The 60,948-nt window shown below is 54.6% G+C and overlaps 2 long non-coding RNA genes across 4 annotated transcripts; one reads left to right on the top strand and one right to left on the bottom strand.

Annotated features, from left to right (window-relative positions):
* Positions 1–2,891: 2,891 nt before the first annotated feature.
* Positions 2,892–22,492, top strand: LOC104003801 (uncharacterized). Of its 3 annotated transcripts, XR_001712749.4 has the most exons (6): positions 4,264–4,695; positions 5,604–5,720; positions 5,870–6,039; positions 19,580–19,682; positions 21,817–21,907; positions 22,170–22,492. It is a non-coding gene; the product is annotated as an uncharacterized LOC104003801 (long non-coding RNA). The 3 variants fall into 3 exon arrangements; XR_001712750.4 differs by lacking the exons at positions 4,264–4,695; positions 21,817–21,907 and adding an exon at positions 2,892–2,994; XR_010156223.1 differs by lacking the exon at positions 21,817–21,907 and having other exon boundaries at positions 4,288–4,695.
* Positions 22,493–56,977: 34,485 nt separating this feature from the next.
* LOC100613503 (uncharacterized) lies at positions 56,978–60,103 on the bottom strand. Its single transcript, XR_001712873.3, has 4 exons — positions 59,818–60,103; positions 58,790–58,914; positions 57,934–58,167; positions 56,978–57,387 (listed from the first exon to the last, which is right to left on the bottom strand). It is a non-coding gene; the product is annotated as an uncharacterized LOC100613503 (long non-coding RNA).
* Between the last annotated feature and the right edge of the window lie 845 nt (positions 60,104–60,948).

The raw sequence follows: 60,948 nt of genomic DNA, 5'->3' as shown, positions 1-60,948 counted from the left end.
AAGTCCAGGGTGCAGGCAGGCAGGCTGCCCTGGCCCCAGCCCCTGGGAGGAGTTTAGATCCTATACGGGGACCCCGGATGTGAGCAGAGGATGTTCAAATGGAGGTGCAGCAGCTCTGATTAACGGTTTTAAGTTCAGGCCAGAGACCAAGACGGTCTGACCTGCAGAGGGGGCTCTGGGAGGTGAGGAGGTGGCAGACAGAGGGGGTTTCAGGAGGGGCTCCTGGGGCTGTTGTGGGGGGTGCAGTTTGCAGATCTCCAGGATGAACAGTCGGAAAGCTCAGGTGTGGCTGCGCCAGGCACTGGCCTCCATTCTTGCTGGCAAGCCGGCGTCTGGCTGTTCTCCATTGCTCCTCCCCTGCCTCTGTCCAGGCCCCGCTCCTCCCCCTACTTTCCTCCCCTCGTGCCCTGTCTCCTCCGTGCCTCAGGTGGGGGCATTGATTTGGTGCCTCTGGGGCAGTGATGAGGCAGTGGAATGTTCCTCCTCTCCCTCCTTCCCAGCACAGGCCGCGGTGCCTCCAGGCACATGCATGGGCTCTTCGGGGCCTGCAGGACTCGCCTTGGACACTGAGCCTGGCCAGGAGCTCTATGACTATTTCCTGTTGAATGCACATGGTCATCCCAGGGCAGAGGCACCACTGCCCCAGTCTTATGGTGAAGGGACAAGGCCCAGGGAGGTGACGGAGCAGGGAGAGCTGGGAAGGCGGCAGAGCTGGGCTGTGAATCTAGGTCCAAATGCCTGATGCTGCCTCTCACTCTCTTTTTTTTTTCCAGATGGAGTTTTGCTCTTGTTGCCCAGGCTGGAGTGCAATGGCGAGATCTCAGCTCACCACAACCTCTGCCTCCCGGGTTCAAGACATTCTCCTGCTTCAGCCTCCCGAGTAGCTGGGGTTACAGGCATGAGCGACCACGCCCAGCTCTACTAAAAAAATTTTGTATTTTTAATACAGACGGGGCTTCTCTATATCGGTCAGCTAGTTTCAAACTCCTGACCTCAGGTGATCCGCCCGCCTCGGCCTCTCAAAGTGCTGGGATTACAGGTGTGAGCCACTGCACTTGGCCCCGAGGCCACCTCTTAAGCACGGTGCCCCTGCCCCCTGCCTGGCTTCCTTCTCTCGCTAACTCACTGGCCAGCTGCACCTTGAAGAGGTGGGGCTGGAGGTCCATTTTCACTTCTGAAGGTCACCTGGGGCCATCTCGGAGGCAGAGCTGGGGTCTCTGCCCAGGGAGGCTCCTGTCTCTACACAGGAGGGGCTCCCCGTGGGAAAGGGGATTGGAAGCTGCGTTTGCAAAACCAGGACAGAAGAATAGGACCACCCACAAGCAAGGAAGGGCAGGAGGGAGAGGGTGGTGCCCCTTCCTCCCTGCAGCCTGCAACAGAGCCTCAAGCTTTCACAGATTTCACCTGAGGAGGGAAGAGCTGGCTCGAGCTTGGCTTTTAGTGTGGGGTCCTCAGGGATGCGATTTGCCTTTTGAATGTCCACCTGGTGGTCGTGGGGTTCCTGCGATCCCTGCCACTCACTGGCTGTATGACCGTCTTCATTACCTTGTGCACGGGGTAAGCTGATAAGTAGTTAATTGGAGAACAGTGGTGGGGAAGGGAAGAATGTTGGGTTGTCTGAAGCATCCAGGAAAATTGTATCTTCTGCATTGGTCCCCCATGCTTATCCTGACTGGATGTCCCCATCTCACCCTAACCGTAAAGGTAACCCTAACCCTAACCCTAACCCTAACCTTAATCCTAACTCCTCTAACTCCTCTAACTCCTCTAACTCCTCTAACTCCTCTAACTCCTCTAACTCCTCTAACTCTAACTCTAACTCTAACTCTAACTCCTCTAACTTAATTAACATTATTCTTCCCAGGTGGGTGTGTGCTGCCTTCTCTTCATCAACCACTAGGTGGCAGCAGTGCCCCACAGATCCCATCAGGCCGCCTGCAGGCGGAGACTGGAGAGCCACCGTCCCTCCTGGGGTTGCCTCACACCTGGCCCCCTTAGTGGGCGCCGTCCAGGACGGTTCTGGACGATGAAAATTCCAGCTGTGGGCCCTCCTAGGGCTGGGCTGGGGAAGCCACACTTGCGCCCCTCAGTGTTCCCCAAGGATCACCATGTAGCCCATCAGCAAACCCTTCCTGCTGTGTCTGACCCCTGCCCAGGCTGTGGGAGGGAGGCCCCCAGGTGAGGGGGGATGGCAGTCAGGGAAGTTTCCCAGGAGGGAGGCCCAGCGGGGAGGCGGCCAGCCTGCCCGGGCTGGGGGTGTGTGGGGGCAGCCTGAGGAGGAGGGCTGCATCCTGGGGCTGCCCACATCCAGGACCAGCCAAATAATGAGCTGGCCCAGCCAAGGTGAACCAGAATGGGGGCTCTCCTTCACCAATGACTAAGAATCTCAAGACAGGATGGCAGAGCACTCAACCCAGCGCGGGGTCCTCTGGTCATGGGCTCTGCCGGTTCCCTGCACGCCCCTTCCCAAATGTCTGGGGAAATGCTGTCCACAAAGTCTTACCCTCTGCCTGGTCAGCTCCCAGCAGCCCTGCCTGCCCTGGGATGGGCCAGCCTCATCCCCATTTTACAGAGGAGGAAACTGAGGCTCAGGGAGGGGAAGGGGCCTCCCTGGGAACCCCCATCCCTTTCATCTCCCGGGCCTTCTGCTCGTGAGCCACTGTCACTGCCATAGGAGCTGGGGGTTGGCCCTCAGAGTCCCAGGCCAGTCCCCACCCACCAGCGGTGTGTCCCTCCCCATCTGCCTCCCGATGGGGTGTGGAGAGGACCCCCTGGGATGCGTGAGTGAGGCTCCCGGCGCTCAGCGTCCAGCAAGTAATGATGATGATGAAAACAGTGACTCCATCACTTTAACAAACAGCCACTGTTGTTTCCATGACACTGGGAACCTGGACCACCTAGAACTGCCTCCTTCCAAGCGACACTGGGGCTGGCTCCCCATCTGAGCTGTCTGGAGACCCTGTGGCTGGCAGGCGACGCCATCCCCCCGCCCAGGTGCTCCCAGCCCCTAGACCTACTGCAGCCCGGGAGGGGCTGAGGGTGCGGTTCCCGCAGGGTCCGGGGTTCTTTCTGGCTCTTGGAAGAGTGTATGCCCTCTGATCCCCCCTAAATCCCACAGGGCCCTACCCTCTCTGGGCCTTCCCCATGGTTTGCCAGCATGGGGTCCGGCCTGAAATGGCCCTGAGAGGCCGCGAGCCCAGCCGGCCCCTCTGTGTGTGCCCAGGCCAGGCCCTTGGGCAGCGGCTCAGGGTACACTGGTGCTGCTGCCGGGCACCTGCCTTCTGACGGGGCCTTTGGGGTCAGGCAGTGGGTGTTGTTCAAGAGCAGCCTCGGGCCCTCCATGTTGCACGCTGACACGGCCTTGGCCACAGCACCCTACCGGCCCTCATCACCTGGGCTGCCTTTGGGAGGGACAGAGTGTGGGCAGCGCTGGACCCGTGGGGCCGTGTGCAGGGGAGCTGCTGCCACCCAAGGTCCCCAAGTCAGTTCTGCGGACTCACAGATGACCACAGCCTGGGGGACTTAAAACAACAGACATTTATTCAATCGCAGTTCTGGAGGCCAGAGGTCTGAAATCAAGGTGTCGGCAGAGCCAGGCTCCTCTGAGGGCTCAGGGGGACCTTTCCTGCCTCTCCCAGCTCCTGGGGGCCCCAGTTCCTTAGCTTGTGGTCGTGTCCCTCTCATTCTTCCTCCATCCTCACGTGGCCTCCCTCTGTGTCTTCTCCTCTTCTGTCTCTTACAAGGACACTGTCATGGGACTTAGGGCCCACCAGAAAAAATCCAGGATGCAATTAGATCCTGTCTCCAAATAAGGTCATGCTCACAGGTTCAGGGGATTAGGACGTGGGCAGTCCCCAGGCAGGCAGGGCAGAACTGGTTCAGACCCTGCAACCCACCTCCCGGCCCTGTGCCCCTCTGTCCTGGGGGCCCCCCTTCTCCATCTATGTTTGTCATTCACTATCAGCATCCGGAGGGGCTCCCCAGCCCCACTCTGGAGGGTCTACTGAATGGTCTCTGGTGGCCTCCACCAGCCTGGGCCTGGTGCTGAGCTGGCAGCAGAGGCCTGCCCGGGGAACCCCGAAGGGACTGAATATCCTGAATATCACCCTCCCCTTGCTACACCCTGGTTGTCACCAAAGCTCTGCCCAAACCTCAACTCCTCCTGGACACCGTCGCAGACCACCAGGCATGCTTGGGACTCCTCTGGCCTCCCTCTCTCCAGCCCAGACCACTCCATTGTGATCTCAGACTGGGGGCTCACCCAGGGCCCCAGGGGTCTAGCGCCCTGTGCTCCATCCCATAGCCTGGGACCCTCCCCCCAAGATGGCCCAGCAGGTGGTGGGAGAGCACCCATCCCTCCCCCCAGCACACAGAGAGGGCAGGCGGGGGCCCTCTGGCCCAGGAGCTTCTCCCCCACCGCTCACTCTCTGTCTTTGCACCGTGAAGACGGCCAAGGGGTGGCGCTCAGTCTCCAGAGCCGCCGTCACTCAGCCCGGCGATGCTCTTCAGCCTGGGCCCTGGTGGCGTGGCTGCCATCGGCTGCCGCCTTACACCCAGCACCCTGACATTTGGAACCCTCTGCAGTTTCTTGAAAAGACCTCCTTCTTGCCTCTGGGCTTTGCACGTGCCGTTCCCACTTTCCTGCTGCCCAGCCCCCCGAGGGCATGGGTCAGGGTACCCTGATGCCCCCGCCGGGTAAGACTCCATTGATGACAGCACAGTCCCACCTCTATGCCTCTGCCCACCCCATTTTTCTTCTTTGTGTTTCCTTCTTGTCCCCCAACTTTGTTTCTATTTCCTAATCTCTCTTTTGTTCTCTTTTTCTTTCTTTCTTTCTCTCTCTCTCCTTCCTTTCTTTTCTTTTTCTTTCTTCTTCCTTTCTTTTTTCTTTTCTTTCTTTTTTCTTCTCTCTCTCTCTCTGTCTCTCTCTCTCTCTCTCTCTATATATATATATATATGGTGTGTCACTCTGTCGCCTAGGCTGGAGTGCAGTCGTGCAATCTCGACTCACTGCAAACGCTGCCTCCTGGGTTCAAGTGATTCTCCCGCCTCAGTTTCCCAAGTAGCTGGGATTACAGGCACCCGCCACCATGCCTGGCTAATTTTTGTATTTTTAGTAGAGATGGGGTTTCACCATGTTCGCCAGGCTTGTCTCGAACTCCTGACCTCAGGTGATCTGCCCACCTCGGCCTCCCAAAGTGCTGGGATTACAGGCGTGAGCCACCATGCCCGGCCTCTTTCTCGTTTTTCTAATCTCAGCCAAAAAAAGACCTCCTCCCGGAAGCCTGCCCTGATTCCCTGGCAGAGCAGGCTCTTTCTTTCCTTGGAACCCCACCCTGTGGAAGCTGCCCCTTTCTCATGAAGTGGGGCACTCCGGCCTGAAGTTGGGGTCATGGATGTACCGGCCAAAGGTCTCCTGGTCCAGATGCCTTCGAGCCCCCACTTTCCCGAGGCCAGGCATGGAGTCTCAGATCTCAGGAGCCCAGTGCCCACCTGGGTGTTGAGCAGGAGTTCAGGGGACACTCACTGAGTCACCGCCAGACACCAGGCAGCGACGGCGTGATGGAGTGAAGTCGCTGACCCAGAAACCTGTCTCTGTGCAGGGCCAAGGGGGAGCAGGGCTGTGGAGAGCATGACCCCCTTGTTAAATCACGTCTGCCTTTATGCCTTGATACACCACACAGAGAGATGACGGGAGATACCACCAAGATGAGATGCCAGTGAGTCTTACTTTTGTTTGTATACTTTCCTGTATTGTTTGAAATTTTTTACAATGTTATTTTTATTATCCTATAAATCAATACAATTATTCCCAGCTTTGAAAAAGTGAAAGCCTTGAGTGATGTGGCTCCACTTCTCATTCCCACAGACCTGGGAGAGGCTCTGCAGGTCCCCTGGTGCCCACGTCTACCTGGCTTGTCCCCACAGGTGGGTTTTCTGAGACAAGGGGGCTTTTGGACACAGGTCTGTCCCCAGAGCCAGCCAGCAGCTCCAGAGAAGAGACAGCAGGTGCCCAGGACGATGCGGCTTAGTTGCCAGGTAACGGTGGTCACCATAGCAACAGCTGCCTCCTCAGAGGCCGCAGAAGCCTCGGCACCCCCCACCCTGCAGACCGGGGGTGGGGGAGGCAGTGGTGTGGGGCTGCCCCTGCCCACTCGGCCACCCACTTCTGGGGCTTTTCTTTCCCTTCCCCCTCCCACCCTTGCTTCGGGATCGGGGTGGGCTGTGGGGTGGGGGCCACCACGGCCCAGCCCTGGGATCTGCTCCTGGCCCTTCCATGGACTCTCCTGTGCCCCTGCCCTTTTTGGGGCTCAGTGTCCCCATCTGCCACATGTGGTGGCAGTCTCTGCTTTTCCCTCCCATTCACAAGTGTCTCTGGAGCGTCTGCCCCATGCCAGGCACTGCATTGGCCAGGGTGCCCCTTACTGCCTGGCATAGCGTGGGGTGTGTGATCGGGGCCCCAGGCTTGTTCGGGTAAGTGAGCAGTCACGAGTGTGGAAATGGAGAATCTCAGGGCTGGGGGCAGCAGAGCTGGGGTCTGGGGCCAGTTCTGCCTTGGGCCTCAGTTTCCCTGTGTGTGGCAGGAGTGAGTCTCCCTTGCCTGCCTCCATAAGGGCTGCTTTGAGACAAAGAGAAACAGGGGCTGGGAGCACAGGGAAGCAGCGGGGTCACTGCCTCCTCCCCGGAGACTGGGGCGCAGAGCAGGAGGGGTCAGTTCTTTCTCCCAATTTTCGTGCCGCCACGGTCTCCTCCACACTCGGCTCCCCTGCTGTGGCCCTTCACCTGGCTCCATCTCCTGGGCATTTATTTATTTATTATTATTTTTTGAGACAGAGTTTCGCTCTTGTCACCCAGGCTGGAGCGCAGGGGTGTGATCTCGGCTCACTGCAGCCTTCGCCTCCCGGGTTCAAGTGGTTCTCCTGCCTCAGCTTCCCAAGTAGCTGGGACTACAGGCATGCACCACCACGCCCGGATAATTTTATATTTTTAGTAGAGAGAGGGTTTCTCCATGTTGGTCAAGCTGGTCTTGAACTCCTGACCTCAGGTGATCCGCCCGCCTTGGCCTCCTAAAGTGCTGGGATTACAGGCATGAGCCACAGCACCTGGCCTCCCGGGCATTTAATTACACAATTGCCTGTTGCCCCATCCCCATCGTTGTGTCCCTGGCCGGTGCCTCTCCCCAGTCCCTCTGGACTGGGTGTTCAGTGCCTCTGCCTGCACACTGCAGCATCCCTGCTGTGCTGGGTGACCCAGGACAAGGCCCTAGGCCTCTCTGAGCCTGCGTCTCTTCGTCATCTCCGTGGGAGGTGTGTGTTTCCATCCCGGCGCATCCCAGCACCCTGACAGTAACTCGGGGAGGCTCCTGGTGGGGTCAGGGCACCTCACCTCTGACAGCCTGGGTTCCTCATCTGTGGCTGAGGGAGACCCAGTGGCCCTGTCCAAGGCCAAGGGGCTGCGGGGGGAGCCGGCATACATGAGGGGCCCGCCAGACCCACAGACACGGATCCAAGCCATCTGGGGACCCAGGCACTTCCGGGCCACCTGGCCCAATCGCATTTGTGTTTGCGCTCCATCCTTAACCCATTCTGCTCCTGTTCATCCATCATCCCCCAGTGTGTCGGCTTCTGGAAGGGTCTGTGGGGGCCCTGCCATCCCCAGGCCCTGCGTGGGCGGCTGTGATCCCAGGAGCAGCTGCCAGAGAGGCCCAATTTTGACCGTCGGAGGGGGATGTGTTAAGCGCTAGGCTTCCCTCATCCCCGATTAGTCGCCATGGCAACCTCCTAGCAACCACGCAAACAGGACGTGTGCAGCCAGCGCCGTGTGGTTGTCGGAAACGGGGACTCGCGGTGCCATCCGGGGTCACTTTGGGGAGGCCGAGGTCCAGGCCAAGGACCCGGAGCCCGGGAGCCGCCCGTCCGCCCCTTGTGTATTTCACTTTAAGTGACACCAGCATTGCCCAGAACACAATTCGACCCCGCCCAGCCGCAGCGCTGGGCGGGACCCTCAGCAGGTCTGCACGTCTGGGGGTCACAGCGGCCTCCTAGTTTCCGGGAACGCCGCCTGCACCGACAGGCTCTGCTGACCCCGCCAGTGTGTCTGAGCCTGGTTCCCGCCACGTGGGGTTTTGCGGGCGTCACTGAGAGCGGCCTGGGCCCCGTCGCAGCGCTGACCCTGTGCTCACCCCTGGGCTTCTCCCACCCCCGTGGGCACGCACACCACACCCACAGACTCATCCTGTACCCGCAGACACGCACCACGCACACTCCACACGCACGCTCCACAGTACACACACCTCACACAGACACACACCATGCACCACACACACTTCACACACACACACTCCACAGTACACACACCTCACAAAGACACACACCACGCACCACACACACACGCACTCCACAGTACACCTCACACACACCACGCACCACACACACACTCCACAGTACACACAACTCACACACACACCATGCAGCACACTTCACACACATACCACAGTACACACAACTCACACACACCATGCAGCACACACGCCTCACATGGACACACACCACACACCACACACTCTTCACACGCACACTCCACAGTACACACGCCTCACACACACACCACACACCACACACACTCATACACACTCCATAGTACACACACCTCACACAGACACACACCACGCACCACACACACTTCACACACACACACTCCACAGTACACACACCTCACACACACACCACGCACCACCCACACACTCCACAGTACACACAACTCACACACACACCATGTAGCACACACACCTCACATGGACACACATCACACACTGTTCACATGCACACTCCACAGTACACATGCCTCACACACACACCACGCACCACACACACTCATACACACTCCATAGTACACACACCTCACACAAACACACACCACGCATCACACACACTTCACACACACTCCACAGTACACACACCTCACACACACACCACACACCACACACACTCCACAGTACACACACCTCACAAAGACACACACCATGCACCACACACACACGCACTCCACAGTACACACACCTCACACACACACCACTCACCACACACACACTCCACAGTACACACAACTCACACACACACCATGCAGCACACACGCCTCACATGGACACACACCACACACCACACACTCTTCACACGCACACTCCACAGTACACACGCCTCACACACACACCACGCACCACACACACTCATACACACTCCATAGTACACACACCTCACACAGACACACACCACGCACCACACACACTTCACACACACACACTCCACAGTACACACACTGCACACGGACACACACCACGCACCACAAACACACACTCCACAGTACACACACCTCACACACACACCACACACCACACACACTTACACACATTCCACAGTACACACACCTCACATGGACACACACCACACATCACACACACTTCATACACACCCACTACACAGTATATGCACCTTACACAGACACACGATGCACCACACACACACTCCACAGTACACACACTTCACACAGACGTGCACCACGCACCACACACACACACTCCACAGTACGCACATCTCACACAGACACACATCACACACACTTCACACACACACTACACAGTACACACACCTCATGCAGACACACACCATGCTCCACACACACTCCACACACACACACTCCACACTACACACATTGCACATAGACACACACCATGCACCACACACCATGCTCGTTCACTCATGGACACATATACATCTACATACACACACACGTTACACAGTACACACACCTTACACAGACACACACATATACCACATACACACACCCACACACTCACTCCACAGGCCCCTCTGCTTGAAATTCCACCACACCCAACACCTCACACATTTTCGGTGGGCTGCCCAGAAAGGGTATTGGCTGATTGGAGCCCCCACCCCTGAGAAATCCACTGAGAGAGGCCCCCTGCGTCTCCCCCAACTCCCGCCTAGGAGCCCTGTCTATCTGTCCATCTGTCTGTCGGTCTGTCTGTCCGTCTGTTTGTCTGCACTCTCCAGTCCAGACCTCTCTGTAGCCCCAGGGAATTCAAAAGCTGCGGCTGCCCCTCAGGAGTGCAGGCACAGCATGGGAGGCAGGATGCACGCCCCTGCCCCTGCCCCTGCCCCTGCCCCTGCCCCTCCCTTCTCCCTCTGTGCCTGGAGAAGCCGCCGTCCAGCAGCCCCAGGCCAGCCACGGGCGCTCTGGGCCTCGGGGAGCCCGGACACCGCACGTGAGGCTGCTCTGCTGGGGCAGGTGGGTGCGTCTGGACCTCCCCAGGGTGCTGGGGGGAGGACGGGTGCACAGCAGCCTTGGTCCGGGTTGGCCCAGCCTGGCTGAAGGGACAGGGTGCCTTTTTCCTTTCGTAGAGTATGGTCGTGTCACCTTAATTTTCTGTTGTCTGCTGGGCACAGCTTCGTGCTGCTCCTCACTGCTGCACCCAGTGCCGGAAAGTGTGTGTGTGGCTTGAGTACATCTGGGTGTGAATGTGTGTGCCAGTGTTTCCGCCTAGGTGTGTGGTGTGTGGTGTGTATGAATGAGTGTGGTATGTGCATGAGGAGGTGTGTGGTGTGTGTGGTGGCTGTGTGTGGTGTGTGTGTGCACATGTGTGGTTGGTGTGTGTTTATGTGGCATGTGTGGCTGTGCATATGTGCTGTGCATGTGTGTGTGGTGTGTGTGTGCTGTGTGTGCCTTTGTGTACATGTGTGGTGTGTGTGTGTGTGGTGAATGTGTGTGTTGTGTGTGTCCAGTGTGGTGTGTGTGTGTGGTGTGTGTGTGTGGTGAATGTGTCTGGTGTGGTGTGTGTGTGTGCCTGTGTATACGTGGGTGGTGTGTCTGTGTCTGCTGTGTGTGTGTACATGTGTGGTATGTCTGTGTGTGGTGAATGTGTGTGTTGTGTGTGTGTGTTGAGTGTGGTGTGTGTGAGGTGTGTGTGTGGTGTGTGTGTTTGTGTGGTGAATGTGTCTGGTGTGGTGTGTGTGTGTCTGTGTCTGGTGTGTGTGTGTACATGCGTGGTGTGTCTGTGTGTGTGGCGAATGTGTGTGTCATGTGTGTGTCTGGTATGGTGTGTATGTGGTGTGTGTGGTGAATGTGTCTGGTGGTGTGTGTGTGTGCCTGTGTGTACGTGTGTGGTATGCCTGTGTGGTGCGTGTGTGTGTACATGTGTGGTGTGTCTGTGTGTGTGGTGAATCTGTGTCTGGTGTGTGTGTGTATGTGCACGCCTGTGTGTATATGTGTGGTGTGTCTGTGTGGTGAATGTATGTCTGGTGTGTGTGTGTGTGTATGTGTGCGCCTGTGTGTACGTGTGTGGTGTGTCTCTGTGTGGTGAATGTGTGTCTGGTGTGTGTGTGTACGTATGCCCCTGTGTGTACGCGTGTGCTGTGGCTGTCTGGTGTGTGTGTCCAGTGTGGAGTGGTGTGTGTGTGCGTGTGTGCGTGTGTGCATACCTGTGTGTATGTGTGTGGTGTGTCGGTGTGTCTGGTGGGTGGTGCATGTGTGGGGCAGGGAGGGTGGATGTGGCAGTCTCAGGGCCTCTGGGAACAGGAAGTGGCTGTGTGGAGAGGGGCCCCGGGTTGGCCCGGGTGGGGACTCATCCTGGTTCCCTCCTTCCCAGACTGACCTGGGTGGAGACTTATCCTGGCCGCCTCCCTCCCAAGCTGACCTGGATGGGGAGTCATCCTGCCTCCCTTCCTCCCGGGCTGGCCTGGGTGGGGGCTCTTCCTGGCCGCCTCCCTCCCTGACTGAGCTTGGTCATTCCTGCCCCGACTTTTGTTTCCTGGCTCACGGGTGTGAGCTGGTGTGCAGGTGTGTTGGGTGGAAGGTTCCAGAACCAGAGGTCAGAAGCCCTCCCTGCCTACACTTTCCTCCTCCCATTCCTTTGCCGGGCAGAAGAGCAGGTAGCAAAGGTTCCCAGGTGGCCCGGTGCCTTGGGCTCTGGCATGCCTGTGTCTGCACCTGGGGACTGATGGGGTGGGGACCGGGAGCCTCAGCTGTGGGGCCAGCGTGGGCACCCCACGCAGTGCTAAGATGTGGAGAGGGCGACTTTGTTGCTTAATTATGAACAGGTGGCCTTTGATCTCTAAGGTGTCCTGGTGGCCTGGCTCTCTGTTTCCTTAGCAGGCACTGGGAGTCCTCCTGTTGAGAAACTGCTCAAGGGAGGTGCATTTACTAGGGACACGGAGAACCCCCAGCTTGGCTCCCCATGGATTTGTGGCTGCACTGGCCTGTCACCGGCCATTCCGGGCATAAGCGGGGTTGGGGAGAAGTGTCCCTAAAAAAGAGGACTTGACCAGAAGGGAGAGGGCTCCAAGGACAGCAGGATTGGAGGTCAGTCTAAAGGTCAGAGCTCGTTTTTCCATTCTCTGTCCGAGTCTGGAGGTGGAGGGACTGGCCCGAGTCCTATAGCCAGGTGTGGGCAGAGTCACTGAAACCCGAGTCTCCAGAGTCCTGGGCTCCTTCTGGAGACAAACCAAGCACCAGGGAGAATCCTCAGATCCCTCCTGATGCTCAGGGCCCAACCTGCAGGCCTGGGCAAAAACCTCTTCTTTCCCTGGGCACAGATCCCCCCCGGGAGGTGCAGGGACCATTTACCGTACTCCCTGGAAGCCGGGCCCCTGGCTGAGTGCTCTCCATGGATGACCTCAGCTGACCCACCTGGCCACCTATAGAGGAGGATCCTGTTCTCAGAGAGGGTGAAGTCACCTCCACAGGGACAGGGAGCTGGAGAGACAGGGGGGTTCTGAGCTTGGCTCAGACACCATAACTGCCCTCTTCTGCATGCTGGAAGCCCAACTTCGAGGGACTGGTGGATTCAGTTCCTGGCAAGGGCTCTCTCCTTGGGTTTGCAGGTGGCCACTGGGTCCTCACAGGGGGCTGGAGAGACAGGACCCCAGTGCACCCACTCTCAGCAAACCCCCACACTAGTGCTGTCATTAAATGTGTTAAATGACAATTAGCCGTGTCATGCTGTTTATTATCCCTACTGTTGCATTGTGAGTTTGTGCGTGGTGCTATCCCTGCTACTGCGATCACTTTTGTTATGGTTGTGATTATCAAAATTATTGTTGTTTCTACAGTCACTGTTATTGTTGCATTTATTATCGCCGCTTTAATTGTTTTTCCTCTTTGGTGCCGACTCTGCCGGCTGTGTGCCAACTTCCCATGCAGCCGCGGTTCTCAGCACAGCGACTTTGCCCCCCAGGAGACACTTGACAATGTGTGGAAACATTTCTGGTTGTCACAGTTGTGGGGAGGTGGGCTGCTGGCGCTACTGCGTAGAGACCAGAGGCGTGGTTGGAGCCTGGGATGCACAGGTCAGGCCCCACCACAGGGAGTTACCTTGCACAAAATGTCAATGGCGCCCTGGCTTCCACATCATCTAGAGCAGCTGGAGCCCTTTGCTGGGGCAGCAGGGAGTTGAGGTGGGGGAGCGGGTTCAGGTTTCTAGAGTCTTCTTTGGGAAAATGAGCATGGGGTCGTCATGGTTAAAGCTCTGCAAACCAGACCTCTGGGTTCCTACTTGGCTTCAACATTTTCCTGCTGTGTAGACTTAGCCTGCCTGGGATTCTAGAATGAAATAACATAGACTAGGGGCTTAAACAAAGGATGTTCATCTCTCATAATTCTGTATGCTGGAAGCCCAACTTCGAGGGGCTGGTGGATTCAGGTCCTGGCAAGGGCTCTCTCCTTGGGTTTGCAGATGGCCACTGGGTCCTCACAAGGGAGAGGGAGAGAGAGGAGCATGAAGGGGAGGAGGAGGAAGAGAGCAGTTACAGTGTCTCTTCCTCTTCTTATAAGGCCACTAATCCCATCACAGGGCCCCATCCTTATCTAAACCTAATCACATCCCAAACACTCCACCTCCATATACTGTACTATCACATTGGAGGTTAGCTTCTTCTTTTTTTTTTTCTTTTTTTTTTGACAGAGTCTCACTCTTTTGCCCAGGCTGGAGTACAGTGGTGTAATCATAGCTCACTGCAGCCTCAACCTCCTGGGCTCGAGCAATCCTCCTACCTCAGCCTCCTGGGTAGCTGGGAGCACAGGCATGCACCACTACACTGGCTAAGGTTTTAAAACATTTTTTGTACAGAAAAGGTTTGGCCATGTTGCCCAGGCTGGTCTTAAAGTCCTGGGTTTAAGAGCTCCTCCTGCCTTGGCCTCCCAATGTGCTTGGTTTGTAGGCATGAGCCACTGCACCTGGTCTCAAAGCTTCAACATATGAATTTGGGGGGACACATTCAGTCCATAACATGTGTGATCTTTTTTCAAAATTTATTTTTGCTATAAAAAATGTATGATAACATACATACACATCTATACACCCTTGTGGCTGCCGCCTGGCCAAGGTGTCCTTGTGTTCTCTCTCCCTCAGCACATTTCCTACCCTGGTGGTGCCACGGCTTCTGGCACTGCAGGTAGTTTTGTCTGTTCTTGAGCTTCACGTCCCCAGAATCATCCCAGCCAGAGCCATTTCTGTCTGAGTTCTTCTGTTTATCATTATTCTCACAAGATCTGCCCATTTACAAAAAGGAGCAGTTGTTTATTCCCTTTTTATTTGTATTATTCTATTGTATGAATATACCCTAATTTGCCATCCCTTCTCCTATTGATGGATAGTGGGTTTGTTTTCAGTTTTTGTCTACTTTGAAAAAAGCTGTTATGAATTTTCTTTTCTTTTTTTTTTGAGGTGGAGTCTCACTCTGTCACTCAGGCTGGAGTGCAGTGGCACGATCTTGGCCCACTGCAACCTCCGCTTCCTGGGTTCAAGCAATTCTCCTGCCTTAGCCTCCCGGGTAGCTGGGATACAGGCAGGCTCCACCACGCCGAGCTAATTTTTGTATTTTTAGTAGAGATGGGGTTTCACCATGTTGGCCAGGCTGGTCTTGAACTCCCGACCTGAGGTGATCCACTCGCCTCAGTCTCCCAAAGTGCTGGGATTACAGGCATGAGCCACCACGCCTGACTGAATTTTATTTTATATGCCTTTGGTGGACACAAGATCTCATTACTTTTGGGTATATACTTAGGAGTGGAATTGCTGGGCCAAAGGGTTGGACTCAATGTAGCTTTCGTAGGTGCTTCCAAACCTTTTTATAAAGTAGTTATTTGGTATCTTCAAAAAATTTTAAGTAGACCTTTTTAAAGAACATTTGTAGACTTACAAGTGAAATTAAGATGATAATACAGAGAGTTCCCACACACCCTGCCCCTAGTTCCCCTATTTTTAGCATCTTGCATCAGCATGGTACATTTGATGCGAGTATTAAACCAATGTTGCTAACGTTCTCATTAACAAAAGCCCATATTTTATTCAGTTTTCTTCGTTTTTAACCTAACATCCTTTTTCTGATCCAAGATCCCACTCAGGATCCCACATGACATTTAGTTGTCATGTCCCATTAGATTCCTCTGGGTGGTGACAGCCTTTTTTTTTTTTAAATTGGCCATCTTTAAAGAAAATGTTAATTAAAAACATACAGATAATTGTAGATGCACACACAGTTGTAAGAAGTAATAGGCCGGGTGTGGTGGCTCACACCTTTAATCCCAGCACTTTGGGAGGCTGAGGCAGGAGGATCATGAGATCAAGAGATTGAGATTATCCTGGCCAACATGGTGAAACCCTGTCTCTACTAAAAATACAAAAATTAGTTGGGCAAGGTGGCACACAGCCGTAGTCCCAACTACTTGGGAGGCTGAGGCAGGAGAATCGCTTGAACCCAGGAGGTGGAGGTTGCAGTGAGCCGAGATCGCACCACTGCACTCCAGTGCAGGGCGAGAGTCTGTCTCAAAAAAAAAAAAAAAAAAAAAAAAGAAGTAATAGCAAGGAGGCCAGGTGCAGTGGCTCACACCTATAATCTCAGCAGTTTGGGAGGCTGAGGTGGGCAGATCACTTAAGGCCAGGAGTTCAGGACCAGCCTGACCAACATGGTGAAACCCGATCTCTACTAAAAATTAGCCGGTCATGGTGGTGCACCCCTGTAATCCCAGCTACTCAGGAGGCTTAGGCAGGAGAATCACTTGAACCCAGTGTGGAAAGTAAAAAGATTCCTCTTCAAAGTTTCCCTTCTTGTTAAAGAATAAATCATAAGTGTTAGAAATAATAGTTTCTTTTAAAGACTAACTTCCTTCAAGCCTCCTTGCTTTGTGCTAATAACTGTTTGTTAAGCCCTATCCTATGTAGCTTTTAGATATAAGGGAATGAGTGCATTCTATGTCCTTGTACTTTAACCAAGGTATTTGTTCTAGACATGCTCAGGCGTGTCCCAGCTCACAGCTTATGCACCTTCTTTATTTGGAAATGTTATTACTTCTCTAAGTCTTTTCATAAGCAACTTCCTCTTTTCCTTTGTTCTCCCTTGACTTTACCTATTTAGGAAAGTTTTAAGTTATTAACCAGTCACGTTTAGCTTAGATTATGAGGTCCAGCTCCAGCCAATGGAGACAGGACACAGTAGCAGGGACAAACTGCATGAGGGATAAAAATTGCTTCCCTCCTTTGTTCAGGTGTGCTCTCGCCATTGTTGCATCTGTGAGGAGCACCCTTTCTGCAGAAAGCAAAGTTGCCTTGCTGAGAAAATTCTTTGAGCTCTAGTTGTTCTTTTCAGCACCGAGGAACAAGAATTTCTAAGGGAATAAGCATTTTACTTATAACCACCCAGGAGGCAGAGGTTGCAGTGAGCAGAGATGGCACCACTGCACTCCAGCCTGGGCAACAGAGCAAGACTCTGTCTCAAAAAAAAAAAAAAAAAAAGAAGAACAGGAAGGTGTCCTTTACACATTTTGCCCAGTTTCCCTCGATGGCAATATTTTGCAAAACTATAGTACAATGATAGTACAACCAGGAAATAGACACTGGGGCAATCCACCAATCCTATTCAGATTTCTCCAGTTTGCTTGTACTAGTGTGTATATGTGTGTGCGTGTGTGTGTGAATTCTGTACAGCTTTATCATTTGTGCAGGTTCCGGTCTCCACCACCCCGTCATGGTGTGGAAGAGCTCCATCATCATGAGAATCCTTGGAGTTGGAGTTACCTTTTTATGGCCACACCCACCCCTCTTCCACATCCCTAATCCCTGGCACCACCTATCTGTCCTCCAATTCTGAAGTTTTTTCATTACAAAAATGTATACACGGAATTGTGCTGCATCGTACTTTTTGGGATTGCTTTTATTCACTCAGCCTAATTCCCTGGATTCCTCCAGTTTGCTGAGTGGATCAATAGTTCCTTTTTACTGCAGAGTAGGGTCCCACGGCCTGGATGTTCCTGTTTCTTTCTTTCTTTCTTTTTTTGAGATGGAATTTCCCTCTCGTTGCCCAGGCTGGATTACAATGGCATGATCTTGGCTTACTGCAACCTCTGCCTCCTGGGTTCAAGTGATTCTCCTGCCTCAGCCTCCCAAGTAGCTGGGATTACAGGCATGCGCCACCACGCCCAGCTAATTTTGTGTTTTTAGTAGAGACAGGGTTTATCCATGTTGGCCAGGCTGGTCTCGAACTCCTGACCTCAGGTGATCTGCCTGCCTTGGCCTCCCAAAGTGCTGGGATTACAGCCGTGAGCCACCGCGCCTGGCCTGGATGTTCCTGTTTCTTTAACCATTGGTGGATGAAGGACATCAGGGCTGTTTCCGGTTTTGGCTATGACAAGTCAAGCTGCTATGAACCCTTGTGTACAGGTTTTTGTGCAGATGTTTTATTTCTTTAAGACAAGTGCCCAGGAATGCAATTGCTGGGTCACAAGGTAATTATATGTTTAGATTTTTTTTTTTTTTTTGAGACGGAGTTTTGCTCTTGTTGCCCAGCTGGAGTGCAGTGGCATGATCTCAGCTCACTGCAACCTCTGCCTCTGGGGTTCAAACGATTCTCCTGCCTCAGCCTCCCGAGTAGCTGGGATTACAGGCATGCACCACCATGCCTGGCTAATTTTTTTGTATTTTCAGTAGACAGGGTTTCATTACGTTGGCCAGGCTGGTCTCGAACTCCCAAAGTGCTGGGATTACAGATGTGAGCCACCGCGCTCGGCCTATGTTTAGATTTTTTAAGAAATCGCCAAGCTGTTTTTCCAGTGTGTCTGTCCCAAGACATCCATAGCAGCAGCGTATCATGATCCGGGTTCTTCACATCCTTGTGAGTGTCTGGTGTCATTATTTTTCATTTTAGCCATTCTGTTAGGTGTGTGGGAGAGGTGTGATATTGAGTTAGTTACTTCACTTCTCTGAGCTCTATGTCCTCATCATGGGCCATCTGATACGGCTGTCAGAAATGCTGGTGAAGTAAACACGTGTAAAGAACTTGGAACGATGCCTGCTCTGTTAAGAGGGCTCCTAACACCTTAATAATTATGATCACATTGAACTGTACGAAATTGCCAATGTGGGATCACTTTTGGCCCATAAAAACCCTGAGACTTGATACAGCTCCTCCTCATATTGTTATTAAGGATCAAATGTCTGCATGATTCAGAGTGCAGGGCAGACGTGTCCCTCCTGCCTCTGCACCAGCTGGGTGGGCTCCTTGGTCCTCACCTGCAGGGAGGGCTTTGGTGCCCGGTGAGCCACTGGGCTTCCCCAGCAAGCCACAGCTTGTCACCTGAGGTCAGGGCAGAGGAGGAGCTAGAAGATTCATCTGGTCACTGAGTAGAGTAGGCAGGGGGTGGGGGAGAAGAGTTGTTGGGCACTGTGCCAGTGGGTGGCTGGGTGATGGGCGTGGTGGGCAGGGCCTGGGCCAGCTCATACTGTGCCCATGGGTGGCTGGGTGATGGATGTGGTGGGCAGGGCCTGGGCCAGCTCATACTGTGCCCATGGATGGCTGGGTGATGGGCGTGGTGGGCAGGGCCTGGGCCAGCTCATACTGTGCCCATGGATGGCTGGGTGATGGATGTGGTGGGCAGGGCCTGGGCCAGCTCACACTGTGCCCATGGATGACTGGGTGATGGACATGGTGGGCAGGGCCTGGACCAGCTCTCTTGAGTCCTGGGTTTTCCTACCTCTGATCTGGGGTGGGGCGTGGTGGCACCAGATCCTTCCTCTTTGAGCTCCACTGTTCCAGTGCCCACTGAGGGGCCGTCACGGGGTGATAGGGGTCGGGATGTGGTGGTACTCTGGACAGCTCCTAGGTGCTGGGCAGATGTGCAAGGGTTTCATTATTATGGACAAGCATTTGGAGAGCAGAGCCCAGCCTCCTGCAAGTGGGGATCTGTTCAGAGGGACAGCCTAAGACCCCCTCGGGGAAGGGCGCTGCCTGCAGAGCTACCAAGATGCTGGAAACCTTGGACTGGCCCGTGCATGAGGGTGATCTGCAGGGCCTGGCTGCTCTCTGCCGAGCCCTCCAGAAGGGATGGGGCCATGCCCAGGCATCTCTGTGTCCCCAGGGGCCCAAGGAAGGGGCTCCGTGAGGTTGGCCAAGCAGCCGAGTCATAAGAAGCTTCATTTATGGGGGACGGTGCTGCTTCCAGAACACACTCTCCTCCATCTCCTTAAGGGCAAATGACCTTATAAGGGAGTCCTGGCACCTTTCCAATTTTTCAGGCTCAAGAGAGGCTCCCTCAATGAGGCAAGCAGAGTCCCTGCCCAGAGCCCCCAACTCCACACCTCCCCAGGATGCAGGCCCAGGAGAGGCCCCCTCGATGAGGTGAGCAGAGTCCCTTCCCGGAGCCCCCCAACTCCACACCTCCCCAGGACGCAGGCCCAGGAGAGGCCACACCCTTGTTTCTCTCCCGCTTCCCCAGCATGGCCTCAAGAATGCGGGAAACAGTTCTGGAGACAGTCAGATGAGTGTCTCACTGGTATCTTCCCCTGCCCAAGGACCCCCGTACCCCACCTATCCCACCCTCTCCAGGCTGAAGCCTCCAGGGCTGAAAGCCAGGCCACCGGTCTAGCACTTGGGGGGTCCAGAGGCCCCATCATACCCTCCCCTGCTGTCTTGTGGGGAACCAGGGTGGGAGCTGCCCTTGGAAGCAGTCCAGGAGAGGGGACGCTCCCTCTGATTGTTATGCAAATTGCTGGGCTTCGCTGATTACCATACATGCATATTAATCCTGCCTGGGCTGGGATGGGACAGGCTGTCTGGGCCTCATGGCAGGCTGCTTCGGGGCTGGTTTGGGAGCAGTTGAAAAGCAAAGGAAAGGAGGCTGACTCTCTCTGGCCCTGCTTAAGTGAAAGGTAGATGAGGGTTTTGTCTCCAGGGGCCCTGCTGGGTTCAAGGTGCCAGATGTCTGTGGAGCCCCAGGAGGGTGGAGCACTGGCAGGCACACCTGGTGGGCTTGGAGGTGGGGCATAAGGGGATCTGGCCCCAGGGCATCCTTAGCGTGGTGACTAGCGTACCCCGGGGAACAGGCAGATGGAGGGTGAGGGTCAGGGCAGGAGGAGTCCACTGCCTGGACAGAATGGAGCCTGGACAGAATGGGCTGGCCTGGAGGGCACCGGCGCTACTCTGCTGCCCAAGTTCCACTCCTGGATTCTGATATCAGCAACGCTCTGGAAGGCAGGACAGAGCATCCCCATTCTACAGATGAGAATGCAGAGGCTCAGACAGGGGAAGAGGCTTCCCCGAGGCCACACAGCGGGAGAGGGCTGGCACTGGAGCCCAGGCCTGCCTCAACGAGGGGTCCCCTCAGGTCCGTTCTGTGTCATGGAGTGGGAGGCTGGCCTGACCTGACAGCCAGCAGGTGAGGGCTCAGCTCTGTCTCTCTGACCTGGGAGAAGTTGTGGTTCCCCTGATATGTGTGGGTTTCCTCCCTGGGAGATGCGCAAATCATCACACCTGCCCACTCGGCCACCGTGAGTGTTAAATGACAGAGCTCTAGGAATATACCTTGCTCTAGCTGTTGTTGCTGGTCCTGGGAGCAGAAGTCGGGCGGGGAAGGGAAATGGGGCATCACCAAGGGGTCCTCTAGCAGTGCCTTAGGATCGGGAGAGGCTGCTGTGGCTGGGACCCAGTCTCAGACATCCAGAGCCTTCAGAACTTAGGGGCCCCAGAGAAGTCACTGAAGCTTCGTTTGTGGGGGATGTTGCTGTTTCCAGAACACTCTCCCACCTCCTGGATTCCGTCGGGTGAGGTTTTAAAGTCATACTCACAGGTGCTGGGGGTGAGGATCTCAACCTGTTTAGGGGACCGCATTTGTACCCACACCTCCCTTCCCTGCCGCACCTGACCCTGTGCCCCTTTGCTGTCTAGAAGCTTCCTTTCTGCCCCATTTCTGGGGCCCCTTCCCTCTGAACGCCCCTTCCAGGCCTCCTCTTGGCCGTGTGTGTTCGGGGCCTGTCCCGGCTACCTCCGCTCTTTCTGTGCCTCTCTCTGGGTCAACTCAAATTCTGATGGCTCCTGGTATCTCCATGACCCCAACTCTCTCATCTGAGCTCTGCCTATGCCCTCCTGCAACCCCTATCCATCCTCAGCCTTTGCATCCCCCGAGGAAGCCCCAGGCCCCTCAGTTCACCGCAGGCTGAGCCTCCCGTCTCCCCTGGGGCTGCCGTTTTAGCTGCCCAGGCCAGGCACTGGGCGCCATGTCTGACCCTCCTCCTCCTCCATCCCCATCCTCCTTCCCCACCACCGGCCATCCCTCTGCTCCATCCCTGCTCAGGTCTCGCCTCCTCCCTGGGCCCCTGCCTGCACCTGACTGTTCTGCAGCCTCCACTCTCCTCCCTGGCAGTTTGCTGATGTCAATGCTGCAGGTGGCCCAGGCACTGCTACCCCTGGGCGAGGGGGTCTCCGTTTTCCAAATCTTGCTTTTTCACCACTGGAGCCCACCTTCTTATCCTCTTAGGTTGCCACGAAACATCCAATATTTGAAAGTGTTCTATGGACCTCAAATGGCATGAGACACCTTAAAATGTTTGCTGGATGGCAGTAGGAGGGTAGAGCCCTGGCGGGCACACCTGGTGGTGGGCTTGGAGGCGGTAGGAGGGTAGAGCCCTGGCGGGCACACCTGGTGGTGGGCTTGGAGGCAGGGCGTAAGGAGACCTGCCCCCAGGTAGGAGGGAGGGGAAGGGAGGGAAGCCACAAGCTGCATGTGGCCGGAGGGGGTGAGGGTGCGAGGCAGGGAGGCCGGCCAGGTGGGTGCAGAGGGGCAGCAGGATGTGGGGGCTCCTGATGACACTGTCCTGTCTCTGCCCTCAGAGGCTCTGCTGCTCATGTTCATGGAGTCCCACGGCCACCAGGCCCTTTGAATCTCGAGTTTCTGGCTTCAGATGCCCCCAGGTTTCCAGAAGTCAAGATTTCTAACAAATGGACCCAAACCCCAAGCCAGCACCTGGAAGTGGCAGCAACACGGCTGTGTGGACCCGGGTGCTGGGAACCTTCTGGAGGCAGCTGGACACAGGGGCTGCCGGTGCGGAGAGGGACGCTGCTCATTTTGACATTTCATCTGAATAACGTTCCAAGTGTTCTAATGAAAGCCTCTGCGCTCCCTTTGAAATACTAGCAATTACAAAGATGAATAATTGCATGATAAATATTAATTTGCACCATCGTAATGAGGCCCAGAAGCATCCTGCTGCTAAGTGAGAATTTAGCTCTTTCCCCTCCCGGGCAGGGGAGGTGCTGCTCACAGCCCCTGGGGGATGCTGCCCTGCTCTGAGAGGCCCAGTACCACCGTGGCCAGCTCGCTGGGTGGGACAGCGGCAAGCCCGAGCACCACCCTGTTTCTGCCACTACCTCGCTTGATGACAAAGGGCACATTGCTTCCCTCCTCTGGGCATTGTCTATTTGAGTTTTCCAAATAGACAATGGCGAAATTGGGTGAGATGACCTCTAAGGGCTCTGCCAACTCAGGCAGTCCAGGAGGTGATGTCTAGAATTCCAGACTGCCTGTGGTCTACTGGTGGGAAATCCACCCCGTCCAGAGCCTCCCCTCCAGGCGCCCTCTCTCTGGGTGCTCCCGCTGTGCCTGGCATCTGGGAGACGAGCGGGTATTTGCTGAATGAAAAGCGATATCCCTTTGCCCAGAAACAGCATCTCACAGCTTTTCTTCCTTGGTCTTCACGAAATCAAAACTGACAAGTTGCCCTCCTTCCAGCTGAGTAAGTGTGGCCATCACACCCCACCCTCAGGAAGGAGGAAAAAGTGGCAGCTTGCAGCAGAGATGGAACATCCCCAAACCACAGTGACAGCACAAAGGGCTGCCTGTCTGGTTCCAGTCCCCCAAGTAAAGGACACCTGGAGCCTTCGCAGAGGCCGCTGCTTCCCCTAACGGCCCTGCCTTTTGGCGCTGAGTGTCTGCAGACCTTTGGCGACCTTTGCAATTATGATCCTCGCAGCCGAGAGCTGCACCTCTTCCATCTTAAGCAGTGAACCCAGGATGCTTGGCCATCTTGGGGCTTGTTTTTTCCTCTAAACACCTGCTGTGTGTTTTATTGGGCAAGCCGTCCTTTCTGCGTCTGGGCTCCCTTGAGTCTGCAAACCTTCTTCTCTGAGTATCGTCCACTGCTGGATCTGATCCTCTGGCAAGGATCAGATTCCCCGTGTCTGCCACCCAGCAGGGAGCATGCGGGGCCACTGAAGGCACTTCCCCCAGAAATACAGCAGCCAGGCTCCAGTCAGAGGCAAACATGTCAGAAACCACACACACACACATGCTACATGCCCATGAGGCTGAGGTTCCAGACCATGGGGCTGTGTGTGTGGCCTCAGAAGTGCATCTTGTGGGCTCTCTGTGCCCTCATGCCCCTCCTCCCCAGGGTGGCCTCATGCAGCAAGAGAAGGGCTGTGTATGTGTGTATGTGTGTGTGTGGTATCTGTGTGGTATATGGTGTTTGGTGTGTGTGTGTTTGATGTGTGTGTTTGATGTGTGTGTGATGTGTGATGTGTGTGTGGTGTGTGGTGTGTATGAGATGTGTGTGTGTGCAGGGTGTGTGTGGTGTATGATGTATGTGGTACATGGTGTGTGTGTGTGACGTGATATGTGGCACATGGTTTGTGGTGTGTGGCATGAGATGTGTGTATGGTATATGTGTGCTATATGGTGTGTGTGTGGTATATGTGTGTGGTGCATGTGTGTGTAATGTGTGGTGTATGGTGTATGTGGTGTGTGCATGTGATATGTGGTGTGTGCCATGTGATGTGTGTGGTGTGTGTATGCTGTATGTGGTGTATGTGTGTGACATGTGTGGTATGTGATGTGTGTGGTGTGTGTATGATGTATGTGGTGTATGTGTGTGATATGTGGCATGTACCACGTGTGTGTGTGTATGTGTGTGGTTTCTGACACATGCCTCTGATTGGAGCCCGGCTGCTGTATTTCTGGGGGAAGCGGCTTCAGTGACCCCCCGGGCTCCCTGCTGGGTGGCAGACACGGGGAATCTGGGCCTTTTTGTTTTTTGCCTGTGTGGGTCTGTTTGCCTTGAGGATCCTGCTATCTTCAGCATTAGCAGCACCCACCGCTTGATCACGGGTCCCAAGATTCTGGTTTGGTCGGCTCGAGGGCCGCCCGTCCTGACCGTGGGCTTGGGAGGGCGCCCCGGTCTCATCCTCACCACCTGTGTATATTGTGTGTCTTTTCCATCGCGGGCAGGGTCCTCTATGTTGATCTTGTTGAATCTCAATGAGTGAAAATCACTCCCGAAATGCATCTTGTGCGGCTGGAGCAGACAGCAGCCCCTTGAGGTCTCTGGGGCTCGCGGAGCTCCGCGTTTCTGCAGCCGCTGCAGCCGCCCAGTGGGTTTTTGTGTCCTGTGCTAACTTGTGACTCATGGTTAAAGTTGTGAAACTGAGTCTGTGAGTTCTCCTTATGTGTGAACCACAAAAAACCATTTTTTTCCTTGAAAAAGGAGGATCCTTAGCCTTCTATGCTGGCCTGTTTGTAAGGGAACCTTTCTGCATCTGTGGCCTGCTTGGGAGCACCCTCGATTGCAGCTGTTGGAGAGCCAATGTTAATAAGAACTGAACATTCGTTTGCACTTTAGAGATTTCTGGAACAATGAGGGGTTGTGTGCCATGCGCTGAACTGTGTCCCCAGGCCCCACCAATTCTATGCTGAAGTCATCATCCTCAGGCCCTCAGAGTGTGACTGCATTTGGAGACAGGGTCTTTAAAGAGGCGATTATAGTTAAATGGGGTCACTGGAGCAGGCCCTCATCCAATAGGACCGGTGTCCTTATAAGAAGAGAAGATGATAGGGACACCAGTCCTATTGGATTAGGACACAGACATATTAGTGTGGGACAACCGTGTGAGGACATAGGGAGAAGGTGGCATCTACAAGCCAAGGGGAGAGGCCACAGGGGAAACCAACCCTGCTGACCTTGATCTCAGTGTAAGGAAATAAATCTCTGTCGCTTAAGTCCCAGCCTGTGGTACTTTGTTATGGCAGCCTGAGCAAACTCATATTTATTTATTTTAAAGACAGAGTCTCACTCTGTTGCCCAAGGTGGAATGCAATGGCGAGATCTCGGCTCACTGCAACCTCTGCCTCCCGGGTTTAAGCCATTCTCCTGCCTCAGCCTCCTGAGTAGCTGGGACTACAGGCATACACCACCACTCCCGGCTAACTTTTGTATTTTTAGTAGAGACAGGGTGTCACCATGTTGGCCAGGCTTGTCTCAAGCTTCTGACCTCAAGTGATCTGCCAGCCTCGGCCTCCCAAAGTGCTGGGATTACAGGTGTGAGCCACTGTGCCTGGCCATATATCATACTTTAAAATTACTGGCCAGGCACGGGGGCTCATGCTTGTAATCCCAGCACTTTGGGAGGCCAAGGTGGGACAATCACTTGATCCCAGGAGTGTGAGACCAGCCTGGGCAACATGGTGAAACCCTGTTTCTACAAAAAATAAAGAATTAGCCATGCATGATGGCGGCTTCTGTAGTCCCAGCTACTCGGGAGGCTGAGGTGGGAGGATCGTTTGAACCAGGGAGGTCGAGGCTGCAGTAGCCATGTTAGCACCACCGTGCTCCAGCCTGGGCAACAGAGCAAGACTCAATCTCAAAAATTAAAAAAAAAAATTAGTCCTTAAAGAAGGTTCTGCTTGGGCTACGTAACAATTGCTCCAAGGGCCTGAGCATATGCTGGAGTGGGAGAGACCATTTCCAGCTGGTCTGGAGCTTCATGGCTGCTGAGAGCTCTGGAGGGTTCTAAATGTTGGGACTTGTTTTCTCCCACCCCTCAAAAGAAATGAGGGGAGTTCCACAGAGATACAAAGTGATGTGGGGCGGGGGGTGTCATTCGCTGACTGTAGATGCTGGCATCTGGCTTTTGCGCATTTGCAAAGCAGGTTGGGAAGGAGGGCAGATCTTGAGGGTCTAGCATCCCCTCAGGGTGGAATGCTGACATGGCCTCCACATTTCCGCCCCTGATGGATGCATCCTCCTCCCAGTTATTCAGTCAGATACAAATCTAGGTGCTGCTGTGAAGGGGTTTTTCAGACACAGTTAAGACCCCAATCAGTTGCCCTTAAGAGAGAGGATGATTAGGCGGGGCGTGGTGGTGCATGCCTGGAGTCCCAGCCAGCACTTTGGGAGGCTGAGGCAGGAGGATTGCTTGAGCTCAGGAGTTTGAGACCAAACTGGGCAAATGGCAAGACCTCATCTCCACAAAAAAATTTTAAAAATTAGCTAGGTGTGGTGCTGCACACCTGTAGTCCCAGCTACTCAGGAGGTTGAGGCAGGAGGATTGCTTGAGCCCAGGAAGCCGAGGCTGCAGTGAGCCATGACTGCACCAGTGCACTCAGCCTGCGTGACAGACTGAGACCCTGTCTCAAAAAAAAAAAAAAAAAAAAAAAGGTGGTTCGTCTTGCTGGGCCTGACCTGATCAGGTGAGACTGTAAAGAGACTGGACCCTCGAGACGGGAGAGATTCAAAGTGTGGGAGGATTTGACATGTCAGAGCTTCTCCAAGGCTGGCTTTGAAGATGGAGGGGCCACATGACAAAGAGGGATGGCACCTTTAGCAACCAAGGGAGGCTCTGACCAGCAAGAACACGGGGACTCAATTCCACGCTTGGAGGACCTGGATTCTACCACATGCAGTTGAGGCTAGAACAGGTTTCTGAGCTCCAGATGCGAACACAGCGGGAAGACACCTTGATTATAGCCTTTGTTTATTGTTATCATCATCACCATTATCATTCTTTTATTTTATTTACATTTATTTATTTATTTATTTATTTATTTATTTATTTATTTAGAGACAGGGTCTGGCTCTGTTGCCCAGGCTGGAGTAGAGTGGTACAATCAGAGCTCACTGCAGCCTCCACCTCCTGGGCTCAAGCTATCCTCCTGCCTCAGCTTCTGGAGTAGCTGGGACCACAGGCACGCACCATCATGCCTGGATGATTTTTATTTTCACTAGAGGTGGGATCTTGCTATGTTGCCCAGGCAGGCCTTGAACTCCTGGGCTCAAGTGATCCTATCACGTCAGCCTCCCAGAGTGCTGGGATTCCAGGTGTAAGCCACTGCACCTGGCCCATTTTAGCCTTGTGGAGACCCTGGGTGGAGACGCAGTCATGCTGAGGCTGGACTTTCAACCTGCACAGCTGCAGGCTCACGAGGGTTGTGTGAAGCTATGAAGTTTGTGGTAGTTTGTTACCTAGCATGGGAAACCGGGGACACAATTTGGCCAAGCTCCCCCAGCGTGTGAGTGCAGAGACGGGGCCATGTCTCCCCTGTTCAGCTCAATTCTGTTGCCAGCAGCGCTTCTGTTTGGAGAAGACCCTCCCCATTGCCCCCATTGCCTCCATTGCCTTGGGTCAGGGTTGAGCTGACGCAGGGAGGCTGGCCAGGGGCTGCTGCAGTTGCCCCAGAGAGCGGAGGTGGCCGGACGCTCCAGTCCTCCCAGCCATGGCTTGGCTGAGCTGGTGCTTCTCCAAGTGGCCAAGGGGGAGGAAGAGAAACCCTTCTGGGCTAAGTCTGGGGGTCCCTGGAGAGAGTGGGCTGGTGGCACGTAGAGGGACACAGTCCTGGGAGTGGGTCCAGAGTGCTGAGATTTGTGGGGGTCATTTCACCTCCCAGAGCCTCGACTTTTCTTATCTGTAAAATAGGGATTAAAAACACGTTCCCCACAGCATTACCGTGAGAAGGCGGGTGGGGATGCCCTTTGCGAAATGAAGGGTTGACCTGTGTGATCCGGTTCTGCCGATGCTCCGGCCACGCATGTGACCGCCGGCTGCTGTGGCTTTTCTCTGCACGCGCTGCTTCTTCTGAGCCTTCAGGTCTCAGCTGAGAGGCCTCCCCCTCTGAGACCCCTCTGTGACTGCTCTGTCAAAGTTGCTTTCCTGGAGACACCTACTGTCCTTGTGGGACTCACCACGGTGCAGATTCTGTGTGACATTTGTGTGTTCCTCTGTCTGTCCCCTGCACTGAGTTACAAGCTCCTCAAGGCCAGGGCTGGGTGTGGCTTTCCTCACCAACACTCTGGGACAGTCCTTAGTGTGAAGGAGACACTCAGTGAACACCTGTGGTAAAAAAAAAAAAAAAAGCACACACACAAAAACACCTGCCAGCTGGGCGCGGTGGCTCACGCCTGTAATCCCAGCACTTTGGGAGGCCCAGGTCAGCAGATCACTTGAGGTCAGCAGATCAAGACCATCCTGGCTAACATGGTGAAACCTGGGTAAAAATACAAAAAAGTTAGCAGGGTTTGGTGGCATGTGTCTGTAATCCCAGCTACTCAGGAGGCTGAGGCGGGAGAATCATTTGAACCTGGGAGGCAGAGGTTGCAGTGAGCCGAGATCACACCTCTGCACTCCAGCCTGTGTGACAGAGCGAGACTCCGTCTCGGAAAAAAAAAAAAAAAAAGAAAGAAACACAGCTGCTGTGTTGGTGGGACTGCCCCTATTCAGCCTGTGCAAAAGTTCCACCAGGTTCTCACCCCCTGAGGCCAGGGACCGGGAAAGCTGGAGGCTCCCCAGCCAAGGGCAGGCCAAGCCCTGGAGCTGCCCGGGCCTGGGCACCCCTGGAACCCAGCTTCCCTCCCTCTTCCTGCTCTAACTCACAGCCACTTGGTGTTTTTCCACGAGAGGCGGGAATCAAAGTCTTCGGGGCTTTGAAGCTACAGAGCTAATCATTTTCAACTAATTAAAACACAATTTGCAAATATTGCTGGCAGGAGCGTCCTGTCTCTGCCAGGGTTTGCAACCTGGGTCCCACTCATCTGGAAAAGAGTGTCTAGGGCTGGAGGGAGGCCATGTCCCCTCCCTGGGCCTCAGGGTCCTCAGCTCACAGCCAGTCCCATGGGTCCTGGTTTCTGAATACCCCCGGGGAGCCACTGCTCAGCCTCTGTGTGGCCACACCGGCCTCATTGCAGGGGCCCCTGTTGCCACCCTTAACCCCGGCAGTCTCCTCCACACAGTGGTCAGAGTGGCCTGTTGGGGTACACAGCAGGCCCTGCCACATGGCCTCCGCATTCTCCAGCTGCTCCCCAAGTCTTCACTGTGGTCTTTGGGGGCCTCAGGGCCTGAGCTCTGGCTCCTGGCCTCCTCACCCTCCCCAGGGCCTCCCCACCCCACTGGATCCACCCCAGGACTTGCTGTTCCCTGGGCGAGCAGAGCACCACCCTAGGGTCTTTGCACCTGCTGTGCACCCCAAACTGTGGGGAACAGTTTTGCCTTCTCACCAGGCTAAGGTCAAGGCGAAGGACCCACTTGTCTCCCCCATGGCCAGGGGTGGGGGAAATGCCTGAGTGTCCCCAGTGCTCAGGGAACCCCCTCTCTGGCTTCTCAGCTCCCCGCACTGCTTCCCCAGGGAGGTGGCTGGGCTATGGGTCCAAAGATGAGCTCACTTTGGAAATGTGGAGGTTCTGGAAACCTGCCTCCTCTTCTCCCCTCCTTCCTCCCCCTCTTCTCCCCTCCTTCCTCTTCTTAGCAGCCTCTTCTTCTCCTTATTTTCCTTTCTTTTTTTCTTGATGATGTCTTAGGGCTTCTGATGACAGAGGCAGAAGGGCTCCTCTGAGGATGGCTTTTAATAGACACTCACAGTCCACTGTATTCCGATGTCCCTGTGGCATCCGTTTGTGAAGCGCACCCCGTCTGTGTGTCTGTCCAGGCTTTCTCTGTCCCCCAGTGGGGTGGGGCTGGCCATTTGTTGCTGAGTCTTCAGGGCCTACCTGGACAGCCTCAGTGGGTATATCTGGAACACATGAATTACCAAGTCTACGAAATGGGCTTAGTGATGCTTCCCCTCCACCAGCAGCCTCACAGGATTCACAAAACCACCTTCATCTAGCTACAGTTTGTTGACACGGACTGGGGCCGGGCACTGTGCCTTTTGTGCCGTGGTCCTGGTCTCATTGGTGCTGCAGCTTTGTAGAGCATGAATGATCCCTGTTTTACAGCAAGGAAGTTGGGTGAGGATCCAGGGTGGCGAGCAGGGCAACGCACGTTGCAGGATCCTAAGTTATCCCTCTTGGCGGCTGTTTCCTGTAAACCCAGGATCTGGAAATTTCCATGGTCAGGGCCCTAGAGAACTTGGTGTCCACCCCCAAGCTCTGAGCTCGCTGCATTGTCAGGACCTCTTTCCCTCAATCACTGCATGGGTGGGTTCCTCTCACTGAGGGATAGGGGCTGGGTCACCTCGTGGCCCCAGGAGACACGGGGGAGGCATTCTGTCCCAGGTGGAGATGGAAATGTGGGAGGGATTGTGTTTGGGTCTAAGCAGCACTAAACAGGGTGAGTTCCAGTCCTAGGGGAAGGTTCTGGACAGCAGCTAACAGCAGAACCACTGCCTAGCGTGCTCTGGAGGAAGGAGCCTTAAAGAGCCTTCCCCTGCGCTCAACCGGGACAGGCTGTTTCCACCTTCCCATCACTGCTGTGCTGAGGCCGTGCCTGTTTCGAGATGTCAGATGAGACAGGAACAGCTGCTCCAGTGGGTTGGGAATGTTTACCCGCTAAACACGGAGTGCCCGTCACCATGGCAACATCCCAGTCCTAGGAACAATCCCCCACATCTGCCCGGCACCTGGCATTTCTTAATGCACCGCCTCAGACGTTGGCTCATCCAGTCCTCACAATGTCCTGGGCGTAGATTCTCTAATGGCCCCGTCCTACGGGTGGGGGACCGAGGCTGCGAGAGGTGAGAGGACTTGGCCAGGCTCTCACGGCAGGGGGCCGATGCAGAGGGGCTTCCTGGTGGCAGCCTCCACACCCTCATCAGGGACCCTTCGAGTTGGTGTGACCTGGTGCTGTGGAAACCCACGGCCTACTTTGGAAAGCACCACTGCTTGTTCTGATGACCCCAGAGGGGGCTGGTGCGGGGCCTGGGGGGTGTACAGATGGCTCCTGACCACTTCAGAAGGAGCCCAGTGCTGGGAATGCAGGGCGCGTGCAGATGTGTGGGCTATGGACAGGAATGGGGAGCTGGGCACCCACTGGGACCTGTCCCGGGCCATTGAGTCAGGCAAGCCTCCTGACTCCTACCTCATCCTCCTCATCTGGGGAGTGGGCTGATGTAAAGGTTGAATGGGCACACAGTTGGTGCTTCCCTCACCCGACCCTTCAGCCTCCTGCCCCTGCCCGAGCACGCACACCCTCCCTCCCCCAGCCACGTTCCTGAGTGCTCTCAGCTCCGGCCTGCCCCAAGTTGCTTGTGTGTCCCCAGGCCAGGCCCTTTCCCTCTCCCTCTCTGGGCAGGGCTGCTCCCACATTGCTGGGATGAGCTCCCTGGGTAGGAGGCTTTGCCCTCCGGGTCTGGCCTTCTTGGCTTCTGGTGTCCTGCTTGTCCCCAGCCTCGCCCGGTACCGGCCTCTCACTGGATAGAGCCAGTAGGGGAAGAGCGCGGCTCAAGTGGCCGTCCCAGCCTTTGTCCTGGAGGACAAAGCCTGCCCTGCGCTGCTGTGGTGGTTGGTGACCCCACTAAAGTCACAGAAGCCACCGCAGTGGGCCTGCAGTGGGCACCGTCCTGGGTGCTGCTCATTGTCCACCAAAGCTGGCCGGGGTCCTGCTGGTCAACGCTGTCGAAGGGGTGGGATTTGGTGCCCCTCTGTTGGGTGTGACGGTGGAGAAGGTGCACTGGGTCCTGGGCTACTGGGGCCACAGAATCGGCTTTGTCCTCTCAGGCTCTCAGGGTGTCATTTTGCTGTGCTTGTCCAGGCAGCTGCAGGCTGGGTTGCAGGGTTACGGGGGCAGTTCCCACAATCAGGGCCAGCAACCCCACCTGTTAGTAAGCCAGGGCTGGTGCAGATCAGAACAGGGGAATGAGCCTTCTTCTCCCTTCATCCCCGAGGGTGAGTATCCCAGGACTCTCCTGGTATGACCTGTGAATGCCCCTGGGATATTCACCCTAAGGGATGAAGAGAGAGGGCCACGCTGTCCTCTCTGTGATCATATTAGACAATAAATGCAAGAGTGTGTTTCAGAACAACAAGACGCTGTTTCATGGGAGAAGCAGCAGAAGGGCTCATGTCAGATGGTGACGGAATCGCAATCACCCACCAGAAGCTTCCCAGGCACCCTCCTGTGCCCCCTGCTGGGAGCTCCCCTACCCCCTCTGCCCCGACTTCTGGCAAGGAGAGATTACCAGCGTGACCCTGCCTGAGTCAGGCGGGAAGCTGTCAGGAACGGGCGCAAGTCTCATTTCCTCGCCGCTAACTGCCTGCCGTATAAATGTCAGCCTGGCTGTTAAATGACCCTGGCGAAAGGGCTGCTCCATTAGGCAGAGGGCAGAGTGATGGCAGAGCAGAGCCACACCAACAGCCGCGGTGATTGCTTCCGCCGCGGAGCAGGGCGACATTTGCGTCATCATTTGGTGGTCTCCTAGGAGAAGCTGCAAGCAATTGCGTGGGATAACAACCAGAAAAAACAGCCTAAATGACAGCACGGCTGCCCAGGCTCCATCAGAGGGGCTCTGGGGATGGGGAACGGCTGGGGGTTGGCCCGGGTGCGGGCGGGTACTGTTATTTCATTCTCCAAACTTGTGTTTCATCATTCATTCACTCATTCACTAGTTCAGTCAGTGTTTTTATCAGCAAAATTCTTTTTTTTTTTTTTGAGACAGAGTTTTCCTCTTGTTGCCCAGGCTAGAGTGCAGTGGCTCGATCTCGGCTCACTGTAACCTCTGCCTCCTGGGTTGCAGCAATTCTCCTGCCCCAGCCTCCTGAGTAGCTGGGATTACAGGCGTGTGCCACCACGCACAGCTAATTTTTTGTGTTTTTAGTAGAGACAGGGTTTCATCATGTTGGCCAGGCTGGTGTTGAACTCCTGACCTCAGGTGATCCACCACCTCGGCCCTCCAAAGTACAGGGATTATAGGCATGAGCCACCTTGCCTGGCCTATCAGCAAAATTTGTGATTTTCACCCTTTTCTCTTTACTCTGTCCTTCATCTCTCACGCACTGTCCCTGAAGACCCTGCGTGCGTAGCAGCCCTCGAGGGGATCTCTTTTCCTCCCCCACGCCCCCTTTTCCTGGGCCTGGAGCTGGGACAAGGTTTCCCCTCGCTGCATGCTGCTTTTCCCAAATCATTCTCCCCCTCCCCAAAGCCCGGCTTTGAATCGCAAAACACCAGCTTGTACGACTCACTGCCCGGCTCTGGCCACTCCCTGCTGGTTCCTGCCGCTGCTTTTCCCATCTCTGTGACCTCTGACCACAGTCACGCCCCGCAGGCCCAGCCCTCAGGTCTCTTCTCTCCCTTCCCTCGTTCCTCCCTGGAAGCCCCTCCAAGTGCCTGGCTCACATGCACCTGGCAGCCTTTGAATCCATCTCCAGCCCAGACCTCTCCCTTGACTCCTAAACTCACCCATCACTGCCAGCTCCATGTACCCATCTGGGTGTCTGGGGGTGGACTCCCACGGCCCCCTCCACTCCTGCTGTCCCCCAAGACCTGCTCCAACCTTCCAGTGGCTCAAACCAAAAATCTGGGGGTCGTCCTTGATGTCTCCCTCTCTCTAACATCCACAGGTGACCCACCTGCAAATCCGTCTGCAAAATACGCGGCCAGAATCAGGCCCCATCTTCCTACCTGCACGGTCTTCACCCTGGGCTGAGCCGTCCTCATGGCTTACTTGGATTTTTGCAATATCCCCAACAGGTCTTCCTGCCATCCGGCACCCCCTGCTATGTGCTCCCCGCCACAGCACCTGCCACCCTTTAACGCCTGAGTCTCATGTAAGCAGCTGCAACTTGTTCAGGAAAAAGCCACGTCCTTGTTGGGGCTATAAGGTCCTCCATGATCCAGCCTCTTCCCCTCCAGGTCAGTCACAATAGGGAGGTGAGGGAGGGAGCTTTGAGGCTGCCTAGGGGTGGGAGGGGGCAGGAGGAAGTGGGGCGTCAGGGCCTCCTACAAACTTTGGCTTTACTATGAGTAGGTGAGGAGGGAGGTGGTCGGCCCCTGAGATGTGGCTACACTGTGGGCCATGACTGGAGAGAGACTGGGGATGGCGGGGGTCGGGGACAACCTAGACTGAAGACAGGGACCTGGGCCAGGTCGGGGAACATGGTTGACAAGTGACTGGATTTTTTTTTTTTTTTTTTGAAATGGAGTTTTGCTCTTGTTGCCCAGGCTGGAGTACAATAGTGCCACCTCGGCTCACTGCAATCTTGCCTCCTGGGTTCAAGCGATTCTCCTGCCTCAGCCTCCCAAGTAGCTGGGATTACAGGCGTGTGCCACCACGCCCAGCTAATTTTGTATTTTTAGTAGAGATGGGGTTTCGTCATGTTGGCCAGGCTGGTCTCGAACTCCTGACCTCAGGTGATCTGCCCACCTTGGCCTCCCAAAGTGCTGGGATTACAAGCGTGAGCCACTGCGCCCGGCCACAAGTGACTGGATCCTAAAGAAATCTGCAAGTAGACCTGAAAGTATTTTCTGATCAACTGGACACAGGGTATGTGAAACAGAGGAGTGCAGAGGGATCCTGGGCTTGCAGCCACTAACAAAGAGTGGTCCTGTCACTCTAGAATCCAGTCACTTGTCACCGTGGTTGCTGGCCTGGTCCTGGCCCCCGTCTTCAGCCTCCATGGTCCCCTCACCATGCGCCCCATCCCCACAACTCCAAGGCTGTTGGAGGTCTTTCAAGGTGACCTGGGCACCTGCCATGCACAGTGGGTGTCCAGTACACAGGGATGAAGGCCTTTGTTCTGTGAATGTTGCTTTGATCTCGCAGGGCTGGTTAAGGATGAAATGAGGTGATAGCACATCGGAAACTATGGTTCTTACCTTCCTTCTGCCCAGTCTGAGAGGACTGCATTTGTGTCCCCAGAGTCTGGAGGGCAGGTGTCTCCCGGACAGCCAGGACCACTTCGTCATTGGTGGGGTGGGGTCGGCATGAAGCAAGGGCCTCTTGCTTCAGAATTGCCACAGGCTGGGCACGGTGGCTCACTCCTGTAATCCCAGCACTTTTGCAGGCTGAGGCAGGCAGATCATTTGAGGCCAGGAGTTCAAGACCAGCCTATGCAACATAAGGAGACCACCTCCTCCCCCGCCGTCTCTACAAAATATACAAATTTAGCCAGGGGTGGTGGTGTGTGCCTGTAGTCCCAGCCACTCTGGAGCCTGAGTTGGGAGGATTGCTAGAGCCCAGGAGGTTGAGGCTGCAGTCAGCCAATTTCACATCATTGCACTCCAGCCTGGGCAACAGAGCGAAACCCTGTCTCAAAACAAACAAACAAAAAGAATTGTCACAAACCACAGAGGGCTAAGCACTGCACAGGCCCTGGGTAGCTGCACAGATCACATGCTTGTGAGGCCCACCCTGCTCAGTGTCTCGGGGCCTTTGGTGGTGTGGGGGATGGGCAGAGGGACAGCACGGAGAAGCCAGCCCCGTGGTTTCACGTCACCTCATCAAGCATTTGTGCTGGACAAAAATTGCCCTCCTTCCTTTTGGACCTATTTTAAGCTTGGCAGGCCCATGAATATTTGATCAGGAAATCATTTTCTCCATAAATGCCGGAGGTTGGAAGCTTTGCTATAGGAGGGGGCCTGAGAGTTAAGTGTCCCCTGAGTGATGGTGGAGGGGCTGGCCAGCCTGGAGGAGAGCAGGCTCAGGGCCGGGCTGGCTGCAAACTGCTGACCGGCTCTGCCGGGCAGGGGAACCACGGGTCTGAGGCCTCTAGCATGGAGCTGGTCTTGGTGGGGCAGCCACGGGAGGAGGCAAGTTCCCTTCCCAACAGGGGCTTGAGCTGGCCCTAGTGTGGAGGTGGGCTCCTTGTGTCCAGGTGTGGGCAAGGGAGGGGCATGGGAGGGATGTCAAACCTCAGGGTGGTGGGTAGGTCAAGTGATTCCTAAATACACCATTACAACTCCCAGAACCTCAGTATAAAAAAACCGCCCCTGCCGTGCCTCTGCATGAAAAGTTCTTCTAAAAGAGTGCATTTGAGTGAGAAGTTGCCCCAAATCATACCCAAGTGCCTGCTACTAACGTCAAGATTCCCCACATCAATGGAGACCTGAGAGCTATTGATCTCTGCTTCTCTGCACGTGGCTGTCTCTGGGAGCAGCCCCAGTGCCTGAAGAAAACAGAGCCCCGCTCTGGGTTGTCCTCTGTGTCCTCCCCACACGGCTGGGAGACACATGCTCTTCTCTCCCCAATTTAGAGAACTGAAAATTAGCCTCTAGCTGCAGTGGGCAGGTCCACTGTGCCTTCAGGGTCAGCATCTGTGAGGGCCAAGCCCTCTCCCAGTGGTCACAGGTCACAGGGCAGCCTGGTTGTGTCCCCACGCCCTGCATTGGTGGAGTTGGGAGTGGGGGTGCTGACGGTGCGTGCTTGCAGAGCCTGTGTCTCCCCATGTGCTGGCTGCTGCCTGCTGCTTTGTTTCTGCCCCTGTATCAGCGTCTCCATCCCATCTGCACACCCAGATGCAGTGAGCAGGGCCTCCTGGTGCCAGGGGGAGGCTGTAACAGCAGGATGGAAAAGGAGGGGCACCCCCACTCCCCTTTACCTGCCTTGAAATTTTTAGCTCTGAAGTTGCCTGCAAATACGGCCTCAAAGAGCCGCAGCCACAGTTTGGAGGTTGGTTGCCTGGAGGGGGTGCTGGGGTCTCAGAGTCTCCGGGCAAGGACAGGGGGCTGAACTGGGGGCCTGCCTGCTGCAGAGTGGGGCAGGGCCTTGCGAGGACTTGGGTCGGCAGCAGTGTGGTCACAGGCAGGACAGCCCGGCAGGGTGCGGAAGGAGGCGTCTTTTACCTCCCAGTTCATGGAGGCGGTTGGGCAGCTGTGGGCAGACAAGGACTCCAGCGCCGCTGTTGAGGGTGAGCAGCTTCAGCCTGGGTATGGGTCCTCAGTTGTCCTTACCGCAGGCCCGGGAGGGAGTATGACTGTTTAGGTCTCTGCTGCTTCCTCCTTGCATGGCCAGGTGAGGTGGCCTCTTGGGAGACCCCAAGTCGGTGAGGGAATTGGCACTCACAGAGGGAGGCTCCCGCAGTCACAGCCACACCTGGGACCCTTCTGCCACTCCCCAGGCCTAGAAGTCCGGGCTGGGCCCCACTCTCAGTGCTAGTTGACCTTGGGGAGATCTGGCTTCTCCCTGAGCCTCAGTGTCCTCATCTGTGCTATGGGTGTTCTCTTCTCCACCATGTTAGCATGTAGTGAGGTGAGATGGGCTGGGCGCTGGGGTTGTTGTCCCAGCTCCTCAGCTGGGTCTAATTTGGTGGTCCCGCCTCCTGGTGACTTTCTGACACCTGACTTTCCTGGTCTCCTCTTGCTGGGATGCCAGTGTCGGAGGCACCTCTCCAGCTCCTCAAATCTAGCCCTGGAGGTTTCTTCTCCCGTCTCCACCTGCCTTGGCCCAAGTGTTGCTTCCAGCCCTTGATTGCACTAAAGCACCCACTCTCATAGGCCACAGTGTGCCTCAGGCTCTGCAGAAGGTTCTAGATAGGGGGACGTGGTGGTGGGGAGTGGACAATTACCTCCACCAGCCTGGTACGGCATTGCTGATCTTAGAGCTGGTCCAGGAATTCTCACCACCAGGAATTCCTCAGCTCCCAGGGTCTCAGCCCAGGGCTCTGTGTGGTCTCGATTCCCCTCTCTCAAAGCCCCTGTCTCCCACTCAGTGGTCTGAGCTGTTGTCTTCTCTTTGGCCCTCTCGGGAGCCTCTAGGAACAGGCCTCTGGGAAAGCCACACTCTCACCAGCCGTGGGTAAAGGGGGCTGGGGTGTGGGCAAATCCCAGGCAGTCTCCCCAGAGAGGAGCCCCGTGACCAGCTTTCATACAATGGCCCCTTTCCTCCCTCCCGTGGGGCCTCTCGACATGCCTGGTATCCGTCCCACAGGGTGCCGGCCGCCTTGCCCGCAGCCCCTCAGCCCTGGGCCAGTGCCACCCCTGTCCTCGCTCACAGGGTGGCCTTGGCAGCCCGGCCCCAAGATCTACCCGGTGGTCCTTTTACCACCCAGAATACACTCAGGTCCTGGCCTGGAAGCTCTCTTGGCCCTGGAGCCATGACACTTTAAATCCATCCCGAGAGGCCGGCTGCCCTCATGAGGGATGGAGAGACTTAGAGACCAGCCCGGAGCTTGAATTTGACCTCCCTTACTTGCCGTATAGCCTCAGACAAGTTGGCCAGTCTGAGCTTTGCCATTTGCCAAGTGGGGCTGTAGCCCTTGCATTGTGAGGTTGGCTAACTGTGCAAGATGGAGCAGACCCTTGGTGCCAGTGCTTGCATGGCTGGAGGGCCCAGAAGGTCTGGCCTGAGGTCTGTCCGACCTCTCTGCTAACTCGAGGGTCTCCTCTGGGACTGTATCAAGCATTGGCAGATGCCACAAGTGGTCTGTGGCTGGTGGTCAGCATGGCAGGCTTGGTCCAGCGGGTGGACTTGGGTGTCTATCATGGGGACTTTGTGCTGAGGTGGCAGTGGCCTCTCAAGCTATTACTGTTGATTTCATTTCATGAAAAAAATGTTTAATGAAAAGAAATATGAAAACTTCAAAGGACTAACAAGGATGCAGTTTTCCACCTCACAAAATTAATTACATGAACACTTTGGCATATTTGCTTCTAATTTTCTTTTTCCCTCCCTCCTTCCCTCCTTTTCTGCCTCCTCCTCTCTCCTCCTTCTGATTGGAAAAAAAAAACACTCTATGGCTTTTTATAAAATGATCCATGCTCATTGTATCAGTCAGAAGAATGTAGGTTGTGTTGCAGTAACAAACAGCCCCACATATCGGTAACTTTAAAGCCTCTCCTCTGAAGTGACAGCTCTCATTTTCTCACATCTCATTTCTACATGCATAGGCCAAAGCAAGCCACATGGCCACGCCTGGCGTCAAGGGGACCAGGAGGTGCGTGACCCCATCATGTGCCCCGGGGAGAGATCTGGACACTCAAGTGACCACCACACTCAGCAAACAAGACACAAATAAGGGAGGAAAAAAGCAATATTGAGGGTGCAGAAAGTACCCACATCCTGCTCTTCAGAAGTAACCATCTCTGATAGCATTTGAACATCACTCTGGACAAATGAAGGGAGAGAGGGAGACTTTTTTGAAGACGTTATTTCACTATAAAAGATGACTAATGGGCCGGGCACTGTGGCTTATGCCTGTAATCCCAGCACTTTGGGAGGCTGAGGCAGGCGGATCACTGATCAGGAGTTTGAGACCAGTCTGGCCAACATGGCAAAACCCCGTCTCCACTAAAAATGCAAAAATTAGCCAGGAGTGGTGGCTGGTACCCATAGTCCCAGCTACTTGGGAGGCTGAGGCAGGAGAATCGCTTGAACCTGGGAAGTGGAGGTTGCAGTGAGCTGAGATCATGCCACTGCACTCCAGCCTGGGCAACAGAGTGAGACTCCATCTCAAAAAAAAAAAACAAAGATGATTAATGAACATATTCTATTTACTTTTTACATTCAAGTAAAATTAAGAAGAATTTGAAGCAATCGTGAAACTTCAAGTAAACTATTTCTTCAAAGATCTCTTTATGAATTTTTTTTAAAAAAGCTTCTGAAGAACATTAAAGGATGAAAATTGTGGTCAGTATTTGCTGACTTGTGCCAATTTCAGACGGTGTCCACCAGCTCCCTGGAGGGAACGTGAATCCAGAGCCCCACTTCCCCTCCCCTCGCTGCTCCCTTCAGTTATATTATCATCATTTTACAATATCTTAGTCTGAAACATTCGCATTATTTTTTGTAACCACAATTCCTATAATTATTTGTTATTAGTTGTATCTTTTTTGTTTTTTTAAAGACAAAGTCTCGCTCTGTGGCCCAGGCCGGAGTGCAGTGGCGCGATCTCAGCTCACCACAACCTCTGCCTTCCGGGTTCAAGAGCGTCTCCTGCCTCAACCTCCCGAGTAGCTGGGATTACAGGCACCCGCCACCACGCCGGGCTAATTTTTGTGTTTTCAGTAGAGACGAGGTTTTGCCATGTTGGCCAAGCTGGTCTCGATCTCCTGGCCTCAAGTGCTCCACCCGCCTCAGCCTCCCAAAACGTTGAGATTACAGACGTGAGCCATCATGCCCAGCCACTAGTTGTATCTTTACATGCATTGGACATTCAGCAGTTCTTTAGTTGGTTGGATTTTACTGTAGCTTATTTATATTTTTTCCCAAAAAGGTTCGTGGGTATGTTCTCCCTAAGTTTTTCTGTCAGGTCAGTTTATTTACCATACAATAAGTGACATCCCAGAAGTGAATAATTTTGCAAGCCATGGTTTCTTTCCTTCAAAGCCTGGTGCCTCATGGCCTTAGGAACCAAAGGTTGCTGTGCAGAGCCTGAGGCAGGCAGTTCTCCTTGCAAACATTTTTCTTGTTTATCCTAAATGATGGAAGGATTCTTTTTCCTTGAAATTCATAACTTTGCTAAGAAATCTGTGTGGAGCACTCTAGCAGATTTTCCTGAAATGTGGAGTGCTTGCTCTAATTTTGGATCCAATGCCTCCTCCCTTTCCAAGACTCTCTCTCATCTGCTGTATTTACTGCGTCATTTGCGGCACGTATCAGGGGCTCTGAATCAGGGACGCCAATTATCTTTGGGTTGTGCTCATTCTCCAAGTCTAGGAACTGTTCTCAAATTCCCTTTGATCTCTATCTTTTCAACTGCAATCACTATGGTTATCTCAAGGTTTTCCTCTATACCGGTAATTCCACGTTCATCAGTGTCTAGTCATCCATTTAGTCTTTCACTGAGTTTAATCAAGTGCCGGCCAGGTGCCAGGCGAAGATGGTATTGGGGCAAGAGCATGGCAGGACAGGGAAGGCCTCCTCTTGGAAGTGGTGGGGATAGAGAGAGGATTGGCAAAATAAACAGCGCATCCAGCACACGAGATGTCCACAAGGGCTGTGAGGAGCGTGAACCACGGTGGGGAGGGTGGCCGGGAAGACTTCCTGGGAACGGGATGTTTGAGCAAAGCCGTGAGGGAGGTGAGGTCCTTTGCTGCTTCTCGTCTGTTAGGTTCACAAGGATGGACTGTCCCACATTTCTCTCCTCAAGTTCCAAATCTCCCTTTTCATCTCATTCTGCTGGCTTCTCGCCTCTGGGAGTGTTGCTTTTGTGGAATTCATGTCCTCAGCCATTTGTTCTCCAGCATGAAGCCACTGGGAGGCCACACCTGTTTCTGGCTGACGCGGTCTGGGTTGGGCTGTTTGCCTCGCTTTGGCTTATGAGATCCCCCTGCCTTCTCCCTTCTCTTCGGTGCCGTCTGCTTGCGCGGTTGCCATGGCATCGTTTCATCTCGCTCACGCTTGGGCAGCTCGGTCCTGACCGTCTATTTGTTCTGGGGAATTGGCGTATTTGGTTCCAGTTTCTCTTTTGATGCGTTCTCTCTTGTTTTTCTTTGAAAATCGCACCTTAGTGTTTGCAAAATGATGCACACTTGCCATGGGTGACTTTTGGGGCACCCCTGTGATTGGCCCCCACTTTTCCGGGATGTCACTTTACCCTCCAGCTTCTGCCCACGGTGGGTGTCTGGCTGCAGCCCCTGTCTCTGAGCACAGCAGGGGAAATGCCAGCTGGGCTGGAAAACCCGGCTTGGTTTTCTGTCTTGAGATGGTGTTAAATGTCTACACTGCAGCTCACACACCTACTTAGGAGCCTCTGTGGGGATCCCGCAGAATGCCGTCTGTAGTTCCTGAGTCTGTGAAGAGGCTCAGCCCCGCAGCTCACATTCTCCATTCCGCGTACCCCCCCGGCTGGAGCTGGGTTCACTCCTCTGTGGTCAGAAAGCAGTGAAGCTCAGAACAACACCCACCTTGCTGTGTTGGTTTGGAAGGAGGGGGCAAGAGATGGTCGGGGCTGGGGCATGAGAGCGCCGAGCTGGAAAGGTGGGGCTGGCGGTGAGTGCTTCCCACTGAGCAGGAGCTCTGTGCTTCAGTGACTGCGGATGGTGAGGCGCAGGGCGGGGTGAACGCAGGGTTGGTGCACACCTGCATGGCCACACCCGTCTGCAGGGCCACCCCTTCCCAGGCTGGCTGTTAGGGATTTGACATCACTCCTGGCCCTGGGAGTGGGTGGCTGAGATCAGGTGGAGGAAGGTTATGAGAAAAGGGGATCCCGGGAGCCCAGAGGCCAGGCTGTTGGGAGGATCAAGGCTGTGGCCACGGCAGTCACCAGGAATTCTATCAGGAGTGGTGTTGAGGGGGTGACAGTGACTGAGGAGGGGTGTGACTTGGGGGTGGGCCGCAACTGTTGCAGGGAGGGTGTTGGGTGACAAAGTCCAACAGCATGAATTGGGTGAGTGTGGGGGGTTCAGGATGGAGGGAGGGAGAATGGCATAGAAGCCACAGTGAGGGACAAGGAGACCGCCACGGCCAGTGGGATGTGGGCGAGGGAACAGCCCCCTGAGAGCAGACCCCATGGGGGTGGCAGGGTCCTTGGGGATGGACTAGATTTAACTCAGGCAGAGTCTGAAGGTGTAGGTGGTTTTGTTGACAGTTGACTGAAGCCCGGGGGTTGTCATGGAGGGGAAGGGAGAGGAGCCGAGGGGGGCACTGCTGTGGGAGGGATATGCAGGGCCTTATGAGGCAGACGGTGACGGGGTCCCCGGCTTCTCTTGAGGACTGATGCCATCAGGACACAGGGTGAGATGAACTTCATCTCAACACCCAAGTCAGATGGTGATGGCGGCGGGGTGCTCGAGGGAAGCTGTCTTGCCCCGGACCACAGGGCTCTGAGGCGACCCCCCGGCTCCTGCTGCTGGAGCATGGGCCCCTGAGGACCCCCATCTCATTCCTAGTGGGCAGGTTTTCTTCCAGCCCCTAACGATGGTCGACCCCTCCATGGCCTGCAGGGCAGGTACTTGGCTTCTAACCCATTTTGTCTTCAGGTAATTAATGCCGGTTTATGATTCCCCTGTCTGTCCTCCTTCTTGCCTTCCCTCCTTTTCTCCGGTCCTGCCTTTTTTTTTTTTTATTTTGTTTTGAGATGGGAGTCTTGCTCTGTTGCCCAGGCTGGAGTGCAGTGGCTTGATCTTGGCTCACTGCAACCTCTGCCTCCCCAGTTCAAGGGATTCTCCTGCCTCAGCCTCCCAAGTAGCTGGGACTACAGGCGCCTGCCATCATGCCCGACTAATTTTTGTGTTTTTAGTAGAGATGGGGTTTCGCCATGTTGGGCAGGCTGGTCTCGAACTCCTGACCTCAGGTGATCTTCCCGCCTCAGCCTCCCAATGTGCTGGGATTACAGGCGTGAGCCACCGCACCTGGCCTCTCCATTCTTTCTTTTCCTAGAGTTTCTGTTTTCTATCACCGCATACTTATTCCACCTGCCATTTGTGGAAGTTTTTTACTAGCAAAGCGGTGACTTTTAGACCCAAACCCTACTGAATGTGTTATTTATTGAGAGAAATAATAAACTGCTGTGAAGAGTCAGGGCTCACATGGTTTTGAATCTTGGTCTCCTCATTATCTGGGTGACCTTGAAGGAATCGCTTGGCCTCTCTGAGCCTCAGTTTCCCCATCTGTAGGAGGGAGGCAGTAACAGTGCATAATTTGTGAAGCTATCATAGGAATTCACTGTGCAGCCCTTCACACTGGTGTGGACCAACGCTTGTGCCCAGCAGAGGCCAGCTGCTCCCCTGTGGCCACGTGCCAGGCCCTCCTCCTCACTGACCTCACCAGGCACTCACAGCTCTACATGGCAGGCTCTGTTTGCTCCACACCAGCCTCCTCCAAAACCCTCTCCTCCAGGCAGCCTCCGGGCTTGCTGGCCAGGTTCTTAGAGGTGCCAGTAACTACCACACTCAGGGCTATGACCTCTCAGTCTCCGAAAGGCACCCTCTGCTCATCTCCTTTTTCGTTGGGTCAGTGAAGATGTGGGCTGCCACTTGGTGCCAGGCACTGTTCTGGGGGCCTGAGGGAGGTCTGAGATCAGGATAGACAGAGCGCGCCCCCCTGCCCCAACCGTGGAGCTGCTGATCTAGTGGGGGAATCAGACGACCCTGCATACAAATGCATATTTATATAAAGCATACAGCAGGGGGGTGGAAATGGGTCCTGGGAAGAAACATGATGCAGGTGATGGGGTGGGGGCACCAGGGTGCTAGTGGAGCTGGCAGGTTTAGACAGGGCGGTCAGAAAGGTGACACTGAGCAGAGACTTGCAGGAGGTGAGGGAGGGGCCCTGCCAATACCCAGTACCTGGTGACAAATGTCCAGGCAGCAGGAACGGCTAAAGCAGAGACCCTGAGGCTGGTGCGTGCCTGGAGCCAGGTGAGGGGGCGGTGGGGGGTGGATGTCATGTAGGATCTCCAGGGTATAGGGTTGGAGTAGAGGCTGGCACGGGACTGTGATGGGATGGATGTGCTGGGATCACAGCAGCCACTGCATGGGGAGAAGACCTGTGGTCTGGCTGGGTCGGGGGCAGTAGGGGGTGATGGCGGGGACCATTAAGGGCTTGGAGCATCGTACAGGAGAGCTGCTGGTGGCTCTGCCTGGGGCCATCGTAGGGGGTGCAGAGGGAAATAAGGGGGGAGGGCCGATGATGTTTGGAGCCTATAACACTGGCCATGTCCTTGTTTTGTCCTCTGGGAAGGGGTCTTGAAACAGGACCCCACAGAGTGATTGAAAGCAGATTTCACCTTTCAAGGGTCTCTACGAAGCAGGAGGTTGCACAGGTCCTTGCCCGCCGTCCTTCCTATCCCACTCGCGACCCTGGTCCTAGCCTCAGAAGTGCAATCCCTGGCTGTGCACTGATTTGCTGAGTGACGTAGTGGGTCACTTGCCTCCTGGGATAATCAGTTTCCCCATTGGCTCCATGAGAGGTGACTGAGGTCCTTCCAGCCTGCCTGGTGCCTATGACAGGAGGAGAGGAGTCATCAGCACCAATTTCCTGTTATTATTGGGTGTCTGTTATTACTGGAAACAAACAGCGGCGTCTGTCCCTGTCTCCGCTGATTAATGAGAGCCCATCCTTGTTCATTTCCAAGATCAAAACACAAGCAGACCTCCTCCTGCGGGCTGTTCTCTCCCTCCCTGCTTCCTTGAGCATCAGGGCGGAGGAGGAAATGGCGCCACCTCTTCTGGCTCTGACTCAGCCCCGATCAGTGGCTCAGTTCAGCAAGTGCTCACCGAGGCCACTTGGCTGGGTGCTGCAGACACAGCCAAGCCAGACATGGCCCCTGTACTTGACAAGGGGCTCATCCAGTGGGAAAAGCAAGCAGTGGACACGATACCACAGTGGGTGGGTAAGAGGTGTGCAGGTGGCCAGCAGTGGGGGTCCACCTTGGGGTGGGAATGTGGCTTTTTAGCTGAGTCTTAAGTGATGCTTTAGGTTTGGACACTGAGCGGGTAGCAGCGGAAGGGAAGTCCAGTCAGGAAGCAGGAGGAGAGGCATCAAAGAGCAGGAGGTGGAAAGGAGTTGGATTTGAGAGGGGCGGAGGGTGCAAAGGAACAGGAAGGTATCCACACCAGCCTCCCGAGATCTGCGATGGGAGGCTTGAACCAGAGATGGTGGCTTTGAATGACCTAGTCCAATCCCCTTCCTTACCTCCCTGTAATGTACAGACTGGAAAACAGAACTTTCAAATTCCCAGGTTCCCTTACAGCCAGACACGTGCAACCGTGTGACTGAGCTCTGGCCAGTGGAAGGTGGGTGGAACTCCTTGGAGAGAGCTTCTGTCTTCTAATAAAACGACAAAGCCTTCCAAGGAGATGGTTTGTAACTTTCAGCCTTTAGCTTTTCTCTTCTTTCTGCCTGGAATGTGGGTGTGATGCTTGGATGCCCAGCAGCTATCTTCTGACCATGAAGACAGAGATGCTCTTGAGGGTGGTGGAGCAGGAAGCTAGAAGAGATCGGGTCTACATGAGTTTCCCGAGCACCTCACCAGCCCTGGGCTGTCTACTCCTGAGCAGCCACATGGTATGACTGAGCATACAGGGGCTGGTGGAGGTCAGAGAAGTCCCTGCCCCACTCTGGGAGCAGGAAGGCTTTTGGGAGCAGCCTGTGCCTGAAGGCTATTTAGGGTTCATCCAGACTCCAAGCCTCCAGCTAATGTCTGTCACCACTTTCTCCTGGGACCTGGGTTTGCTAACTGGGGTATCCTCAGGGCCTGGCCTGGGAAAGGTGCCAAATACCTTTTTGCTGCAAGAGGGAAGGATGGCAGTGGCACCAGCGGGATGAGCAGCTTGGGAGCTAGAGCGGGAAGGGGAGGAGGTGGTGGGGAAGGCTGGGTTTCAGGAGGAACACCGTAGGTCTGCTGGATCAACGGGTGGGGCGTTGGGGTCTGGGCTGGAGAGGGACATTGGGATTTGTGAGCAGAGAGTGGGCAGGAGAAACGGTGAGAAAAGGAAAGGTTGCTGCGGGATGCCCACATGGAGTCTCAGGAGGAGGCTGGAGAGACGGCAGAGATGCTGCTGACAGCAGGAGGGGACTGAGCGCTGTCCCCCCAGGAGGGCCTTTGCTGGGCGAGACTCTGGAAATATCCTGGGGCTGTAGTCACAAAGGAGGACACACCGAGGCCTTAAAACAATGAATGTTTAGAACTTCCAGTACTATGTTGAATAGGAGTGGTGACAGAGGGCATCCTTGTCTTGTGCCAGTTTTCAAAGGGAATGCTTCCAGGTTTTGCCCATTCAGTATAATATTGGCTATGGGTTTGTCATAAATAGCTCTTATTATTTGGAGATATGTTCCATCAATACCTAGATTATTGAGAGTTTTTAGCATGAAGAGGTGTTGAACTTTATCGAAGGCCTCTTCTGCATCTATTGAGATAATCATGTGGTTTTTGTCATTGCTTCTGTTTATGTGATAGATTATGTTTATTGATTTGTGTAGGGAAAGAAGGAGAGCATTAAGACAAATATCTAATGCATGCGGGGCTTAAAACCTAATTGACGGGTTGATAGTCGCATCAAACCACCATGGCACGTGTATACCCATGTAACAAACCTGCACGTTCAGCACGTGTATCCCAGAACTTAAAGTAAAAAAAACACAAAAAACAAAAAACAAAATGGGTGTTTATTCTCTCACTCTGCTGGAGGCCAGACATCCAAAGCCAAGGTGTTGGGAGCGCAGCGCTCACTCCAAAGGCTAGAGGGGAGGAGCCTCTCTGCCTCTTCCGCCTCTCCTGACTCCAGGCGGTTCTCGGCTGGGACACATCACTCCCATCTCTCCTCTCTTCACACGGCCGCCTTTTTCGTGTGTCTGCGTCTTTTTTCCTCTTCTTATAAGGACACCAGTCATTGGACTTAGAGCCCATCCTAAATGCAGAATGCTCTAGAGATCTCGAATCCCATCTGCAAAGACCTTATTTCCAAATAGGGTCACACTCTGAGCTTCTGGGTGGACAGGAAACTTTGGGGTAGGCCGTTCAACCCACACAGGGACTCTGTGTCAGGCGTGGGCCCCAAGGTTTGCCGCCCCCAATCCTGCCAGTGGAAGGTCATGGCAGCTGGGCTCCGAACCTCCCCACCCTGGCCACTGGCTTTCTGGGTTCAGCCCCTGCCAGGAGCCACCATGCACTGACGTCTGTGCCGACTGCAGCTCTGTTCCACTGTTTCCCATAATTAAGCTCCCAGGCCGGAGAAAATCTCCCCTGCTCTCCCGGAGAAATGTGGACAATGCTGATAATGAGTTCCGCCGTCCGAAATTACTTGTTCTGAGCGTTAGAAGTAATTTTCTGTCTGGGAATAATTAACTCAAAGACCTGGGTGAAGCAAGCTAAAAACGGGGGAAGTGGGTGGTTGAAAAGACTGTTTGAAGAGGACCTTGAACAAAGCCTTCTGCACTGGGAAGGCACGTCTGGGCCATGCAGAGGCTCAAGGGACCCAGTTACCCCCGGGGTCTCTTCCCTCTACCACCTGCCCCATAGCTCCATGGACTCTGATGGCTTCCAAGGGCTTCTGCTCTCCAGTGCCTTCGGGAGGAAGGGAGGTGCTCAGGGTGACCTGGGGATCGGGACTGAATGATGTGGGTTCAAATCCTGACTCCGGCATGCCTGGCCCCAGCCTCAGCTTCCTCTTCTGTAAAAAAAGATAATGGGACAGGCCACTGGGGTGGTTGGGTACGGGGGTCACATGGAACAATGTATGTGATGTGTGAGCCAGGGCCCAGCACAGAGTAGGTACTTAGGAAAAGTGGCAGAAATGTGGGCTGAATAAAGAGAGGAGTTAAGACGAATGGGAAAAGGTACGAGGTCTGGATTCGATTCGATTCCAACTACTTGCTGAGCAAGCCACGAGACCTGGGGCAAGCCCTGTGATATTCTTGGGCAAATATAAAATGAAAAATAATACGAACAGGGTGGCGGAGAGGTGAGACGAGACGTAAAATTATCTCACAAACTGTAAAGTGCGGTCTGTCTGTGTTTTACAAATAACAATAGGAAAATCCCAGTGTCCACATCCTTCCTGCTAGGCTGCCCTTTCTTGTTACCCTGGTGGTTCTCAAAGTGGGATTCCTGAGCTAGCCTGCATCAGCTGGAAACTTGCTAGAAATGCACATTTTAGGGCCTCACCACAGACCCGATGAATTCAGGGTGGGGCGGGCAATCTGTGTCTCGGCAAGTCCTCTAGGGGATTCTGATGTGTGCCAAAGTTTGGGACCCACTTTTATCATGTGGGTCCCCCTTTTCCAGTTCAGATACCCCCCCAAACACATTTGACTTCTCACCTTAACCCTCTTCTGAGCCTCCAGGGCTTCCTGGAGGAGGTGGGACAGGAACCTTGTTCTGCAAGGAGATGTGGCTGAGGTTGCCAGATGTCCCTCCAGGACCCACTCTCCCATTCTTCAGGGGTCAAACAGGCCTGGAGCTTTGGATAGGCACACGGCTTTGGGAATAAAGCATTGCCTTTGCCAGCCCTCCTTACAGACAGATGTGGCCTCAGAATGAAGTTTTGGCTAAGAAGATAAGCAGACTTGATGCTTAAGGGGAACTGGCTCCCCTTGGGGAGTGGCCCTTGTTAACTGTCTGCTTTTCCTCTTCCTTCCAATCTGCAAGGAGAATGTGATGGCTGGAGCTCCAGCAGCCGTCCTGGATCATGAGACGACTTTGAGGACGGAAGCCTTGTGTTGAGAATGGTGATGCAGACATAGCAATGCCAGCATTCTGGATAAAGGACCAGCCATCACTCCAGTTCTGAAGGGCCCACCTCTGAGTTTTTAAGGATGGGGAATGAGCTTCTATTTCATTTAAGCTTCTCTTATTTCAGGTTTTTGTGTTATGTAGCTAGACCAATTCTGACTGGTGAAGTAGGGAGAGAGAGCTTCCCATGGGCAGTGAGGTGCCCTTGGAGGATGCCAGGTGGCTGGGGGCTGTAGTTCAGAGGAGAGATTGGAGGGAGCAACTAGAGTCCAATGAGGGGCTCTGCAGTGCCCAGGCCCGAGGTCATGGGGTCTTAGCTGGACATGATTGTGTGAGCATCTTCTCCTGCTTCCGAGCCAAAATTGTCCAGCATGCAGTGTGGTGAAGACTACAAATGAGATTGGGCAGGGACTTGTCAGGGGATCGCATAGCCCTGTTGACATCATAAGCCGTTAGGCGGTACCTTCAGGTAAAGGAAAGGGGAGGCGCTCTTGTTATCAATTTCCCAGAGGGACGGAGACCAGCTGAGTATCAGGGAGATGAGGAAGGGACAGAGAGAGCCCAGGAGGCCACAGGAAACCTCCCAGGAGTCCCCAGGCTGGATGCCCCAGGGAGTGTTAGGGATGACTCCAGGCTTCAGGGTGGGGAGTTATGCCCTCGAGGAAGGATTCGCTTCTTCATTTCTTCCTTGATTCAGGCCCCACACCTGAAGAACAAAGCCTTCTCTGCTGCCCCTTGCAAGCAGGTGGCTGGATGAAAACATCAGCTCATGTCTCCTCTGCTCCCTAAGGTTTGACCCAGGGCTTAGGAAGAGCTGGCCCAGGACAATTACTTAGAAATGCTGAGACCTGGAGAATCCAGGGCCCAGGGTGTTTCCTCTCACTCCTCATTCTACAGATGAAGAAACTGAGGACTAGAGGGAGACAGCAACTTGCCCAAAGTGCCTGCAAAGCTGTAGAAGTGCTAGGACAGCACCTGTTCCCAGCTCCCTGTTCAATGCTCCTGGTGTGCCGCAGGCTGTGACCTGGCCTTCCTGGAGCCTGTCTGTACATGCAGGGGCAGGTGACACCTGAGACCTACAGAGGGGTCTCTGCTGGGAGCCGGGACCCAGGAGGGAGGGGCACTGAGTGGGGGGGAGGGGCATGTGCCCGAACCCACCACACACAGGGACTCTGAAGATTTTGTAACTCCTGTGGAGCCCCAGCGTCACTACCCAAAGCTGGGAAGGGAAGGCGTAGATGCCAGCGAGAGTGGGGAGCCAGGCACAGCGGTTTCTGCGGAGCTTCAGACTTGCACTTCAGGCCCCAATCAAGTTCATGCTCTGAGCACTGCGCATCAGCAGTGGGCAGGGAGAAGAGCCAGGAATGGGGGGAGCCCAGCTGTAAAGTCCCCACGGGGAATGGTGCATGCCGGCTGGTGGGTGCCGTGGCTTGTGGTTCCAGCTCCTTCTGGTCTAGGCCGTGCCGGCCACTAGTTTCCTCTGCCAAGCTCAGCCTTGGTCTATGGCATAGTAGCCCCGACTGGGGATTTTGAGGGTTTGAAGGGATGGGGACAGGGGCCAGCATGAGAGAAAGGCTTCTTCAGAACAAGGAGGGCATCTCAGGACGTGAGACACATGGGCAGCGACGGAGGTGCAGGGAGAGTGGGGGCCGGAGCTCCACGCCATACCAGGGAGGCAGACAGAAGGGCCGGGTTTGAATGTGCCGCGACCTTGGGGTGAGGTGGCCCTGACCACAGTTAACGCTAATGGGCAGGGGCTGGAGGACTAGAGGACGTTCCAGTCCTGGGACCTGAGTCAGGGAGTGCAGAGGCCATTCTGCCTGAACTCAGCTAATGCAGGCAGCCCACTCCAGCCCTGCTGGCATCCTCCTGTGACGGGGAGCTCACCTCCACACAGGCAGTAAGCCCCTCATGGGGTCCCTCTGTCCCTACTGAGCTGAAGTCTGCCCCTGTGTAGCATGCCTCTGGGATCTTACCTTCAACCAGCCTGGAATTATTCCCAGGACCCAGCAGAGGAAATAGACGTGCCTGCTACTGTTTAGTCATTTGCTGGTCTCCCCAAGGGTTCTGTGTGCTAATGACAATGGCCTCCACTTTCCAAGGGCTCTGGGACAAGTGCAGGGCTGGGCACCTCCCCTGTCTGAGGTTGTCAATTCCTTACAACAAATCCAAGAGTCCGAGATTTCCTCGCCATTCCGTAGATGAGATCGTGGAAGCACAGAGGTGGGAAGGGACTTGATCAGGGTCACACGGCTGGTCCATGGAAGCAGGATCCCAGGCTAGGTTGGGCTGCTCCACCCTCTGTGCCATGGTGTGGTCCGGTGCCCATTTTCCCCACCTCTATGAGGACCAGGCTCCCTCTGAGATCGCCTGTTCGGTCCCCACATCCTCTGCAGGGAATGTGGTCTCAGTTCTGGACAACCTCACTGAGTGGTTCTGGCCCATCTTCTGTCTTCAGGCTGGTGCCTCAGGGTTTCTAGGGCCTAGACTGCACCCCCAGTGAGAGAGGATCCCCCCAGCTTTGCACTCCTTTCTAGCAGACCACAGCTGGGCCACACGGGCACCTGGCTGCCCCACAGCTCCCTCAGTCTCCATCCCAGCTGGCTGCCCACACGCTTCTGCTCAGGGCTTGGCAAAATGGCCCTGCTCATCCAAAGCGGGCATCCTGCTGAGCCTCAGATGCCTGCAAGGCCAGTGAGGAGCTGTTCCTCCCACACACCTGGCCACACAGGACCCTGACTGCACAGGCCAGTGCCATCACAGCCTCCCCTTTCCCAGGGCTGGGGACCGACTCTCTCCTCTCTGCTCCAGCCACGGTGGCTTTCTGGCGTCCATCCAGTGCACCAAGCTCACTTCTGCCTCAGGGCCTTGGCACCTGCTGTCCCCTCTGCCTGTGATGCCATTGATCCAGCTACTCTTGTGCCCACCCCTTCTAATTTGGGCATCTTCCCAAATGCCACTTCCTTGTAGGGCTTTCCCTGGCCACCCCATCTCCCGTGGCCTCTCAGCACCTCACATCTCTCCTGACCGTTATCCTGTTCTAATCTCTTCTTAGCACATGGCAACACGTGCAGGTGCAGTACTGAATTCTCTTCTCCGCCTCCTCCTCTCCCTCCTCCTTCCTCTTCCTTCCGCCTCCTTCTCTTTCTCCTCCTTCTTTCTCTCCCTCCTCCTTCTTTCTCTCCCTCCTCCTCTTTCCTCCACTTCCTCCTCCCTCCTCCTCTTCCCCCTCCCTCCTCCTCTTCCTCCTCCCTCCTCCTCTTCCTCCTCCCTCCTCCTCTTCCTCCTCCTTCCTCCAGTTCCTCCTCCCTCCTCTTCTTCCTCCTCCCTCCTCCTCTTCCTCCTTCTCCTCCTCTTCCTCCTCCCTCCTCCTCTTCCTCCTCCCTCCTCCTCTTCCTCCTCGTCCTCCCTCCTCCTCTTCCTCCCTCCTCCTCTTCCTCCTCCCTCCTCCTCTTCCTCCTCCCTCCTCCTCTTCCTCCTTCTCCTCCTCTTCCTCCTTCTCCTCCTCTTCCTCCTCCCTCCTCCTCTTCCTCCTCCCTCCTCCTCTTCCTCCTCCCTCCTCCTCTTCCTCCTCCCTCCTCCTCTTCCTCCTCCTCTTCTTCCTCCTCCTCTTCTTCCTCCCTCCTCCTCTTCCTCCTCCCTCCTCCTCTTCCTCCTTCTCCTCCTCTTCCTCCTTCTCCTCCTCTTCCTCCTTCTCCTTCTCTTCCTCCTCCCTCCTCCTCTTCCTCCTCCCTCCTCCTCTTCCTCCTTCTCCTCCTCTTCCTCCTCCCTCCTCCTCTTCCTCCTCCCTCCTCCTCTTCCTCCTCCCTCCTCCTCTTCCTCCTCCCTCCTCCTCTTCCTCCTTCTCCTCCTCTTCCTCCTCCCTCCTCCTCTTCCTCCTCCCTCCTCCTCTTCCTCCTCCCTCCTCCTCTTCCTCCTTCTCCTCCTCTTCCTCCTCCCTCCTCCTCTTCCTCCTCCTCTTCTTCCTCCCTCCTCTTCCTCCTCCCTCCTCCTCTTCCTCCTTCTCCTCCTCTTCCTCCTCCCTCCTGCTCTTCCTCCTCCTCTTCCTCCTTCTCTTCCTCTTCTTTCTCCTCCTCCTCTTCCTCCCCCTCCTCCCTCTTTTCTTCCTCTTCTTCCTCTTTCTCCTCCTCCCTTCTTGTTCCTCTTCCTCCCTCCTCCTCTTTCTCCCCTTCTCCTCCCTCTCTTCCTCTCCTTCTTTCTCCTCTTCCTTCTCCCCCTCCTCCTCTTCTTTCCCCTTCCTCCTTCCCTTCCTCCTCTTCCTCCTTCCCTTCCTCCTCTTCCTCCTTCCCTTCTTCCTCTTCCTCCTTTCCCTCTTCCTCTTCCTCCTTTCCCTCCTCCTCTGCTTCTCTCTTCTTCCTCCTCCTCCCTTCTTTCTTCTTCTCCTCCTCTTCTTCCTTCTCCCATCCCCCTTCTCCTTGTCATCCTCCTCCTCCTCTGTGTCCCAGCAGCACATTGGCTCCAGGAGAAGTTGCTCTTGTCTGCTCTGCCTGCTGCTGGGTGCTGGGCACCTAGAATCGTGCCTGCTCACAGTAGGCGCTGGGCGAGCGTTTACTGACTGAGCAGTTACATGTGCCTGGAGGTCTTGTGAGATGGAGGAAGAACAGATCTTGGTGCCAGACTCTATAAAACCGTGTGGCCTGGATGACTCACAGGGCCTCCCTGAACCCTAGCATCTACTTCTGTAAAACTGGGGAAAGGACACCAACCTGCCTCAAAGATTCCACTCCAGGTGGGACCTAGGTGGGAGGTGCCCAGCCCACAGGATGCAGGGCAGCTTACAACGCACCCTGGCTTCTCAGCCAGAGCCTCCCAGGCTCCCCACCTTAGCCTCCCGCACACCACTCAGGCGTCCACAACACATTTAATTTGATTTAGGGAGGGAAATCTCTATTTTTTCGGTGGTGTTAGCATTGACGGTCTATTTCCTGCTTGGGACTCAGTGCCGAGTTGGCATTAATGTAGAAAAATTAGTATTATCAGGGCTGCTTTCAGAGCCATCGCTCACACTGCAGCCCGTGACACGTTAATTAAACTTGATAAATGCTCTTGTCTAAAGATAACTTTTGAACAAAGGATCCAGTCACCTCCTTATTAGCTAGCTACATGCTCTGGTAAATTGCCTGGGAGGCTTTTGGAACTCCCTAGGGCCTGTGGCTGGGGACCGCAGGGCTCTGTCTTGGGGAGAGGGCTTCTCAGCTCTCCCAGTTCTGGGGATGGGCAGTGGCGCTATGGCGGGGGCACCCTACACGTCCCAGGGGCTGGGGAGGGCACTGTGGACCTGGAGGGCAGGATGGGCGTCTCAACCCAGCTCCCACCGCGGGCTCCGTCCTCTTCCGATTTGCAGTTCCCTTCACAAGCCCCTTCCGGCTCAGCAGCCTGCCCTATCACCATAACAACCCCCTCCCACATGGACCATCCATCAGGAAGCCCACCAATATGACGGCTGCCCCCGCTGTGGCGTGGTCCTTGGGGCCCATCCTGCAGTGGTGTCATCTTCATGCCATTCAGCTACCGGTCCTCCTCTCCCTCCTTCTCTTTCTCCTCCTTCATCCTCCTCCTCCTCTTCCTCCCCACCCCCAGTGATCTCGGCTCACTGCAACCTCTGCCTCCCAGGTTCAAGGGATTCTCCTGCCTTAGCTTCTCAAGTAGCTGGGGTTACAGGCATGCACCAGCATACATGGCTAATTTTTTTGTATTTTTAGTAGAGGCGGGGTTTTGCCATGTTGGCCAGGGTGGCCTTGAACTCCTGACCTCGGGTGATCCACCCGCTTTGGCCTCCCAAAGTGCTGGGATTACGGGCATGAGTCACCTCACCCGGTTGGCAGAGTCAGTTTCTAAGGAGAGGGAAGGAGGGGCACTGGGCAGGCTCTTGGCAATCTCTGCCAGGAAGGCTTTCCCAGCTCTGAGTAATTCTCTTTGTAGCACGTCTCAATTGCAATTTTATATTTGCTTTTTTCTTGACTTATTTGATGACTGTGGGCTTCACAAGGGCAGGGGTTTCTGTATTTTCTATGTTCCCCAGCAAACAGTAGGTGTGTAATAAAAATTTGTTGAGTGAATGAATGAATGAATAACTTTTCTCTGTATCCCTAGGTAAGCTCCTCTCCTTCTCTGGGCCTCAGTTTCCCCATCTATAAATCAGCCCATCTTTAAGCCTTCTCCTGCTTCTCAACCTCATGATGCTGCCCTCACCCAGCGCTCCAAAGATCAGATAGGGTAAGGTGAAGGGAACATTTATTAGACACCAACTGTGTGCCAGGCCCTGTGCAGGGCAATGGGAGCTTGAAGATGGATCTGACAATGTTCTGGCATTCCAGAGACAGGGTAAGCAGTTCCACAGTGTGGCCTGTGGCGGACACGGAGAAGCCCCTGGGTGGTGGAAGCCAAGAGGAGGCACCTGGCCCTGGATGGAGGGTCAAGGAAGGCTGCAGGGGCCTGAGTGATGGGTGCAGAAATAATAGGAGGCAGGCCGGGCCTGGTGGCTCACGCCTATCATCCCAGCACTTTGGGAGGCTGAGGCGAGTGGATCACCTCAGGTCAGGAGTTCAAGACCAGCCTGGCCAACATGGTGAAACCCCATGTCTACTAAAAATACAAAAACTAGCCAGGCGTGGTGGCGGGCGCCTGTAATCCCAGCTACTCAGGAGGCTGAGGCAGGAGACTCACTTGAACCCAGGAGGCGGAGGTTGCAGTGAGCTGAGATGGCACCACTGCACTCCAGCCTTGGTGACAGAGCAAGACTCCACCTCAAAAAAAAAAAAAAAAAAAAAAAAAAAAGAGAAAGAAATAATAAGAGGCAAAAGTTCCAGGCCAAGGGAGCTGCCTGTGCAAAGGTCCATGGTCAGGAGAGAGCACAGGTCCCATTCTGTTGGTGTTGCCCTGAGGCAGGGGATAAAAGGGGACATTGAGGCCCAAGAGGCAAGCCCAGGATGAATCAGAGAGGCCCAGAGGGCAGTGGGGAGCGGTGGGGGAGCTTAAAGCAGGGACGTGGCATGATCAGAATTGTGCTTCAGCATGAGCAGCCTGACTCTTCTGAGAAGGCCGGCCCAGAGGGCCAGAGGCTGAAGGCTGGGACGCAGTGCAGAGATGGCACCTGGACTCACCAAGGCAGCCTCCACTGGTGACTGGATGTGGGAGGCCTCTGCACTTGTTCATAAGGTGTTTTCATGACCCTTCATTCACTTAATCCTCCAGATTATAGCCCTGGGGACAGGCATTGGTGCTAGGTCACACTGATGGCCCCACTCTCCCACCTTCCTTGGAGCTGCCCGTTTCACCGGGGCTGGGTTGGCCTGCCCACCTCTCACTCTGGGCTTGGCCCTGTGATCCATGTTGGTCAACAGGACAAAGCGGAAGTGGCTGTGGCCCACCTTGAGCTGAGTCTCGGGGGGCTGTGTACCCTCTGCTTGCTCTCCTGCACCTCTGCGATTGCCACGAGGACACACCCAGCTCAGCCTGAGAGGGTGAGGAGCACTCAGGCTCATTGCCAGCAGCTGGCCGCCCACCAGACACGTGGGTGAGCCCCGCCAAGACCAGAAGAATCGCGCCACAGAGCCCAGCTGAAACTGCTGAACTGTGAGCCAAATAAACACTTATTTGAAGCTTCCAAGTTTTGGGTAGTTTGTTACACAGCTTTATTGTGGCACTAAATACAGTTTTCTGTCCTTATTTTAAAGACTGTGTCTTTTGACTTCTCACGGCCAGGGACCCTGCTCTGAGGTCCGTGTGATTTGCCTGCACTGTGCGACCTCCAGCGCCGATCTCAGAGGCCTCGGCTCCCGGGGGATAGGAAGGCGGTTTTGCCTGGCCCTGGGCTGCGGCAGTGCTGGAGCCTCACCTGTATCAGTGTGGCTGCTCCACCCCGCTGGCTGTTCACTCATCGCTACTGCTGTGGTTCCGGCCGGGAGCAACAGCATCATTATCTTCAAGATGCAGCAGCAGGAGTCTTCATCTGATTCTGAGCCTCACGTCTCAGAGCAGAACTAACTCCCGCTGGGAGGTGGGGCTGCATCCTCTTTGTGAAGCTGAAAATGAAGAGGAAAATGTCATCGGGGGTTACGAAGAACGCGGTGGCATTTGCGACAGATGGCAACGAAGCTAAGTTTCCAATCATCGGGCTTGAAGCCGTTCTTTATTTGTAACTTTGCCTTTTCAGTGCAGATAAGTTCGGGCCTCGTTATTTCTCTCTAGGCTGATGGCGGAAAGCTAGGCATGGTGCTGCTGGCCATGGGGCAGGGTCCGAGCACCCTCCTTTAGCTGGCCTGTCCAGCCTCGCCTCTGATGCTGTCTCTGCTGTGCTATGGTGTAAGGGAGAAGCCAGAAGGCAGGCGACGTGGGTTCCAGCCCTAGTTCTGCCTGTTACTGGCTGTGTGGCTGTGGGCATGTTACGCTCCTCTCTGGCCTTGAGGTTGTCATTTGCCACCCTCTACACCAGCTGCCACTGGGGCATGGGGGAGGAGACAGAAGATGTTGGTGGGAGGCAGACCATGAGGCTCAAAAACATCAAGGGCACAGAGAGGTCAGTGGGGGCTGAACACATTAGCCAGGACTCCCAGCAGCAGGAAACTCACCAGTCCAGCCTGCTCTGCTGACAGGACGTCCCTCCAGATGTCCAGAGGAAGTCTGCCAGCTTCATCTCCCGAGCCTCCATTTCCTCATCCGTAAAGTGGGTAGGGCTGTGGCAAAAGTTCCATGGCACGAGGTGCAAAGAGTGCTCACCTAGGCCGGCACATCATGGGCTCTCTGGGGGCATGGACCATTTTCTCCTCCTCCCGAGGCAGGCCAAGCTCCAGGAAGCAGAAGACCTTCCAATGTGGGAGGAGAGGGTACTCAAGGGGTAGCCCAGTAGGGCTGAAGGTCTTCCCCGGTGCCCTGTGCAAACATGGGGGCAGGTGGGTGGTGCATGGCAGACCTGGTGTTCCCGGACATGGAGGCAGCCCATGGCCACAGCTGTGCTGAGACTCAGGCCACTCAGTTCATCCCTCTGCATCCCTCTCCCCCTCCTCCCTAAAGCCCTGCAAACCTGCCTTCGTGGCCCTTTTCTTCCCTGATGAGGCTTTGGAATGAGCTGCTTTTTTTAGCCTCTCCAATCAGGCCGGCATCGTGCTTGGCTATTGTTAGCATCTCAGCTCGACGCCTCCTTCAGAAAGTGATGAGATCATCCCCCCAGAGGTCCACGGTCACCTTTCCACAAGGCTCAGCAACGTGCAGACCTCTCCTCCCATCCCCTACCCTGGTCCCAGGACAGGGACAGTGACAGCACTGAGAAGAGGAGTCAGGGACTGAACTAGGAGCAGGAAGGGAACTGGGAGTGAATGATCAAGGAGAATCTACTGTGGGCTCCAGACAGCGTCCTCTCTGCCCGCCAGCAACCCTTCCTTGCCTCTGGGGCCAGCACTTTGTTTTTCCCTCAAGGAGCCAGCTCACCTTCTGTGTCATGCTGTACTGACCCCCACGCCTTACCAGCCCATCATGCACGGTGTTCCCCTCTGGTTCAGTGATTGGATCCCAAGCAGGATGTGTAACCATCCATTCTCCTCTTTAAACAGAACCTGTTTTGTTGGAGTGAAAGTTTGCCCCCTTAAAAATAGGTGTTACCAGGTTCCCTTGCAGCTAGGAGTGGCCATGGACATAAGAGGAAGTCTGCCAGTTTAATTTCCCATAAAAGGGGATGGTCTCAGGGGCACACACCCTTCTTCCTGCCTGGAATGTGGATCTGATGCCCAGAGCAGGAGCAGCCACATTGCAACCATGAGGATAAAAGGTGCAAAGACTGGACTTTCTGACAAAGATGGTGGCACAGAAGCACACATGTACATTTGCCTCTTCTTGAAACCTCACTAAAATGATGGTAAAGATCACTTTACGGACATTACCCTCAAGCAGAAAGAGAAAAGGGGAGGAGGCCCAAGCACCAACATTTTGGAGACTGGAAACCTGGTGGATGAGCCGTAACCCACTAGGTGAGCTTGAGAAGCTGAAACATGGCCGGCCAGCAGCATGCAAAGATGAGAAGCAACAATGGGCTGGGAGGATGGAGATGCCAGATATTTCTGGAGGGGAGTGAAGGAGGATTGTTTCAAGCAACAGCAGTTAGTCTTCCTCTCACGGGAGGGACAGAGACAGAGACAGCTATCCACTCCCACTGCTTACACAACTGGGAGATTGCCCCTCCCTGAGCCTGGCAGAAAACCCAAGATTTATTTTCAAGAAAGGGTCTGGCAGAGGCCTCTGGACTGGGGGATGCCACTCCAAAAGCAGGGCATGTACTGAGTATTGGAGTTCCCCGCCTCTTTCTCCTTGCAGCCCCCGGAAAACCGGCAGCCAGGCCTCACATGCAGCAGGGGGGAGCTGGGGGATCATTTTGGTTGGGGTCAGTTCCACTGACCTTCCTAGTGGAAATCCTCACCCTCTGACCCCCAGTGACCCCCCGGGGAAGCAATCCGCCAGATCACCTGCAGTGGAGACCGCAGTCAGAAAACGCTACCCAAGGGCTCAGCACTTCCAATCAGCTTCTTTGTTTTTTAAATGAAGTAGACATTTAAATGACGTTTATATTCAGTGAAGTGCACAGATCTTAGCACAGTTTGATGAATTTTGGCAAACTTACTCCCATGTCACACGCCTCCCTCAAGGTAGAGGACATTTCTGCCAGCTGGAAAATCTCTCACCAGGTCACCCTCCCATCTGATCCCCGTCTCCATCGCCTGTCCTCCCCATCCCCTGCAGGCCGTGCTGTTCCGATTTCTATCAGCATAGAGGAGCCCTGTCTGTTCTAGAAGTTCATATAGATGACATCACACAGCACATACTCTTCTGTATCAGGCTTTGTCACCTAGTAGAATGTTTTTGAGAGTCATCCATGTGTTGCAGGCCTCAGGGGTTTGCTCCTTTCTGTGGTTAAATGATCTTCCATGGTTTAGAATGGAATATTTATCCACTCTCCTCTTGACGGACATTTGAGTTGTTGATAGTTCTTGGCTATCACAAATAAAAGTGCTATGAACATTCTTGTACAAGTTTTTATGTGGACACGTGCTTGCTTTTTTTTTTAATTGAATAAATAGCTAGACATAGAATTGTTTGGTCACAGCAATTTTGTTTAACTTTACGGGAAATTGCCATATTGATTTTTAAAGCGATTGTACCATTTCACATTCTTACCAACAATGTATGCATTCTAGTTGCTCCGTATCTTTGTCAACACTTGTTAGGGTCTTTAAATTTTAGCCATTCTGGTGGATATGTAGTGGTATCTTGCTGTGACTAAAATGTGTACTCCCCTCCCCCAATGACTAATGGTGTTGAAGATCATTTTTATGTACTTATTTGCCATTTATGTATCTTTTTTGGTGAAGTGTTTGTTTAAATCTTCGGCCCATTTTTGGGAATTTTTAATGTTTTTTTTTTTTTTTTTCCAGACAGAGTTTTGCTCTTGTCACCCAGGCTGGAGTGCAATGGCGTGATCTTTGCTCACTGCAACCCCCACCTCCCAGGTTCAAGTAATTCTTCTGCCTCAGCCTCCTGAATACCTGGGATTACAAGCATGCACCACCACGCCCAGCTAGATTTTTGTATTTTTAGTA

The sequence above is a fragment of the Pan troglodytes genome, chromosome 23 (genome assembly GCF_028858775.2).
Source record: "Pan troglodytes isolate AG18354 chromosome 23, NHGRI_mPanTro3-v2.0_pri, whole genome shotgun sequence".
Taxonomy (NCBI): domain Eukaryota; kingdom Metazoa; phylum Chordata; class Mammalia; order Primates; family Hominidae; genus Pan; species Pan troglodytes.
Note: the sequence above shows the minus strand (reverse complement) of the source record. Positions and strands in the feature narration are given on the sequence as shown.